This window comes from Botryllus schlosseri, chromosome 13 (genome assembly GCF_051294905.1).
Source record: "Botryllus schlosseri isolate E-star chromosome 13, Bs_hap1, whole genome shotgun sequence".
Lineage (NCBI taxonomy): Eukaryota > Metazoa > Chordata > Ascidiacea > Stolidobranchia > Styelidae > Botryllus > Botryllus schlosseri.
Window position 1 is genome coordinate 16,863,482 of NC_137248.1, and position 72,089 is coordinate 16,935,570.

The following is a 72,089-nucleotide window of genomic DNA, read 5'->3' on the forward strand; positions in this document are numbered from 1 at the left end:
GAAATGATAGTCGGGCTACTAAATAGAATGTGTTGAGAGACAACACAGGAAACTCCTGGAAAAGGATCGGGAAGAAAATTCCTTCCGCGATGAGATCGATGGCACTGGCGAAGTGATCTCTTTTCACGATGCATGGAAGCCGGTTCGGCCCTCCAAAGATTTTGAAGCTCTGAAAACCTTTTGTGGATGACTGGCAACATTCTTTCCCTCAACGGCTACTGTTGAAGCCGATATCTCCCAGATTCGCTGGGCGAGAATGAATTTAGGAAAAACTTAGCTGACCTGAGTTTGGAAGCACTGTTACAGTGCAAACGATTTACGTCTATTCAACAGCTGTAACAATCAGCTGTTGAGCGTGTTTGTTAGGCTTTTCTTTCTTTTTTTTGCTTATTGGCACCGATTCCGATGGATACTGCATATTTTGTGGTTTCGTTTGATTTTGTTAACCTTATTGTTTGAAGGCACTGATTATAGGTGGATGCTGCACATTTTGTGGTGTCTTTTGACAAACTAGCCCAAATAAAGCGTTTTTGTGACTAATTCGAGGCTGAAACTATCTATTTAGAGGACGATGCCAAAACTGCTAAAAATAAAAATCGAAAAATGCCAAAAATAAGTTATTTTTGGCAGTTTTGGCATATGCCAAAAATAACACGGCCTGGATATAGTGTAAGCACGAATAGAACAGGATTATGTGCGATTTTCAAATGACACAAATATGTATTTCTGTTGGCAAAGACTTGGTGAAGAATTAGTGATGACGGTGGACTCGAGAACAGACAAATGAAATGAATTGCCAACGTTTGCCTATATTGAGAATCTTCCCCATCAACACTTGGCAGAATGTATTGGGGTTTCAAGCAAGTGCTCAAGGATTGAAGACTTTTGAGCCATGACATGACTGTATTCGAAAGCCGATGGATTATTTAACTATATCTTCGAGATATGATTTGATGTACGGTGGAATACGTTGTTTAATACGGCCTTTTAACCGAGCAGAGAGCAGAGAGTAGAAAGTAGGCATCTTTTTGGGTTGCAGAAAACATTGGTGTCGTAGTAGAAACAACATTGGTTTTCACCACTGGGTGTTGGTGGAGCGCCGCTTTCTTCAGATATGATACGAATTGTAATGGAAAAATTCAAAATTGCGATTTGTTCAGGTAAGTAAATCCAATCTAAACCGAAAGGCACCTTCATCTAATCGTGAACTAACAACCAGTAAACTTCGTCGTCAAATGTCGAATGCTTAGTATCGGTAGGGCTGGGCAAAATCGAGTACCTGGATGATTCGATTCTGAATCACGTAACATGCTTCGAGTCGAGTCGAGTAATCGAGTATCACTCAGTATTACGTCATAACAGAATGTAATACTTGAAGCTCAAATATATACCATTTATGCCACCACAAAGAATATATTGCCTGTTATCCATCCCATAAAAGATACTTTGGTATTTTTTCGACCATACCGATTTCATTGCACTTTGTGACAATGTTGTGGGATAATCACGACTTCGTAAATGTGCTACGTCTAGTAACCTTCGTAGCTTTGTACTATATGTTTCGTATGCTACGATACCGTCAATCAAGGTTTCAAGGCTGCAACAGTCTCGAAACTATGATTCTCGTTGATAAATTAACTTTCAGTGGCGAGAAGCGTATAATTTCAGTACTCGAAAAAATCGTATTTTACTACTCGACTCGAATCATTAAAATTAATACTCGATTCAGATTCGAGTACTCGAATCATTGTGCCCAGCCCTAAGTATCGGGCGCTTATTCGATAGTAGGCGGACAGCGAACAATGCTCACCATGATCACCAATGAATGTTTCTCATGAACACGTCAAAATATTTTTTTTACCTTTTGAGAGACGGATATTTGGGCTGGGAAAGAGTTAGGGCAGGCCTGGGCAAAGTGAGGCCCGCGAAGCTATTCCGTGCGGCCCGCGAAAGGCTGCGCTTGAAATTCAAAATATACAACTTACTTTTTAATGTTGCTGCGTGGATCAAAACCTTAGGATGTCTATACTGAACCGCAACTCCGTTTACTAGCAAGCCTGTTCATTAACATGGCGTGATTACGCAACCCATATAACCCATACGCAACCCATAATAAAGTCATATAATGCAGCAAATTGTGCCGTTACAATTATAGTCACAAAAAGTCACCAAACCTCTCTCTATCGCCATTGTCACATTACGCATTACACGGTCTGTGTTTCAAATTGTTACGCGATGCGTTTCCATGTCCCTAATTCGAAAACAATTCAATCAGTGCCCGTGATTTCTATGAGTCATCATCACCCATAAAGGATGTAAAAAAAAACATGCGGAAATTTTAAATTCAAAGAAAGTTCGGAGGAATAAATGTTTGTTTACTGGAGTCAGGGGTAAACCAGTCCTTTTAGTAGTTAGTGCCGAGCAGGTCGCCGTGTTTAAGGAGTATAATAAAAGTCGCCGGTTCTATGATAAAAACACGACTTGGCCTCGGCCGAGCTCAAGAGAGGTCAAAATGTATCATGATTAACATTGCTTCGAAATATGACGGTGAATAAATATTTTATTGGAAATTAACAGTCACTCCCTCATTCCCCAATATCAACATATCCACTGAACACCATTTAGTGTAATTCACTGCTTTCAATTTGGAAATAAAATCAATACATTGGAGAATACAGCTAAAATTCATGATTTGGCCCGTCAACATATTGTCGGCTTCTCATTTGGCCAGCGTAGAAAAATAATTACCCACCCCTGGGTTAGGGTTAAAGTTGGGGTTAGGGTATCCAAAGATTAGGGTTGGAGGAGGGAAGAATATTAGGGAGTGATGAAGGTTCGGGTATCCAAAGATTAAACTTGAGGTGAGGGACATGATATCCAACCCTAATAGCCCCCTTCCCTAATCTTGAGATACCCTCGGGTAAATATATGTATCGGTTTCGGTCAACATGAGGCGGTACTTTTGGACAAGGCTTCCTCGCCGTCGAGCTTTCTAGCAGCAGATTTCGCAGAGTCGCATGTTCGATGACACGTCTTGGTGTGTCGTGACGCGGCAACGACCGACGCCGAAATACTGATCTCAATAAATTAGGCGTTGGTTTCGGGGAGAGGGATAGCAGTATTAATACTAAGACACCTGGCCACGATACATCGCGCGAATAAAATTTCTCATAGTTTTATAAATATCTGAAAATACTCTATAATTTATGTTAATTCACGAAATAATTTTGCACCCCCTTCGTGTTCAGGCCCGCTTCAATTGGGGGGTTTCGGGTGCGGCAGTGACAACCCTGTGTTTATTTCTCCATACCGTCTTTGAATATCAGCTTTCGACTTTCTTTTTATTTTTATGACATCCCCATTCATCCTTTATGAATGATGATGTCTCATAGTATAAACGAGCACTAATTGATTTATTTTACAAAATAGGTATTTCGAGACGTAGCCTATCACGAAAAAATTTGCAGCGCACTCCGTGTAATGCGTAATGTGACAATAGCAACAAGGAGGTTTGAACTAAAATATATCGGAAGATTGTCTTCATGTGACTTTATTTGTTACGGCATACTTTACTACATTGGCTTTATTTTGAAAGATTACGCATGCGAGCCTGCAAGGGACGTATTAAGCTGCGTATTCGTGGCATATTATTGAACAGGCTTAAAAGTAAACCAATTTCTGTTCCGGTTCAGTTGATACAGCGTATGGTTTTACTCCACGAAGCAATATTTAAAAGTAGGTTTTATGTTTTGAAATCCAGGCAACGGGCCCGAGGGCCGGTCAGAATAGCGTCGCGGACTGCACATCGCCCGTGGGCCGCACTTTGCCCAGTTCTGCCCTAACCCCAACTTTGACCCTAACCCTCTTCCAACCCAAATATCTCTCCAAAGGTTAAAAAAAAATATTTTGACGTTTGGAAAGTTTGACGTCTTCATGAGAAGCATTCATTGGTGATCATGGTGAACATTGCTCGATGTCTGCCTACTATCGAAGAAGCACCTAGTATCGACATATAAAATAACAATGTGCATATCCTTTGTCCATTATGTTACATTGAAACGTTAGCATAGCATTACGATTCGATTATACTGTATTGGCATTGTATGATATCATGCTCTGTGAAAATTCCGACTACATACTGGCATAGATGTCCGTCAATCACCCGATCGCGGAATCACGCAAACAGTTACTGTCTGCAAATCGTTTTCCCAAACTAACAGACAAATATTCTGGCAGTGTACGCCATGACAGAAGCGGGTGTTATGAGCCTTGGAATGATACCAGGAAGCGATTACTCTTCGACCGGAAAAATATATAAGGGTATGGAGCTGAAGGTACATATTATTAAGCAGCTTGTGATAAGTGTCCAGCTCTACCGTCGATATAATTGTGCAGTGTCAAATTTGTCTTGTTGGTAGATTGTGGATTCAGAATCTGAAAGAGAATGTCTACCGGCGGAGGATGGAGAAATCCGAATTCGTGGCGCAGCGGTAGGTGCACATTATATTTTGCAACGATCTTCTCGCCAAACGGATGTAGGATATATGAAAAAAAGTGTTGGTTCGCACGACTCCAACCCAAACTACCGTTATACCGTTCCATATGCCATCGACAGTTTAATATAGTTCCCATGTTGCTAGCTTTCACGATTTAGGACAGTGGTTCTCAACCGTTTTGGACATGCGCCCCCTTTGGCGACGTCAAATAAATTGCGCCCTCCTGCACTGCGCCTCCCTGCACTTATCGTCATGTCAAAACGAGCACATCATCTGATACAGAGGTGGGCAACCATTTTGCTAATCACGGCGGCATTTCGATTACTTATGTAGACTAAGGCCGCATTCCAGGGCATAGTTGCAATGAACTATCTGGACGCAAAATACCTATCTTAAACCGTCCATAATCATTCCCGATGAACTCCGGACTATTCTACTTTTCACAACGGCCTATTGTACGCACCGAAATCGCGAGTGGCAGTGTTATGAATAGTTGCTGGGATTGCATATTGTCGCGCAAGGCGAAAAAATTTTTCAGAGCCACGAATGAATTCCGTAATTACTAGAAGCAGTATCACATATTACTACCAAATATTTTTCATTTCTCAGCCCATGTGATCAGATTCACCAGTAAAGTTGAGGGAAGCAGTGCATTCGAAAATTTAGGGCAAGTTATAAATGCTAATCCATCTTCGCGTGAGCCAATTGTTATTAGTAGGGCGATTTTTTTTTGACCTAAAAAACGAAAGATTTTGACCTAAAAAATCTAAATTTTGACATTTTTTGACCTTAAAAAACTAAATTTTGACCAAATTTTGACCTAACGTATGCAAATTAGGTGTTTTCCCAAAAAATGTTAGAATTTTACTACTTATCCTCATTTCTGGTTTGAATTGTCTGTCCTTACGAAGTAGTTTTCCCAGATAAACTTGTTTGACTCAAAAACTGACAAATTTTTACAGGACGAAATATTATTTTAACAAAATTTGGCCCTATGATGAATTCCAGTACATGATGTACTCTGGTGAAAATAATTAAAATTTGTTGTAGTACAACGAAAGATACTTTCCTGCATTCTCGGCAGGGATATCTAATAGATATCTAGTTCTAGATATCCCTGATTCTCGGGTAAGAAGTGTCTGTTTAACTAAGTAGCTTGCCAAGGATGAAGATGTGGCGTCGAGTGGCGAGATAGCGTAGTGGGATAATCCACAGCTACGACACCAATGGGTTTTAGGTTCTAGTCCGACCGAGGTCGACTCCAGAATTCCTACCCAAGTGTTGAAGGTTTATCTAGGTTCCTCCTCGCCATCTCATCCGCGTAAGCGGTGTCTTACAAAAAGCATAGAAGTGGGCCGTGCTACAAGTCGGCAGAAACTCGGCGGATACGGAATCGAAAATAAGGAATATCGGCCTGGTGTAAATGGCCATTGTAGTCGACAAACACCATGAATATACAAACAACAACAGCAAGAAGAATGGAGAAAGAACGTTCAACTGTAGCAGCTATTGGCTGGCAACACTGAAGTCGTGCATGCGTACACTGCTGGTGACACACCGTGTTGCTTCATTCTGACAATGGTGTGCATCTCAATTTTTGTAAGAACCATGCAATGCCTACGCAGTCTTGCTTCACTTAGAATATTGCAGTACGTTGAGCATAACACCGTGTCCACCTATTTGTTTCATTTGACTGTTTATGATTCACAATGAGCAGACAATGCGCCGTCTGCCACGGTAGGCCTATAAAGTAGGCTACAAACTGTAAAATGTCAAACGATAAGTTCACCGATTGTGCAAAATCTACAATACAAATAAAATGCAGGTTGCGAAAAATTTTGTCAATTTTGACATTTTTTGACCTAACGCTAAAATTTTGACCTTGTTTTGACTTTTTTTGACATGTCAAAAAAAAATCGCCCTAGTTATTAGTCACTTTGTTGAATGCTCTTATTTCTTAACGAATCCCATTCTTGCTCAGATTAAGAAGGGCGTTACCGTATTAAAATCGAAAAATCAAGTCGTGTTGAATTGCGCGAAGAAAATTTCAAGATTAATTAATATTTGCACGTCTACGGCCGCTAACACATACTAATTGAATTAGGCGTAGACGGCCACACAAATTCCCTTTTACTGCCACATGCGGTACGATCTTATCTAAAAGTATACATAAGGTATATCTTACGCCAAGTTTGAATCCGCCTTCCAGTTGTTGCTTCTTTTACATTTCTGACAAATTTCCCCAAACTTTTTTAAAAATAGCAAAAAAAAACATTGAACAGGACATCGATTTATTTCAATGTAGGCTGCACTGAGAGTAATCCTAATGCTGGTAGCGATTACAGAGAGCACGGCGTCGTTCTGTCCTGCCATGCTAACTTTGATCAGTTTTGGAATTGAGTTAAATTGTGTTGATTTAGGGTAGCCTAATTGGGGCCGAAACCGGGCAACCTATTGCATCTTGGGCAGTGCAGTAGGCCAGCTATTGCCAACAGCTACACAGCGCACCGAGCTTTAAGCTACTGCCAAGGCTATGAAGTAATGAATGACTTACTCGTGGGTATTACTCTAAATCAGTAGTTCTTAACCTTTTTTCCTCCAGCGCCCCCTTTCAAAAATTTTCGTGCTCCAGTCCCCCCAACCTCATATTGTAAGTAATGTAGTAAAGACAATGAGTAAGAGGGAGGGCCGTAACAGCACTTCGTCAACCCCCCTAAAAACGATTGCCTTGCGCACCCATAGCGTGATAAACGAAACTTCTGAGGGCTTCGCCCCCAAGAACCCCGTAGCGTGATTTCGATGGTCAGCAAAGTTTGTGTGGCCTGGTTGCCCTAGGTACCAAAATTTTCTATAATGCACGAATGAATACGTGGTAATTACATATATAAGTCGCTATAAACTTTTTATCCTTTCAGCCCGCGTAATCAGATTTACCAGTAGCGCTGAGTGAGCTGTTGTATGGGAAAATAAGGGGCACGTAATTACTAATTACACATATTCGGGCGTGCCCGTAGATACAATTAATTCGTTACCAGGGCCGTGACAGCACTTCGTCAGCCCCCAAAAAACGTTGGTCGTGGCCCCCTATCGGGTGATAAACCAAACTTCCGGGGGGCTTCGCCCCCAGACCCCTCCTCGCCTATCCGCTGTTTGCTGATATTAGTCATCTACATTGCATGTTCATTCACTGAGCCAGCGAATGCGAAGCGCGAAAAATTTCAATAATAATTGATTGAATTGGTCAATATGATCGGGAATTGCTTGTTTATTGATATCAATTTTTATCCTCTCTCTGCTCACGTAAACAGATTTACCGGTAGAGCTGAGTGATGTGTTATTGAAAAGGTAGGACCCCTCAATAATATCTATACATCTTCGGGCGTATACCCGTTGGCAGGAAAGAAACGGCACTTCGTCAGGCCCCCCGAAAAAACTTGGGTCTTGGGCTCCCATAGGGTGATAAACCGACCGCCCCTCATCACGTTATTCGCTTTCACCACGAAATCAGCTGTACTGTTTAGCGAGCCAGTGCGAAGCGTGAAAACCTGTGATAATAATTCATGATAAAATCGGTCAGTAAGATCGGGAATTGCATATATATTGCTATCAATTTCTTGTGCTCTCTGCTCACGTTACCAGATTTACCGGTAGAGCTGAGTGAGGTACAATGTTCCCTCTAAGCTGCGCACGTGCGCAGTGCCGACACGGTCTCTGCGCACAGAAAATCTACGTTGCGCACAACAAATACGAAGTTACAACCTTTTTTTAGTCGTTACGCACTGTTGACCAAGGGTCTGAGCAGTGAGTTGTTGAGTGTGCGCAGACTCATCAAAACGTGGAGCGAACATTGTGAGGTGTCTTGGAAACTGTAGGGCCCGTAACTAGTAATTAAACATATTCGGGCGGGCGAACCCGTTGGCACGACTTCGTTGGATGGTGTTATTTCGTGACTTCCTTTCTGCTATATCAAAAAATATAGAATCGCCCAAGAGGGATATCGCCCAACAGGAATATCTAGTTTTAGATATCCCTGTCGCCCAATCGTACCAAACTAAAAGACACACACGATTTCAAATTGGTATTTCTTCACTGGCATATAATTTTTCCCTGCCAGATGGAATTCGTCTTCTGGTGTTCAAGACAGGAACATTCGGTGCCAGTCATTTAGGCGCCCATGGACAATTAAACCTATACGTCTTTTGTCCGCCATATATAACGAATTTTTCGGTGTTAATTTGCTCTGAATACTCATTAAGGATATGTCCTACCACCACATCATCTACTGCGAAGCCATTTTTCTCCAGCGCCCCTATAACGCCCCCCTGAGCCCAGCGCCCCCCATATCGCCCCCTGAGCGTTTCCGCCCCCTTGAAAATCGCAAGCGCCCCTTGGGGGGCGCTGGAGGCAAGGTTAAGAACCACTGCTCTAAATCCCCATAGAATATCAAAAATTTGCTCAAATGAAGTTGAAATCAGCCTATACTGCGTTGAGCGCGACTACTGGAGTTTGAGTTTGGCAAGCTTTCTTGAATACGAAATAAGGTTATTCTTCAACAATTGTATTTTCAGAATGGTTGTGAAACACATGTTTAGTCACAATTCATACAGACTTTGTCAATTTCTCGCCCCCCCCCTGAGAGCATCCCGCGCACCCCAAGGGGGGCGCGCCCCCCAGGTTGAGAACCACTGATTTAACACATCCAACGATGGTTAATGTCATATAAAATATGGACAGGATTAAGTACCAATATTCTGAGTATAATTTCATATGCATAAAGATGTGACAAAGTAGTCGTCATTGGTACTCCGGTATAGAAGTAGAAGTATACTATGCTGTACATGTTTTACTGAATTACAGATATAAGTAGCCATTTCTGAGATATCCCTGACCTATAGTACAGATGGAAGTAGAAATTGAAGATTTGAAAATTACTAAAGCAAGTAGTTTCAAGAATTGGATTCAGTGGAAACGATGCATACTTTTTGTCACCTATTCAAATTCGCAGAGAGCATATTTACGACTAACGCACAGTCACTAATGCGACTTAGATTGGTGCAATTTTCTCAAATAAATTCAGCTATCGTGATACACGAGCTATTTCACGCTCACATAACGACTATTTCACTCGTACACGTGATGAAAACCAGTCTGAAACTACTTTCTCCCTAACACAATTCTTAGTTAAAATGTAGGTAGTTCGGGTTTGGGTTTTCTACTGACCAGGTGACCATCTCTGTTAGGACATGGGGCCACTACTTTCACACCGGTTTTTGGCTTGTACGAAATTATCCTTAAAGGGATGATCTGACATTCTCGTCTGTCTGCTATTTTCTTTAGAGTTTAGATGGTAAAAAACGGCATTCAAACCGGACATTACATATTCCCATTTATGACTATATTTATTTCGTCTGTAAGTAGATCTGTATTGGATTGATATAGATATAGTCCGGTCACTCTAGTCTAGTGCATGGGTTCTTATTAGGGAGGCCTGAAACCTGTAGGAAGAACGTGCAATGATGCAGATCAGGTGTCAGAGTTCACAACCGTCAAATTATAAATACTTTCAAATTTACATTGGGTTTATATTGTGACATCATTTGTTTTTTGTTTTGTTTGGCGCGGTAGAACTATTCCGTCATCGGTTTATTAGGTTTTGTTTGGTATCCGCAAGAGAAGAAACTCACGTGGTTTGTAGCAGTATATTTACTATGCGATGCGCAGGTTACTAAAGGATACCTCAATAACCACGACGCTTCAATAGCTATTCGTGGTAGATCGCATTAAGGACATTATCCGCTACAATTCATTACAGGTCAGTCCACTCCAGTCAGTCCAGGTTTATTGAATGTTCTTTTTGTTTATTGTTGGCGGAAAGACTGACTTGTAGTGCGGAGCGGAACGACATACTCTCTGGTCCTATACTCCAATCGTGTTTGCTAAAGCTCTGGTACAACTCTGGCCGGATTCTAGAAATGACCGTGATCCGGTCCGAAAAACTGCGATAGTAATTATTTACTCACAGATATTGGTGACAACCTTTTTTAGCACCATATTCCATTAGAAATGACCTTTCCATAAGCGCACGTTACAAAAATCGCAATCAATAATTGAATCACGCTCAATGAAAATACTCTCGTTTAAATAGGTTAGCCCGACTGAGCTTGAATCAGTCATCATAAGACATCCAAAAGTGTTGGCCGTTGCAGTAGTTGCGTTACAAAACGAAACCTCAGGAGAGGTCCCGAAGGCATTTGTGGTGCCCAAAGACAAAAGCTTGACAAGTGACGAAGTCCATTTAATCGTCAACGGTATGGACTAGTTCAAGTTAATTTGTCTGCTCATTTGTAGATGATTGCCTCGATTTACAGATAACCTGATTGACTACAAGCGTCTACGAGGCGGCGTCGAATTTGTTCGTGAGATAACAATTTCTACAACAGGCAAAATCCAACGAAATAAACTCCGATAGTTGTTCATCTTTTTTTCGCGAACATTGCACTGGTCAACACATGTTTTTAGGCAGACAAAGTAAGAGTGGTTCTGGGGGTTCTGAAGGGCACTGATACCGAATATAACCTTAGTTTTTTTTTCAAATTGGCTCATGTGGAGATAACCAATGGGGCTATTTTGATTAAAATCTCCCATTTTCGCGGTAATGACTAGATATCAAATCGGCTCAGTCATACTATAAAGTTTAGAAAGTCGATCTACTTGTTATTTTTACAGGCAGAAGACTCTTTTAAATCAGAATACAGCAACAGCACTATATTTCGGGGTAATAGATTTATCACAGTTACAGATTTTCACGGATATCATGTACAGAAATAAACTCCAGTCATGTACATAAGTATTTACCTAGATACTCAAATAACGTGGCATTAATTCAATCAGTTTTATGTCAACCGCCCATTGTAAATTTGATATAATCAGTTGGAATATAATATTATTGATATATTTAAATATTTTAAATCACAATTGTATTTTTGTAAGATTTTCGCCTCCAAGTTATTTAGTTTCTTGAAAGGTCGTGGCAATGGTCTGACAAATTATGTTAAATTGTTCATCTCATGTGCCCTGATGTCTTTCTTTGGTTGTTCTGATGTCTTGGTAGAGCCTCCCTCCTTGATAATCAACAAGATGATCAGGAAACATATCAAGATTTATGAACAGGAAGTGAACTTTTATGCTCATGTTTGTGCTCAAGTGTTCGATATGCAGATACGAATTTTCGGACCAACTGTTTGTGGTTGGGTGCTTTATGATCATCTAAAAAGTTTTATTTACTACATCTTAGGATAAATTACATGCAGTAAACTCCTTCCTAATATGAAATTGGAATCTTTCATCGGTATTCGAATATACCAGATTCCAGATTTAAGCTTCACGTTTGATAGGGTTACTAGGTATACCCACTTTGTTGACTCAGCGGATAATTATCCATTTACCAGTCAAAAGAAAGGAGACGCGCATGAGTATTGTAGTTAAGCCTTCTAAGGACAAATTTTATAGTTTTATACTCCTCTTTAATATTGGTAGAATGACCAATTGATACAGGAGAATATGTATTTCCGTAGTGCAAAAGTACAATTTTCAGGCTTGACAAACTGCTTTTTTGACAAACAAATATTTCGCATCATGTCATGTTAATATTTATTGAATGACTGATGATGACATTAGGGTTCTTCATAGTCAATTAGTTATCCATGTGCAGTATAAAATTAGAAAAAACTACGATTTTCTTTCTACCAAGTGAAATATTTAAGGGTAAATACAGAAATTATGTGTTTTTTAGGGGTGTAAATATCTTCTGACAAAGAGCCAATCTGACAAAACTAATGTGATATTCGTAATCAGCAACCTCAAAAAACCAAGAAACGGCTCTCAGATGTTCTGCCTAAAAATAAATTTGATTTTTTTGACCAGTGTTATCTATGATTTAATTTAATATGATTGTATCATTTACTCGCAACCCATGACATTTATTTTGTCGTCGAAAATATTATTAATATATATGTATCAGATATCATATATTTACGAAATTATCGGAGCAGAATTTAGCTTACGCCATCCAAGTGCTGGCCCAAATAAGCGAGATCGGCTTGTAATTTCAATTTTGGTACTTGCAATGACCGACCTTTGGTTGTAAGATACTTTATTCGTCGCAAAACGTTACAGTATTTATTTGAAGCTTGACGCGGTCATGATCGAGAAGAATCTGCTGTAAACGCTGTATGTAGGATCCCACATTAATTTAGTATGTTACTTGTTGTTATAATGGATTCGGAGCATGCTTTAGCAGATATACAATATTTAGGAAAATACTCAAGTTCCACGACATTGAATTTCGCACTTTTCTTATTGTGCATTCGTCTGTGGATCAAAACTATTAATGACTTGGTTGTAGCTGATTTTATTATCCGCTGAAACCACTTTGTGTTTCTGTATATTCTATAAAGTCATTTACACTCTCCGAGCGACGCCAGCATAGCAGCAGTACCCGCGTAATTGGAATGTTCTGTGATTCTTCCGTGAAAGTAATATATAGCCAACCACCTTTGCAGTACCAATTGAAAATTTATCAGATGAGAACAGAATAGAATAATACACTATATTTGTATTGTATTTTCACGAGTGATTTGTTATTGTACAATAACGAATAAAATTTCGGATTCTAAACGAATTGTTGGTTCGTGATGTGTTCAGAGAGAGAGAGAGAGAGAGAGAGAGAGAGAGCGTCCTAGGTCAATTCTTTGAACAATCAATGCAACCGAACGAGATCGAAATAACGAAATTAAATCCAATGCTAAGTTCACATTCTGCATGATAGTGACTTCCATCATTCATCAATCATTGGCTAATGCCCTAACGTTAGCTGTCTGTCGTATGAACGATAGTGCCTGATTTACAGCAGTACCTGGGTTGCAGCAACTCCCTATAACAGCACTAAACAATTTTATACCCAAGTTCAAGAGCTTGTAGAAGGCTTGTAGAGGCGATATATGAGATACAGAATGCAGCCTGCCTCCTGAAACGAAGCACACTCGTTGGTCAATGTACTAAGGAACAGCAGCATCGTTTTAAAGGCTAATAATTGACATCACGACTCACGACTAGCTAAGAGTGAAGAGAGAGAGAGAGAGAGAGATATGATATTTTTTTCGCCTGCACCATCGAGATGCTTTGACGACGGAGTTGCGATACGGCCCCATGAGGTTATCTAGTCTGCGCCCCCGGTTTTTTTCTCCTCCATGCTATCCGTGATTGCTGAGCGCCTAGCAGGAGAGCTGCGGATACCAATTTTCGAGTCTTTGGTATGACCCGGCCGGGGATCGAACCCACGACCTACCGCTCGAGAAGCCGGACGCATAACCATTAGACTATCTCGCTCGGTGAAAACGAAATTCTATTCATATCACGTTATGTGGCGTCCACTAGCCTGATTTCCTGTATGTAAAATGCAGCCAATGAGGTTAGAGCAAAGTGAATGCTATCGACAACAGGCAGGCGATGGAACTGATCGCGTTTTGGATTTTGACTGGACTTGTTGTGTCGTGTGGATGTATAGGTAATAGATATACTTATTTTTCGAATATTTCAATACGAATATATAATTTTGAAATGTCTTTCTATTGCTATAAGAAGGGAGTCTCCATTTTATAAAAGGAAACCAATAAAATATATTTACTTAACTTATAACATATGGAATATGTATTTGTCACTATGAAGATAGTGAGACCATAAAGATACTAATGAAAATAACAAAGCTATTCAACTTTCCTATTCAAAATGTGAACAAATGGGATCGCTGGATTTGGATTAGATGGAGTTTTTTTCGAAGGCAAATCTGGATTCTTTTTTTAATTCAAAATTGGAATGGTGAACTCCAAAATTTTGGGTAGAGGCGGGGAGCTTCAAATAACTTTCGTTACGTGTGTTAATAAAAGTAATGCTCAGTCGTTTCCAAAATTATCGTGACATGGTTATGATTACTCACTAGTATACCATATCCTGATGTGCATTCGATGTATGTATGTATGATTCGATATGCATAGGCCTACCTAATTTATGAAGGTCAATCATACTACGAATTAAACGCATGCTTTGGTAGGGTATGCCTGATTATTTTACGTGCCAATAAATACACCGATTCGAATATTGTATTTAGGCAATGTATGCGTGAAGCGTTTCGTTGGCGGAAAGTGGATATCAGCTGGAAATTGCCTTGTGAGTATTGTCTGTACCGTTCGTCTTGCGTTCAAACTCTACAGTTATAAATACTAGTTACTAATTGAGTAGTAATTGACGTAATTTCGTTTACCACACTTCAACACCATCAACGGTTATTTGAACATCAATGCTTTTCACACAGAATAAAGATCCAGTTGTAGTTACGAACCGCCTTCGAGATAAACGTGAGTGCAACAGTGATAGAGTTTTTCAAATGTTTTCTCAGTCGATTTACATCTACGTGTATACGTCTCGGTACAGTGTATTTTGGTGCGATCAAATTGTAACGCTCTATTCGTGACATGTATCATATTCCCCGATCAAATTGTAACGCTCTATTCGTGACATGTATCATATTCCCCGATCAAATTTAGAACTTCCTCTCGAACTGTGACTCATACGCTTTCAAATTTGGTTGGACACGAATTACGCTGGCTGTCAAATACAAGTATACAATAGGCTCCTTCTTATATCGGCGACAACGAAGTAGGCTCTTCGCTTTGCGTAAAAATGATGTATTCAGTATCCACAGACGAACTACGGCTGTACTCTTACATTCCAGTTTTTCAGTCGTTTTTGGTTTGACAGTGCCGCTGTTCACGTCATGCAACGGGGTTCGGTTGTCCAGAATAAAACCAGAGTTTCGATTCCGTAACGGTGGCGAACTAACGTTGAATATTTCTCGCGTGGGTCTCAAAAATGTGATCTGCGATGTTTCAACTGATGGCGGAAACTGGACTGTGAGTTATAGACCCTAAAATACAGAATTGTCGTATGTCTTATTTTATCAATGTTCGTGAGGTGATGTAAACGATGTCATTTATAGTAAAATCAAATTATAATCTGTCCTTATGGCATAGGTCATCAAATACTCAGCATTGCTATTCGAGTACAAGTAGAAGCATTTCCATAAACTGCTATAGTGAAGTTCTAGTATACGTACTAGTTAACTAGTAGCCTAGTAATATAAATTATCCCAGACATGTTCAGACTATATCAAGTACAAGGTAGTAAGTGAATGGTTTATGGAAATTAGGTAAGCAGTTAAAAAAGTAAATGTTGTCCGCGGCGTCGCATACTTTTCGTAGTAAATCGGAGATGGACAACCTTTGAAATTACAAGATTCATCTGTGCGAGAGCGTAAAATCATCGATGATACCAGAAATAAACAGAGCAATTGTCGAAAATATATTTTGCTACCATCATGCAGAGGATATTTCGGCAGCTTTACTTCATTCATAATAGCAATACAAACCAATTCCAACTATACTGTCTATTTCACGAAAGTCAAAGTATATGTAATTTTGCGTCAACAACTGTTAATTATAGGTGTAAGTGTAAGCATAGGTCTGAAAACATAGCATCTCGAGTATGCAGTTCAAGTACCAAAGCATACTGGAGTACTCCTAAAATGTAGAAGCACTGCGCTATACTGACAACCTCTGAGTATGATGAATAACACTGGTCTACAAATTTCAACTTTTTTTTCAGGTTTGGGTTTTGACAACTGATTTTGGCTAATTTTGGGGCACTGATTCCGAAAATGGCCTCAGATTTTCTCCATCACGTTACGTTTTTAAGATATGAAATATCCCTAATTTGAAGAAAAAATCAATTTTTGACCCCCCTCTGTTTTCAAAACAAGGAAATCTGATACAATAAACAATGTTTTATCTGCAATAATCCAGCTTTAATTAGCAAACAAGCATTCTATATTATATTCAAACAAATTGGCGTTGTATTTAATAAAATTTTATGCCTTGGAATAAAAAATAAGCAGGCAAAAGAGCAACTTACAAAGCTGATACAATCGTGACATTTTATCGCAATGAACAATGAATGAAGATTATCAGAACATCAAAACCGTTATCGAAAAGTTGTAGTAGCATGACCATGGCTGACTCATCTGTCTAGATTTGAAAATGGTGAACTTTTTGCTGGGGAAACAAAGTGGCTACACCGAATACCCATGTTTCCTATGCTACCGGGACAGCAGGGTCAAGGATCACCACTGGAACAAAAAGATGAGTGGCCTCCAAGGCTCACCTTGACGCCTGGAGAAAAAAATATCATACGTGATCAGTTTGTTGATATAAAAGAATATCCTCTTGCCTCCTCTTCACATCAAACTTGGTCTCATGAAACAATATGTAAAAGCTTTGGATTGTGAAGGGGGGTGTTTTAAAGGATATATGTTATGCTTTTTCTGGTCTCAGTGAAGAGACAAAAGAACTGGGATTTTCAATGGACCTCAAATTCGGCAATTGTTGAAGGATTAAAATCTTGTATATAATCAATGTTGCCATTCGAGGCTAGATCTTGGGATGCTTTCGGTGCTGTTTTTTGGGAAACAAAACAGCAAAAAATTATAAAGATCTCTCAAGGGAGCTACTGCTTAGTTATGAAGATTTGGGATGCAGGATGAGCATCAAAGTTAACGATTTGAAGAGCCATGCGGATGAGTTTAGACAAAACCTTAGGAAAGTTAGTTGAGAACAGGGTGAACGTTTCAGCCAAGATATTAAAATTATAGAGGCACGTTATCAAGGTCGGTGGGATTTATGGACTCATTTATTTCCCACACCAGTAAAAAATCTGGTACGAGCAAGGACCAGGACACAGTCGCCACCTGTACCTGGATTTTCGTATGATAGCCGACTATTGATGGAGTTGGAAAAGAGAAATTCCAGATGCTGTTTGTAAAAGTCCCTCGAAAGAGAATTTTTAAGCTTATAAGTGAAGACTTCATATTTTATGAAAGCTCTTTTTTACTGTTTCTGAACTCGCCCTGCCCAAGTCCCTGTCTTTCGAATTTCTGCACTTCATTGGAATGTCTATGTGCCTATTTTGTGAAGTCTAGCCTGTAATTCAGATAAGACCTTGTTACTGCCCTATCCACATGTTCGTCAGCATAATGTAGCATTTAATTTTATTATGGTTGCTCTTTTGCACGCCTATTTTTAATTCCGGGGCATAAAACTTTAATAAAGATAACTCAAATTTGTATGAATCTAATACAGAATGTTTGTTTGCTAATTAAAGCTACATTATTGCAGGTAAAACAGTGATTAATGCACCAGAATTCCTTGTTTTGACAACAGAGGGGGGTCAAAAATTGAATTTTTCAAAAAATTAGGGATATTTCATATCTCAAAAACGTGATGTGATGGAGAAAATCTGAGGCCATTTTCGGATTCAGTGCCCCAAAATTAGCCAAAATCAGTTGTCAAAACCCAAACCTGAAATTTTGTGTAGACCAGTGTAATTGAATTCTATGCAGAGTAATACTGCTAAGTGACCCAATCCAACCTTGCCGAATTAATTATGTGCAGAAATATATCGATTGGCTGTAGGCTATTGCATGCGAGTTCAATATATAATATACGGTAAATCAAATTGGGATCATACATCGAAAGAGCGGGAATGAGAAAGAGATGTAATGGAGCTGCCAATAGCGGACATTATTGTGCAAAATTTATACCGTATTTAACACAAACCAATAACCATTGAGACGTTTTAAATGCATGTAGCCAGCACATACATTGACATTACCCTAATTAACTTCATTTTCATAGATTTTTCAACGGCGATCTGGCAGCCGTGTCAGCTTCTATCGGGTGTGGGCGGATTACGTAAGAGGATTCGGAGACCTACGAGGGGACGTCTGGCTTGGCAAGTTGCTATAAAAAGTTTTTTACCAATACTTTCATGTCAATAGAACAGTGTAGCAAATAATACACAACGCTTCTTCAGGTTACATTCGGGTACTGGTGAAGCGCAGTATTTTTCAAACCTTCGTGATCCACACTAACACATTATTATTATCCCTTTAGTGTGCCGTTAACTCTTGAAAAGAGGCACCCCAGAAGTTTTCGAATTTAATAAATATTCTGCTACAATGGATGTTGTATTGAAAGCTATATATTCAAGTTCTGTACCACGAACCAGCTATTTACAATAATAATCACAATAACTCTCAATAGAAATTCGTAAAGAAACCCTATGGTAAACTTCATCTATATTGGCGCGTAACCAGACTGCAATATGCAGGGCTAAATGTACTTCATCACATGACGAGAAATGGACGTTGGGAGTTACGGATTGATATGATAGCCAGAAACGGCACGCGCTTCTACGCGAAATACAGGTGAAGCTTATTTTATGAGGTGCAGTTGTTGTTGTTGTATACAAAAAATAAGATGCTTATCAGCTGTTGGTATTTTGCACCACCGAGACTGATTTCGTGCGAATAAATGTACCGTAGCCATAATAGCGTACAAAAATACGCTTGCAAGAAACAATATTTCGGCACGATTTGAAATGATTGACGACCGCATGATAACACAAAGTCAGTGGTGAATGGGGTAATAATAAATTAAATTAAATAAATAACGTTCAAATAGGCGGCATCACCAGGTCAGGTCGTGGTCCGGTATCGCCACTATTCCCACTCTCAAATAACCACCTTATAAATACGAACGTTGTCAGTGGGAATTTTATTAGTAACGATGATAGAAATTAAGCGAATGGGGTAAACGATCAATCGCGAAAAACGCATTCGATGCAAATAGTTACAAATGCTACCAGGTAGATATAAGATACTTCGGAATTCCATTTCAGTACTGAATTAAATGTGCAGTGAATTCTAAGGTAGCCTACTCGAAATCATTTTAAAATAGAAGGGAAGAATGCGTTTGAAAGATAATAAAGCGAAAACTTGATGGCACTCCACATCAGACATGGGGTGATTACTTCGTGAATGTAATCGATTGCGATTACGATTACTTCTGAATGACACGATTACGATTACAATTGCGATTATAGCAAAATCAGGAAGTAGTCGATTACGATTACGATTACATTGGAAAAGTAATCACGATTACTCACGATTACATTTATTTAGCATCTTACAAGTTATATTGGAAGACAATATATGGATTGCGCTGAAAAGGCCTTACGAGACGCGACATATGCTTGTTACATCATAAAGTACCCATTGCCCATTTTATATTGGACGATTTATCGCACCCAACGATTTGCATTCTTGCCAGGTCCACAACTGCCGCACCGCATATTTCCACATAGGGTGAGAAGCGAGCTCGAAGGGGAATCAAAAGTATTTCGTAAACCAACACAAATTATAGACTATTTTCGAGAGATTTCATGAACTTGGAAATTGTCTACGAGCATCGCGATTTAAATGTTTCTAGATAGCTTGATTTTGAAATACATAACCTACGTTTCCTCCTAATGAAAAAAGCATGCTTCATTTATAGTAACAGGCATTTAGGTGCCAGTCAATACCGCGCCACGACACACCAAAAGACATATGCAGTTTCGGCAACATGCGAATCCACGAAGTGTGCTACTAATGAAAGACATTAGCCGAAACTTCGGGTATGCGTCCATTGTCAATAGCCGCGCGGGTGGGCGTGACTAATATAGTCCGGTCCTTCCAATCCAAGCCCCCCATGCAAATGCCACCCGGGCACCCACAGAGCATTAAACATGGCAATTTGTGTGGGCGTCTCACGCAAGTATTTCTTTTAGTCTGCTACGTTTTGGCCACAACAATATCTTTTGATTACATATCAGACCGAAGGTCACGAATTAACAACATGCCCTAAAGTAATTATTACAAGATACCAGATGCTATAATTATGTGTTACGTGCTCCCAGCTCTTCGGGTAAATCTGACCATCGGGGGCTGAGAGAGGGTTAAAAATGAATAGTAATATAATGCAATTACCAATCTTATTGACGAAACTAAATCTTCAACTTGAAAATTAACTACCCTATAGGGGCACAAGACCAACGTTTAGAGTGGGGGACGATTTGCTGTTTTTGTCCGGATTCTAGCTACAAGCCACCCTAACATTATATATAAGCTGATGGCTTTGGCGGCAGGTCCAAATGTTGAGTACAGAATTGTGAAATAACGGCACCCGTTTCAAGCAGATTCATATCAGAATAAGAAAAAGTGAACATAAAATTCTGCCTTCAACTTAATACAGATAATGTAATGCAAGCGGCCATTCCAAGAAACGGCTTGGTTATGATATATATCAGCAGCTGTTGATTTTTATTGCTTCGTCCTGGAAACCGTAATGTTTTATTTGACGAGTAGGCTACAAAATTTCGAACCTTTGTTCGGTGTACGTTCGTAATACTTAGGCCTACTGCTCGCCAAGCAGCAACGGTCAAACTGCGTTCAACTAAGCATAACCAAACATTAATACAAAAGTTACTATTTTAAACTAGGAAGAGTAGTGATTAATTATCCTGCTGTGAGGTAGTGGCGTCTGGAATGTATTGATAACCTGATATACAGCACGATGAATGTTCTTACAGTCACACTAATGTACATCGAATATCTATTCACTATGTGTGGATAGCCGGATACTTCTTACACGAAAGCTAATAGACCACTTTTGACGTAATAATGAGCAGTGGCATTTGAAAATCTGACGTTTGTGCTATCACCAACTGGTATAATACCTCTTCCTGTTTACGAATGTTCAGTTTATGTCATAGTCCTATACAAATAAAAAGTAATCGTTCTTTCACAAAGAAATCGATTAAATATGGGAAGCAGTCGATTACGATAACGATTACTTCTGAATTTTCACGAATGTGATCGATTGCGATTACGATGACTTGAAAATGCTGTAATCGTCGTAATCGATTACGATTACTAATCGCGATTACCCCATGTCTGCTCCACATCAAGATATTCATTCGGCAATCGACTGTAGAGGGATCCTGCATTATGACTATATTTTGAATCAATGAACATTAAAATATTGCCGTGATAGCGAAGTGATTATGACAATTGATTTTGAGCTAGCTATTCGAAAAATGTTGTAAAAGTAAAATAAGGGTCAGTGTAACTGTAGTCCTAAAAATACTTGGTGTACGTCAGTTGTTCCCAATCTTTTTTGGCTGATCGCCCCGTTTTCAATCACGACACAAATTTGTTCGATCTTTTGTTTTAGTCAACTTTCACGTCATATGTAGAATAAGCCGTCTTCACGTGCAATTTCGGCCGTGGTAATTAAATATATCCCGCTGAACGTTTCTAACATTTTCGCCCTTATCGCCTCCTGGGTATTTTCGCCCCCTTGTTTCCAATATCGCCAACGTAGGGGCGATATCGCTGACATTATAGGAACTCCTGGTCTAGGTGGTGGGTAGCAAAGGCGACTTCCGTAATTCCTATATCTAAGTATCGGAAGCTTTTAGACTCCTTATCACCATCCGATCCGCGTTAACGGTGTCTTAAAAAGCCTAAAGCAGTGGTGGGCCATTATTTTTCACCGCGGGCCAAATGAGAAGCAGAAAATATGTTGGCAGGACGAGTCAGAAATTTTAGTTGCATTCTCCAGAGTTTTGATTTTATTTATAAATTGAAAGCAGTGAATTACACTAAATACTGCTCAGTAGGTTTGTTGATATTGGGAAATGAGAAAGTGACGGTTAATTACAAAAAAATTATTTGCCGCGATATTTCGAAACAGTGTTAAACATGATAAAGTTTGAACTCTCTTTAAACCCCTATCCGCGTTTTTCTATCAATACATTAAAATGTATTTGGGATGACCGAAACAGCACTTCGTCTTGAGCCCCCCCCCCACTCACGAATTTATAAACACCTAGACCAGACCCATCGGGATGCACGTTTGTAACACTACTTCCGAGTAATGTTCCTTGTATACACTAATTGGTAACGTTATATGCCCGAATCACGCGAAGAGCGGAATTTTCTCATGATTCAATCGGTAAATAATATTGGTAATTGCATATATATTGCTGTATTTCCTAAACCCCTCTCTGCATTGTACTCAGTTTTACCGCTAGAACTGAGTGAGGTGTTGTCTTGGGAAATGTTCGCGAAGGGCCCGTTGTTGTCTGCTACATGAAAAATTATTGAAATCGCCAAAGCGTACTAAAGTAATAGATGCAAACGATTCCAAATTGGTATTTCTTCACTGCCAAATATTGGACATCGTGGTTTTCGGTCAACATTAGGGCCGTGCTTTTCTGCCAAGGTATTCTCGCTGTCGGACTTTTTTCCCATTTTCTTTCGATCAGCAGGTGCAATTGCGGTGCCTACTCGGAGTTCAGTGTTGGGCTAAACTATATATGTCTTGGTGCATCGTGGCGCGGTAATGACTGACGCCGAAATGCCCAATTCTATAAACCATTAATCCCTATATCGCGCGAGAAACATTTGAAATAAGTTGCATAAATTTTCATTCACGATATAATTTTGGGCCCCCTTCGAGCACGCCCTTGGAAACGCATCAAGTAACAATTTGAAACACAGAACATGAAATGCGTAATGTGACAATGGCAACAAAGAAGGTTTGCTGACTTCTTGTGACTCCAATTGTAACGGCATTATTTGCTACATTTACTTTATTTTTAATCTGGATTACTCATGTGAGGTAGGCATACGTATAGGCTGCGTAATCGCGGCATGTTATTGAACAGGCTTGATAGTAAACGAATTTGCGGTCCGGTTATACATCCTATGCTTTCAGTCCCCGCAGGAACATTAAAAATAGGTTTTATATTTTGAATTTCAAGCAGCTTTTCGCGGGCTGCACAAAATAGCTTCCCGGGCCGCATCTGGCCCACGGGCCGCACTTAGCCCAGGCCTGACCTAAAGCAAAAGCGGGTCGGGCTACAAGTTGGCAGATCTGGAATCATCAAAATAATAACGGTCTGGTACCATTGATGTAGACACCAAATGAATACCAACATAACAACAGCAATAATTGGGTCTACAGCAATTTCAAAGTTGGATCAAGCGCAAGCAAATACAGGCTGACTGTGACAGGATACTCCGGCAACGTGACCGATTCGATGTGGCGGACGAGAAACACGAACGGACATAGCAATGGCATGGCCTTCACCACCAGGGACCGAGACAACGATCTCGATGGCAGTCGAAATTGCGCAGCCCTAATGGACGGGGGATGGTGGTATAACTTCTGCGGATATACTAATTTGAATACAATCCCGGAAAAAATGCAATGGTTGGATGCAGGATTTCTTGGCACCATTCCGATCAGATATAGCGAGATGAAATTTCGCCAGAAGATATAAGTCTGTAGTTTTCGCAAACAATATGGATACTATGCTTCATAGCACATCTAGTCTATTCTTTTAGTGAATCTAGCACATTGGTTTGTAACCTCTACTAACCCGCGGAACACTCACGCTAATCTGCAAGTCTTCGAGGAACCCCAAATTTTCTTTGAGGCATAACGACAAAAGCCTACCACAAAATAGGAATCGAATACATTACTATAGATTACTGGTGCATAGAATGACCTGTGCATCAGCAAAGTGTAAAAAAAAAACATTAACATATCATTTTCGCGCAACACGAAAACCTCCCAATGAATATTTTTTGCAAATCAGAGTGCTTGTCTCTTTGAGATACCAGTTCACAAATACAAGGCCTTACCTCGGAAAGTGTTATTGTTTTTGCTCGAAACATAGCAGCGTGATACCATTTGCTTAATTACAGATGAACTTCTAATGATTGGAGACCGAATTGGCATTTCAGAATGACGGGGTTTCCCTTTTCGAACCGCAACCTCTCCTGTTTACGCGGTATACACAATGTACGACCAACACCGCCCCTATTCGACTACTGATCGGGCCTAATTACCTGAAACCAATGATCGGCAAGACGGATGAATTATCACAAATCATATCTATGAGTAGTGAGTACCTCCGTGGAACCCATGGCAGTGGCTCACGGAACCCCCTGTGTTCCATGAACCACCGGTTAAAAACCACTGATCTAGCATCTCCATACTTGGTATGATACTCTTATCTCCGTAATTATGTCATATTGCATGCGATCACTCATTCATGTGGATGTGGGTAAGCGGACAGCTAGCCTTGTCCATATCGGCGTCAATCCATATCCAATCCAATCCACTTCGATATTTAGGCACACTCAAGTACTAAATGCCGCTTTCACAATCATTCCAGTGTCGGCAAAAGATTCAAATATACCAGTTACTATTGAAGTACATAGCCCAGGGTTGGAGTGGGATTTGATTACTGTACCACTCCAGTCATATGGAAAATTGGTACGCTTAAACATAAACAACACCCCTGGGATATTTTTCCATTAGGAATGCTATATTTGACTCGTTTCACCAACTTCGCCCAATCGTTTCCGTCACTGAAATATATGTGTGTGTTTCCGCTACAATTGGCCGGATTTGCTCCCTCTGTGGTGGAAATCTGGTAAATACAGCCATATCCAACCCATGCATATAGAATCTATAGAATGAGAGATTACAACAGAGCATTTTCGAGATTTTCCCAATTTTGGATAACCCTAATATACAGTGCATGCAGTGTAACAGTGATCTGGAATGTGAAATTATTCGTTGACTTTCACACGAGTCGCAGGTAACTGCTACAAGTCGCTTATATGGTGTTGTCCGTAAGAAATTGCGTCATTGTCTTGACCATAAACCCGCTCGTACGCGTTGTCTGCTGAGCTTGCTCATGTTGCTAGAACTTATTTTCTGCAAATGCGTATATCACGGCAACTCCTTTACAGAAACACGATGCTGTGTAATTACATCCGAATATTGTTGATATATACAATATTGTATGCCCTACAACGATTAAATAAAGTTCTAAGCGTATTGTGTGTGAAGAAAACTACTCTGTCGCCATTTTCTTCAGCAAGTTTCTGCGTATTTTACCAAGTAACGATTTCGGTATCCGGTCCACAAACTGCACGCCTCCTCTCAAATGCTTGTAATCGACGAGATGTTCTGCATAATACACAATGGCTTTAGCAAGCATTATTATCGCTGGGCTGGGCATAATGATTCCAGCACTCGAGTTCGAAATTGAGTATTAGTTTTGTTGATTCGAGTCCTTTAGTAAGAGCCAGTGTTTCCAAGTATCAAAATTCAACCTCCCAGCGATATTTTTAACGAGAGCTACCGGAGTGTCGGTGCGACACTTTCTTACCCCTGCGGGAGAGCCTTGAAAGTTGAAACCACGATGCGAGATGGCTAATCATTGAAAGCATGTGGCATAATTGTATTAGACTCTAATACAATACTTTCGATTCCATTACTCTAATAATTAGAGTAATGGAATCGAAATTTTATGATAGACCAGTAGTATCGTTGTTTACCCACTGATTATTATAGTCAACACAGAAAATAATTTACATGTATTATTGAGTGCAATTTAGCATTATGTATTTCGTGGTCGCAAAAAAACATCCATATTAGCTCCCATATTTCTTCACGGTATTAAGTCGGCAGAAGCAGTAATCGAATACTTCTATTCGGTTCTAAGCCTAAAAACATATTCGGAATCGAACCACTTATGTACACGATTTCGCCAAGCCATCAGTCTCTGGCATACGTTTCCTATACCTTCAACAATTTTATGAACTTCGTCGCTGGTCAAGTCCGCGTCCTTCCGCACGACCAACGCTTTCGGGAGCTCGCCTGATGCCTCGTCTGGGATGCCCACCACACCGACGTCTAGTACTTTCGGATGCTTCAGTATGACGGACTCTAACTCAGCCGGTGAGACCTGAGATATTGATAATAATTCCAGCGTCCGGTTGGTAGAACTGACTCTCAATCTGGACCAGAGATGGAAGCAAGTCGGCCAAGATACCCATCCAAAGACACTGCCGTGGCGCACACGACCTGAACAGGCGATGGGCGTCACAGAATTTTTCATGTATTAATAATTATAATGGACCAGGATTATCCAACAGAGTTTTCCAATTGCAGAACTGATGGCCTTTGCCTCTTTTGAATCAGTTTATTAGTGAAGTTGAGAATCGGAAAAAACATGGAAATCGATCGATACAGCGCAGTATTGTAGCCATCCAAAAAGTGGATCGCGTGCTGCCAACCGACGTATAGGCACTGAGCTGCCATGCTTTGGAAATTACAGGGTACTGTAATTTCAAATGACAAGCATTTGGTTGGCTATATGGTCAATATTGAAGTAATCTTTGCTTCGGCTTTATGGGAGTTCACGTGTACGCGTTGCCTTGTCACCCTTCTTACCCGAAAGGCTTTTATAGTTCTCTTGAGCTTCTTATTTACACAGCTCGTTTTGAAGCCAAACTACTACTTTTCATATTTTCGATATGGTTAAGTAGGAATTAGTTTTGAGGTTAAATTCAATCACGATATTCATTGGAATCATCATAAAAACACGTTAGATAGGCCATGATGAACGGTAACAGATTGTAATTGCGAAAATTGCGCCCATTTATAGAACATGCACTCGTGCTACGCTTCATGAAGGGTCATCTTGCAGTTCTGAAAACCGACATCGCCGACAGATTAAGAAATGCATGTGGAGTCGCACCTCGATCTTCTTCTTCAAACTACTTGAGTACTTTTGATACGTAAAATTATAATTTGATATCAAGTACGTCTAGAATCTAGATTCTAGATCAATGGTGTCAAACAACTTGCGTCGCGGGCGGAATTCAAACCTTCAGATCGCTCGCTGCTATGACGAGCCGAATGATTCCAAAATGTTACGTCAAAATCCATGCCCTTATTTTTCACTTGAATACTTCATTACGAAGCCTATACTCAGGATATTAAACTAGATTTTATTACGGATCGTTGGGGGTCTATTCTAGAACACCTTTATTTTCATACGATATAATTGACAAACGTGCGATGATTGGCCGGTTAAATACAGTTGTATACCGCTAAAATTGGCTCTCTAGCGACGATATAAGTTGACAAATTTCTACGCTCCTTTTGTCTTATAGTCGTATTCAAGAGTTAGCCCTGAGCATGCGCTGTGAGGAATGCAAGATATTTCACTGTGAAGACGGACGTTGGAATTTGGTTCATCAGTAATACATGCCAATTCAGGTTTATGTGGAGGCCGGAGATTTTGAGGGGGTAATGGTTCGCTGACGTTATTATTATTTACATTTTTGAATTCTGTGCAACATTAGCATTCGATAAATACCAGATATAAAATATTCGGAGATTTTTATGATGAATTACTTTATCATGGGTGAGGCATGTCCCATCTCTGCCTCACCTGTGCTTGGCCCTCCTTTCGCGCTATATTTTAAAATATTAAATCTGCAAATTACATGTATTCAGTCATTCATGACCATCGATTGAAAGTATCCATTATTATTGGTGTTGTAATCATTGAAGGTTTCACAATTTTCTTGTGCACATTCTGACAACAGGTAAGGCACTACCTGACTTGCATCTCCTGCTGACCGTACGTCACTAAAAGAGTTCTAGATTTAACATCACAGCAAAATATTTGTTATGTATTACTAGCCTGGAAGCTTCGGTATCTTATCACGTCCTTTAAGCGATCTACTATGTACAGTTGTTCATCATGCCCCAAATATCCGATATCGCCTGTTTTGAACCACCCGTCTTTGTCGATTGCGTTGGTGGAGGCCCTGGGATTCTTGAGATATCCTTTCATTACCTGGAAATTGCATAGCATATTACTAACCTAACTAGCAATAAAAGGAGTTGCGAGGCAATTATGCATACTATTTTAATTTACAAAAACAAACATACTGCTGTGCGGACTTGGTGTGGTGAGAGGCTATATATTATCAGTGGGGCAAGTTTTTGTTGCATTAAAAACCTGAGAAAGTTGCATTTACTTTTTTAATTTTAACAAAAGTTGCAGAAATTGCATTTATACAATTTTTTGAAATCATGAGGGTATGAGATACTCGAAAGGTTCCAGCAGTTTAAAATTTGCATGGTGTCTACTTGTTCCGTTCCTTCCTTCGCTATTCAATCGATCATGGTTACATTTTTATTTACATAGGGTTTGAAACCTACATGAAAGCAGCAAGAAAATATCGAAAATAATAAGCGAACTCCTCCCAAATCAAATATCACACCCAAACCACCCCCCTTGGCCTGCAAACATGATCCAAGGCTTCCTGGAAATGGTGACCCAGTGAAAATATAATTTTCGATCGCATCGATTGGGCGTCCGAGAAATAGGAAAAGACCTCAAATTTGAACGACAGTGAATTAATCAAGCGATATTACTATAGTGTCAAATATTTTCAGACATTGTCAGGGGAGAAATGACGATCGTTTGCCAACGGTTTGCGTGGCATGCTGAAACTTCGTTCCACAGAGCATGAAGTTGCTTGGCAATTTAACAATTTGGCATACAGTTCTGGACTGATGTTTGGTCGGGTCATTTCCACAATTGCTTTCAGGTCCCTGTTCCCAATACAATTTTATTCCTGATGGATCACTGCCAAAGTCAAATGTGTAACCTCTTTCATAGGCTTGAGCAATGCTATATTCTGTCCTCTCTGCTCTTTTTATTTCATCAACAAGTTGAATATAACATTGACAAATTTCCCTTAGGCTTCTAGGAAGGCTTCAAGCCGTGACTGCTTTCTTCGCTTTCATCACAAACAGCCCCGTACCTTCAAAAGCATTAACAATCTCAAGAACTTGCGGGAGGTTTTTGGCATAGTTTTCTGTTGCCTTCAACCAACTTCCCCATCTGGTGACCACAGGTTGTGGGGGACTATTGATTGCTGAAAACTTAGCTCTTCGATATTTATGTGTCCCCACTGAAGCTTTTACTGCTGCAATTAGGTTATCAACATCCTCATAATTATTCCGGATACGTTGTGCTGCATTGTGTAACGCATGAGCTACACAGGTGATGTGAAACAGCCTCGCAAATGTTCCTTTAACAACATGACCTGCTGCTGTCATGTACCTTGCAGCATCTGTGATCAACAGGATAAAATTATCTCTGTCTGTTCGTAGTGTACGTATTGCATCGTCTACTGTATGTACAATGGTTTGCTGATTTGGTGATGCGCCAAGAATCTTACAATGCAAAAGATAACTGGTTTGTGGATATTCTATATCTCCGACTAGAGTGTTTAAATATTTGAATCCTGAAATATCAGATGCATCAATGACCATGAAAATGAGCTTATCTGATAGAATATTGCAGATTCGATCAACATCATGTTTACCCATGGTATCAATTCGCTTTCGGCATGCTGACTCAGACGGAGCTTGTCGTCCAACAAATTTAAATAGATCCTGTAGATCAGGATTGTTAAGTTTGTAGAGGGGAATATCTGGAATCTGTTGAGTAGAGTGACACAAATTTCAGATGCGTCAAAACTTTTGATATCTCTAGCCTGCAACACATCTTCTGATCGCAAAAAAAAATCAATAACGCCGCTTAAGTCTGTTCGCAACCAGTATGCTGTATGTATTTTAATCAACTTCGTCCGCGTCCTCAGTCTTGATCCAGTATGCCATCACAATCGCAGTAGACTAAATGGTTCCGGCCGGCGAGTCAGATATCATATTTCTACAGAGCAGGAGAGGACAATTACAACATTTCGCGCGTGTAGAAATCAACGTCTTTGGTATCGGTCTTGTCGTGTCGCGTCGCGTCTTCTAATTACTCACATTTCATCAATGTGTTGATAATTTGCTCACGTAAGCAGTAGCACGTCAACAAAATACTTTGCTTATTTCCGAATCGCACAATTTACCAGTTAGTTCAGGGAGTTTCATGACTAACGGAATAGTGGGTATGTCGCATATACCCGAAAAATTGCTAGATAAACACGGCATACCCAGTATACCTGCGTCCGGCGCCTATGGTGGGCCGCATTGTCACTTGAAATCCATTAATTTAGTCTTTATTATAGTTTTATAGCATATTTTGCGCAATACTTGATAAAATTTGCAGAAAAATGTTGCATGAAAAATATAGACAAAAGTTGCAACATAAAACTCCTCCGAACAGATTAAAACACTATACTACATACATTATGAGTATTTACGAAGCTTCCAGAAGCTGTAAAAAGAAGTTGCAAAAGTAGCAAAAACTTGCCCTAAGTACTACAAACTTTGTATTAGTGCTACCTACACAAAATCAGCCGTTATAAGTTGAGATACAGCTGTCTCGCTACAGAAAAATTATAATGTTGACTTCACTAATGCCCTGAGACATGCAAAGACCAACCGAAACAACCTAAAATCTCGATCAGCCCCAAATCCTCTGACAAGACATATGGTAAGATATTGATAAATACAATATTGTTTCAACTGACTCCAACCACGATGTGGAAATACATTTAGGGGTTGATAACAACAGAGATGCTGTGGACACTCAAGAAAGTTTCTATTTATTATATAAAAATAAATAACGAAAAATTTGAAAATTTTCTGTTCACCCCATGAAAGTGTTAGGTTATCTATAGAAACGATGTTCACCAAATTTGGTTCAATTCCAACCAGTAGCAGCGGAGTTATCGCCGTCGAAAAATTTGGATTTGAATAAAATAGCATTTACGGCGAGCACCACTATAATAAATAATTAAAGAATTGGTCACCGTAAATACTATTTTATCCATATTCCAAATTTTTTAACAGCAATAACTCCGCTTCGACTGGTTGGAATTGAGCCAAACTTGGTGAACATCGTTCCTATAGACATTTTGACAACCTAACACTTTCATGGGGTGGACAGAAAATTTTCAAATCTTTTGTTATTTATTTTTATGTAATAAATAGAAACTTTCTTTTCCTGTAGCAATGCGGCTACTGGTTGGAATTGAACCAAATTTGGTGTGTAGGCTTGAATTAGGTAACCTAACAATTTTGTCAAGTAGCCAGTGCGATTTGAGAAAAAAAGTCATTTTTGAAGAGCCCTAAGGTGCAATCGCGTCACAGAGAAACGCTGCGCTGTTGATACTTTTTCTATAGGCGCTTCGGTGAGCACACCTTACCAGCCTTTCCTTGACTTGTAAGGGTAGATCTGGGTCCACAGAATGTATTTTGGTTCTACCAATTTTCGCGCATTATCCTTCAACTTATAGAGATATTTAGGCTACGTCTAAATAGTCTACATTGCATAATGGATATGTCAGCTTATTATGATATCGATTGCCTTAGCCCGCTTGTTGCGTAGGGCTCCAGAGACGCGTCCACATAATGTATTTGGGCCCTACCAATTTTCGCGCATTATCCTTCAACTTATAGAGATATTTAGGCTACGTCCAAGTAGTCTACATTGGATATGCCGGATTATTATGATATCGATTGCCTTAGCCCGCTTGTTGCGTAGGGCTCCAGAGACGCGTCCACAGAATGTATTTGGGCCCTACCAATTTTCGCGCATTATCCTTCAACTTATAGAGATATTTAGGCTACGTCCAAGTAGTCTACATTGGATATGCCGGATTATTATGATATCGATTACCTTAGCCCGCTTGTTGCATACCTTTGTTTTTCACTGGAATATGTCTGATATCACTATAAGCGATGACGTTGGAATTTGGTTTATGATTTTTCAATCACCAATCGGATTTCTCGGAATGCCAGGGACCTTTTGCGTCAAAAGTAAAACAGTGGTATCACAGATATTTGAATTATATTCATTCTATAGCCTGTATTTATATTCCCACTGTAACTTACGTAGAATGGATTTGCATTATTTTTTTCGCATCTTTGAATAAATGAATGTCCATTTGGCCGAACAGAGTTTGCACTTTTTCGCTCGCTTCTACCGAAGCGCCTATAGAAAGTATCAACAGCACGACGTGTCTCTGGAGCCCTACACAACAGAAACATAGTAGGCTACTAAACGGCATAGTGATTAGGTGCATTTAGATCTATCTGCATTGAAATATATTCCGTAATGCCGACCAACACAGAGGTTTATAATAGTCCCATAGCGACTGAAAATATGCCAATACTTCTTGGGCAACCGTGAAAAACCTGTCATTTTGTGAGCTTCACTAGAAGGTCAAATATGACGTTCTCGCTGCCATGGTAGCCAAGTTCACTGGATGGCAGTGTGCCATATCCTGACTCTTCGGATCTTGGGATTGCTTATTTCTTCGCCGAAGATATTTGATGTCTAATGGCCAGCGGATGCAACACTTTTCAGGACATCGAAATACAATAACACCACGTATGGGCTTCTTCAATTATTTAAGGCAAGCTCTCTCCCCTCATCCTCAAATAAAAAAACATTGAATATAGCAACCATGGTTTTTCCGAGACAAACGTACAGTTACATGATATGTAAGGGTATATCTTTTTCGATACTTAACAAAAGAATTATATATTGGATGACGCATATAAATACTAGGTGGCAAATCGAATGAAGCGCCGATTACTTTTCAAGCTTATTGAATACCTCCACAATAATATTCATGTGGCACTTGAGCCTACCCGGAACATTAAGACTATACAACCAATATCGCAGACCTCCCAAATTTTCTCTATGCGTGTCGCAAGGTGCCCACCACTGCGATAACCGATGACGAAGACCTTCAGCCCGATCTGAATATTTGTTCAGTCTATTCACGTTTGGTCCTAGGAGGGAGCATTTTTCGCTAACGCAGTAAGTCAACATTTCTTGGTGTACAATGACAGTGACATTCCATTGAGTACTGTCGACCTGCCTCAAAATAAGCTGCTTGAAAAGAGTGGTATTTCAAACATCTTTAAATGTTATAGACTACTTAGATTCGAAGCTTTGTTTAATATATTTTAAAGACATTTTATACATTGCATACCTAAGTCTGCCCTACTTCGGGTCTTTCCACATACTTTTTCATGGATGCTTAATTTTAACTGATACTGGATCTGGGACCGATCACAAAGTATTTGTTTGGTTAGAAGTTACACACATTCACCAATTACTTTATACCAAGATAAGTTTTTCGTTCGTATGTCTACTATTTTCTCTCAAAGATCTTTGAGCCATGATTTTATCTGTTCTAGACCGCCACGCGTTTCGTTTTGTGATTTCAAGTTTTTGTGAGGAAAATGCCACAGAAACACCACTGCACTACTGGTAGTATGTCATTGTAACTGTTCGTTGGATATGATATATGACAAAAAGGCAAGTCAATTACTCACGCCAAAGCCGTCATGTAGCCATCGCTCAGGGCTACAGTAACGTATGATTGCAGGCTCTCGCAACCTGACGATTCGCGTAATTTTGCTTACCCGCTATGGGGTATTGATGGCCCGAGGGCGGTCCAATCTTTGACGACGCCTCGGTATATATGGAGTCGCAGTTAAGCGTGATCGGACTAGCCTAAGTCAACTGATTGGTTGTATGTATAAATATATTTGATCATTTGGAATATAATATTTACGGTGAGTCTATGCGTGACCAGGATACAGCAGTACAGCAACTCGTGGTATTTACCTTGTACCACTTTATTTACCGACCAGTCGCCCTGAACGCTTGATTGGTGGGAGAACAATGGAAGCTAGTGTCGCAACGCCCACCGCGAAATCACTTCCTTAATCAAACCCTAATAGGGCAGCCATACGTATCCAGATCTCGAATGATTCGGAAACTAAATCGTACTTCAGGGTTTGCTAGAGGATAAGGGGATATCCCACATAAAGGCCTGTTGTTATTGCTAAAATGGAAAAGCAGTGACATCGAAATTACTTTGGTATTTTAAATATCATATGAGTGATATAACACTAAGTCGCTACTTATAACAATGTGGTATGCGGTTACTCCTAAAGTCACATGTGGGGCATTTATGGCCACCGCGAAAAACCATTTGGCATCAGTCATCATCTACATACCGAAGTCTTTTACAAGCAACATTCGACATCGTTGGCACAGGATCGAATATTTTCGAACAGTTCTATCCAGAAAATTGCTATCTGAAAAACATACCTGAGCGCTTCTAATCAGAATTTCTCCTTCCTTCTCTGGTCCGCATTCGTGGCGAGATTCGAGATCCACGATCTTTAATACAAAAATTAGATTATATAAATGTGGTTACTCAACCAAGATCAGTATTTCTCAACTTTCGCACGATCGCGTCTGAGGAGCGATGTTGATTTTGAAGGGGTGGAAATGTACTGGTGAAGCTACTAGGGGCACATGCACTTTAAAGAGGTGTTTATGAAAGATGCTGTTAGAATATTGCATGATCGCTTCTCATTGCAACTTTACTTCAATAGTAATTCTGCTGGCTATTGAACATGTGTAAAATGTGTCATCTTGCTACCGCGGGCCGTTTTCTGTGATGTGTAAAGTGACAGGAATAGTTTTTATCAAACTGTCCAAATCTCAAGATTATTTTGTTGTGCGATGTACGGTCAAAATGTATTTCCACGAATGCAGCGGTCTTTTATAACACTATACTAAATAAAAAGAAAAAAATAAGGCAGAACATCTTGGAGCAGTGGTTCTCAACCGTCTTGTCTTTGTGGACCCCTTTCGGACCGTTACGGACCCCTTTCGGACCGTTACGGACCCCTTTCGGACCGTTACGGACCGCCGTGGACCCCCACGAAGTTTTTGTTCAAATTAAGCTCAATTATCGTGCAATCGTCATCGGTCTTGTGCAAATGGTATCTGTAGGCTTAGCGATGAACTGCAACAAAATAACTTGTCTTGAAAAAAAGACCATTCTATTCATGCAGAAATTGGGTTGACTTCAATTATTTCAAAGCGAATTATCCAACTGCATTTCTTGAAATACGCGGTCGTGTTTGAAAATACGTGCCTTCGATTTAATATGCCGAAAATCCATTTCCACAAATGTAGGTAGTGGCGAATGTAATAATACCTCGTAGCGCATCCGACGACACATTTAAGTATGATCGCCACAAATATGGCACCAAAATTGACAAACAATTTTTTTATTCAGCACATAACGTCAAGCCTGGTTATTTCTATCTAGCAGCTTATCTTAATGTTATTATGGAAAAACTAGTTATGTATGTCACAGGTGATAATCGATTTTTGTAAATATTTCGAAGTCACTGTGATTGACCCTATACCCACCCAATTTTTTTCTCCACAATCCACAACAAATCATCTTTAAACAGCGAAATAATTGTATCAGTAGGCTATTGACAATTCAACAAATAAAATGACATTGCACAGTAGGATATTTCAGCTCCGACGGCCATTCTCTTGATGTGAGCTCTGGAGCTTTACTAGTAATGAAGCGAAACTGCCTCGTGATTTTCCGAATTTAAGAGAATACAAATTAGGTTATTAACTATTTTGAGGCTTCGCGGGCCCCCTGAAAATGCTTCGAGGACTCCCAGTTGAGAACCACTGTCTTAAAGTTTTCTGGAGGTTTCAACGTTGCTGATTACGAATATCATATTTGTTTATTCAGATTGACTCTAGTTTGAAAAATATTTATATACCCTTAATAATGTCAAATGACTGTATTTGCTCCCTATATATTTCACTTGGTAAGCAGTAAATCGTCGTTGTTCTTACTTTTATACTGTGCATAAATAGAGAATTGACTATGAAGAACCATTATGTCGTCGTCATTTATTCCGTCAATATTAACATTACGTGATGAAAGATCTTCGTTTTGTCAGAAAAGGAGTTTGTCAAGCCTAAAAACTGTACTTTTGCACAACAGAAATATAAATTTTCCCCAGTACAAAAGGGGAGTGTAAAGCTCTCAAATTTGTCCTTGAAAATCTCAACTACAATACTCATATGAGGCTCATCTCCTTTGACTGGTAAATGGACAATGTTCTGCAGAGCCAGCAAAGTGGGAATACCTACTATCCCTATCAAACGAGAAGATTAAAACTGGTATCTTTAGTGAGCCTCAGATTTGAATACGAATGGAAGATTCCTGTTTCATAGGGAGAAAGGATCTCACTGCATGGAATTCCTTGTAGGATGTAGTAAATAAAAGATTTTGAAAGATCATGCTTTAATGTAGGTTGTTTTGTTCCGAGATCATGCTTTGAGAAGACCGTGACGTATTGACTCTATTTTCCGAACACATTCCGAACTATTGTAAAGTGTAGGCTAATATCGCATACAACCTTGAGCTCCACGCCGCGCTGCAGATTCCCACATGAAGCAATATTATTTCCGGGTATCATTCCAACACATATAATACTGGCTTCGGTCATGGAATAAACTGAAAGACAGGTGTCAAAACAAGTTTAAACAAACAGTCAAGTCATGTTGCGGTCTTTATTTGGCCATGGCGAAGTATCCTATACATGAAAAATAAGATTTAAAATTACAACATTTATTTGGTTCTTTTGTATGTATTTATGTGCTCGGCGCAGAAAGTTATGAAATTATACTATAATTACATTCTCGTGGTTAAATCACTAAGAGTCGTCTCTGCACGAAGTAGTCTTTACTTGAGCTACATGCATTATCTTAAATGCTTTCCAGAACTCATCATCCGTCTTCATGGTCGGATCTTTGTGCAAGCTCAAGCATAATATATTGTCACAATATGCCATGTTGATAATTTTACTTAGGGTGAAAAATGTTTGTTAAATAAACTCACGTGGACGAAGCGCAACTTGATACTTTTCCATGATTCGCCTTATAAGATCAGGCGCAAGCACAGCCCCGCCACAGCAGATCTCACGTAGGTGTGACAAGTCATATTTCTCAACTCCTTCAGCGTTAACCAGATCGATGACCATTGGTGGAACGCAAACGGCAACAGTTACCTCAAAATAAACACCGCACCATTCTGAGAATATTATTGCATTAAAGCAATCGCATGTTCTCCGAAATGGAGAAAAATCATTCAGAATAACCTCGTAACCTGCAGTGACTACGAAATCTAATAATCTAATCAGCTATGTAAATCGACGTGAATGGCGAATGGTTTTGCATTTGAGTTAAAATCTTATTGTATCGATGTGTACAAAATGTATCAGATACATTTATACCGTAAATGAAATCAACCACATCAGAATGAAGTAACTCGTGAGCCTTCGAACTTATTTTCGATGTGCTCTCGGTTTGTCATTCCTGTTCATTTCATATTTAAAGGTTATAGCTATAATGAGACTGTGCCGACGGCTGAATGATTTTTGCTTCACATCTCGAAACGGAGATGAGTGTTTACGCCTATTTGTATCTATGAGTAAAATTTTTATACATCTCGGGATAGCGTAACCAATTGTACGTACGGAAACACTACGTCATCAGTTATTTTCGAACATCGGACATACCCCTTTCGCCACGATGATAACAACAACGGTAGAGTGCCAAGTTCACATATAAATCTTCCTGCGCGCTCGTACTTGTACCTGGTATTTTTCCACGGTTTTCAGCATTTTGACCACATCGAAGTCGCTTTCGAAAACACATTTTGTACCGGCAGCTGCTAACCCGACAACCAAGGCAACCCCCGCCGTGTGGTACATTGGACGTTCTACGTATGCTGCAGAAGTAGGATCTCTCACTGGTCTGCAACTCACAAACATAATGTTATTACTTCAGTGTCAGACAAAGTAAAGTGGGGTGGTCAAATCACACTGTAGTCACACTGAGCAGACGGTCAATATAAGATACTAACACTATAGGCCTGGTTGGACACCGCAATTATTATGTGTGTCTTTCAGAACTGGCCACTTGATGACTATCGCAGAAAAGGCGTTCAGTCCGGTGTGGTTTGAGGGACAATGATTAAGATCAACTGCCTTCCTATTAGAACACTTGAACAATAACATGCAGATTGCGACATTTGCTGCGATATGGCAAACGTATTCGTATGTTATCTTTTCATTCTCTTTTTTGTAGAAGACAGCAAGAAAATTAAAAGTTAGGGCATAGGTTTCATTGCCATGTCGCATACTCACGTTTCCTCATCAACTTCGTTGACTTTTGCTGTGATTCGAGATCTCTCCATAGTCCAGGGATGTCTAGATAGATATACGATGCATCCGTATTTGACATGTTGAATTAGGCTATGTTTATAGATTGAGTCTTTAATTATCCTACTTTTACTTGCGTTAATTGTGTCGTTTCATACTTTATATGGATCATTGTAGGCTACTCTTCAAGGATAATGACCCCACAATCATCTCTTTTGTAGCGGCTGTATTATCTAATTCAGCGTTCGCGTTAGCGCGATATGAATGCTGAAAATCATTAACAGTCCAACTCTGGCAAATTCTATAAATATATAACGGGTGTCAGTGACATAGTAACTACGACTCAACACCTCTTTTTTGGGAAGTAGATTAGGATTTCGCAGACCGCACGCTGTGGATCTTATCAAATCTTTTAGTGGTATTTTATCTCTAATTTACATTAAAGGTAACACACCGGTACACTTATGTGACTTATGTTAGCCATGCTCAAACGTAACAATGGGTGTCATGCTCAATATATACTCTGATATTTATTTTCTTCGGCCTATGTTGTTAACACGACGTGTGTCGTGTAGTAATATGTCAGGCTTAAATTAGTTGCATCTGGACCTTTATATAGTTAGTAAATGATAGATTGACGCTTTCTTTGTTACTGCATTATGTTATATTGTAGCGATATTTGGTGTACCACTTAAACTTGGTGTTTTTTTATGTAAGGCTACGGCCTTCAATATTGAACGCTTACCGTGAACGGATGCATAGTGCCGAGTGATTGATGCGTACCACACCAACCCCAAAGCACCACAACTTGTAAGATTGTCCTCTAGCTACGGTGTGGCGAGAATAAGAATCGCGGATTTCGTAGATGGCTATTTATTACAAAGATACGAAAATTTCAAATGGATTGTTCATGTTCACTCACTGGAATTACAGATAATACTTGAAATATTCCTTTGCTCAGGTGACCATACCGGGAGTATATTTGCCCCAAAATCTTATAAAAATATGTGCATAACGTTTAGCACTTCGTAACGGTCTCGAAATAGGAAATACCCATTGGTACAGTGGTTCTCAATCGGGTGTCCGCGAAACCTTCAAATTTGCTAAATGGTTGATAACCTGATTTGTATTTTTTTCATTAGAGAAATCACGAGACAGTTTCGCTTCATTACTGCTATAACCTCAGAACTCGCATAAACAGAATGGCTGTCTGAGAGTAAATGTTCTACTGTGCAAACTTATTTCAATTGCCAAATTGCCGATAGCCTACTGATACAGACAGATGGCTGCTTAGAGATGTTTTGTCAGGTTTTTGAAAAAATTGTACACAAAAATGAATTTTCTCTTCTTATACCACATATATTTGTGGGAAAGGATTTCAAAATCATATCAATCAAATCGAAGGCGCGATACGATATCGTAACTATACGATAAGGGGTGGTCCACGGGGGTTCGTGGCGGTCCAAGCGAGCCCACGAGACAAAAAAGTTCAGAACCAGTGCATTGGTCCATGACAAATATAGCTTAAGGTTGAATTTAGGGATGGTGTGAACCTCTGAAAGGTTCTGGTTAGTGTGAACCCGAGCGTTTTTGAAGGTTTCTATGTGAAAGCGAACGTGAGCAACAGTATTGATAAGAGTGAAATAGCGTTTTTTTTTATAATAGGCTCGGATATTACTTGAAAATTAAGGTATACAGTAGCCAACACCCCTATGAGGGATATTTGGTTTTTATGATACAATAAACATATCAAATCAAGATATAACTCGTACGCCTGCTATACTTCTTACAGTACACTACTATGCACTCTTTATATCAGGTCCGTTGATGTCAATCATTGATAAAATGGTTGTTATTGCGGCCAAACCTCGCAGCAGAGAGTCACTAAATATTCACAAACGGAATGCTGAAACTTCTCTGACAAAGTAAAAAAAATGTTTGAAGAAGGCAGAGTACATGCTCGACCTCGCCCATTGTGGTAATTTTTTCTCTCACTACCAGCACCATGCAGGGAGTCCTCCGAAGTTTCAATTGAAAGGGTTTCAATCAAAGATAATATATTGGCGTAAAAATTTTAATAAATGAAAAAGGTTATCTCGCAGTACATAACCATAGCAAGGTTTGTTAGTAAACGCGAACCTCCGAATTTCTGAGGTTCACACACAGAACGCGAACATGAAACTCACGTTCACACCATCCCTAGTTTCATTTCGTCAGGAACTTATTATTATTAATATTATTTTTATGGATATGTGAGAACCCGCGTCTGAAAAGTCGTAGTAAAAGATATAAATATGATCGGTGTCCCTACATACACCCAACCGTCATCTACGTCAGCAAGCCGTTTCGAACAATCCCGGGAAATCAGGGTTATATCGGGCAATTTTAAAACCGTGCGCTCAGTATGGTTGGAATGCCTGGCAGATTATACTCACTTTAATATATTCGACGCAACGTAGTTTCTGTGCGTCATGGCCACCGCCTTCGGAAGACCGGTCGTTCCACCCGATTGCACTATTACCGCGATATCCTCCGCAGGATGAATCTCGACCTCTTTTAAAGTTGCTGCGATTCCATATTTTTAGTTAGGGATCAATCAATTGATGCTGTGTCACTTGGTACCTTCGTCAGTTCTTGACAAAACTTCATGCAGGGCCGGAAATTCATCGCTTTTTCCAATTACCACTAGTTTCTGTTATATTTCATTTAAATGATAAAGCATATATATGAATACGATCGCGACATAGGCTATAGGGACTGTAAAAGCGAAAACGGAACCAATATAGAAAAGAAACGATACCGTAAATAGACTAGCTGTATTATATCAAATGTACTGCCAATATTTTATCCGTCAAAAATATTGCATCGAGTCAGAAGATGATATCATATGTCCACACAATTAATTTGAACGCCGAGATTTAATATTCATAACCTTGAGACACGGCAGCTCTGCTTTGACCGCCTTCATCGTATCGAGAGCTTCTTCTGAAACAAACATCATCTTCGGCTCGCTTATCCGGAATTGATGAAGGATTTCCCCTTGTAATTCATGAGAAAAAATATTTCGGGATGTAAATAAATGGCAAATGCTTACCATAAATCATGGAAACGACTTACCAGGTTTGTAATAAGGATTGCAAGGTGTTACGATAGCCCCGCTTCCTAGAATTCCTGGTATGAGAAAAGTGTATTCGAGACAATTCGGAGCGCCGATGGAAATCACATCGCCCTTTTGTATGCCCTGTGATTGCAGGTAGGCGGCACATTTTCGCGACTGCCGATAAATATCCCGGTAGGTTATCGACTCTCCATTTTTAGAGGCATCAACCTTAATATAATATATGACCGGTTTAAGGTAGCCTACTGGCGATAATAATGTTTTCGTCATAATCATTATTACACAATACGCAATAATTAAATTGGTCAATATATATGCCAATATCGCCGATACCGAGCCGTCTTTTTGACAGTTTTATCTAGTTCGAAAGTAACCATACATATTTCATAATACGATATCACTGCATAATTCGGTGTGTATCAGTATTGCATGCATATAATAATGAACCTTGCGGGGCTTAATAATATGAGGAGAGGGTTCTCCTGGGTATGGGGTGGACACAGCGTCTCACTGCTCAATTGCTCAGTGACCCGCTCTATTATTTGACTGAGGGTTTCCGCCGGATGACCTTACGAACAAAATCCTATAACCCTAGCCCGAACTTGCGACTGGCACTGGTCTTTCTCAGCACTGACTGGGTTCTTGACAGGTTACGGGACTCGCATCCTTGACCTTTACTTTGCGTGAGAAACGACTAGAGGTATAATCGCTGAACTATGGAGTATAGTACTTCAATCATATCCGGATAAATCTAGTTCATTTATGCTAAGTTCAGAACAGGAGCGTTTTCAGCAAGTAGAAAGCAGTGTGTGGGCCCTGTCTGATTTGCAGAAATATTTATCACGATTCCGATATGATCTTGGTTGTTGTTTGTAGATTATCTCGTTTATTTATTTTCCAGACATTTGGGATCTTTAACTATCAAGAGAGTTTATGTCTTCAGAGGAACAAGCTGGGTATCAGCAACCTGGCATTAATTTCGTTCTTTTGTTCTGGCCTATTTCAATAGATTGGTCGGGTAGCTGGTGGTCAGGATGTAATCAACCTTCGGAACGGCGCGAATCAGGCGTCATGACGAAGTTGAAAAGTGGCCTCATGTGTCGCGCTAACTGAATATACGTTGGAAGATTGCTCCTATACCTGTGGTTTCATTGGTTATCTTTCGTTAGAAGTAAACAGGCATCTTGTAATCTCTAATTTACCCAACTCCGATTTACTACTAGAAGTATGCAATCCTTGATCAAATTTACTTTTGGAAACAAACTAACTGAGTACTTTTCACACATTTAATTTTCTAATTTCAGTGGTAATAGTTTTAAGATTCTCGGAAATCGAATTTCGCAGCGTAATTTTTACTTCTAATTGAGTAGCGACTCTAATAATTTTGAACACCTGTGAAAAACCATTTTTGATACCTTGGACAGGTCGTTACATATAGATCTTCTAATAGATTATGAATTCTTCAAGTCCACCAACCTTTTTTACATTACATAATATTCTAAATATTGTAGGTTGCACTCACGAATGCGACATCGTCTCCGTATTGCTGGAACCGCTGCCACAAAAGTTCATGTAGAGATATATTCGGCACTAACAGTTCCCCGCCGTTCACAGGCATAATTTCCGTGACGTTCTGATCAGTAGTATAAGTACCAAGGCCTGCAAGTCTAAATATACCGAGGCAATTCCTCTGTTGTCATCGGGATGAATAAAAACTTATATTAATAATAAGGATTGTATCAATGCCAACATGCAATTCATAAAATATAGGGTTGCGATATTTTGGAATCGGGTAAAGAGGACACTTTTTCAAAATTTTCAGACCTAGAATTGTGGAGCAAAATTCGGAAAAATTGGTAAATCTTTCCCGACTTTATGGTTGGTTGACTAAAAAAAAGGTCGGCACTTACGTTCGAACCACAACTTTCCTGTTTAGCGTAATTTATGCCCATTTTCGGTCCAATCTAAGCTATAATAGTTGTAAAGGAGGGCGAATTGTCAGAAAGGAAGACATTTATCCGTCCCCGTAGGACATTTTCAAAAACCTGAAAAAGGAGGACGTATGGTAACCCTACATAAAGGTCTTCATTGCAGAAAACAGGAAACAGACGCTATCGAGCTTGGATGTAACGCACTGTACTTTTGAGGAGGTTGTAGCATGTAACAGGATAATTCATGTGCGTTTGTGTGTCCACTTCTAGTTTTCTCTCCGTTATGATTCCTTTCGTCACTGTACCACTGATCACTGACGCAGGCTAATAATGACAATTGCCCCACTTACATTATTATACAGTCTTCCTATATATAACTGTACGAATGTTAGTTAGCGCCTAATTTCATGCATATACATACAATATCTCTGTAATTTCCCTTTTCTCGCCTTGATATTATTTCGTATCACTGAAATGCTTTTCTTTTTTTAAATGTCTATCCAATACGTACTCCATCATTGACTGATTTTCATTTATTACGCAATTCTTGATCGTCCTTCAAAAGACCAACAGGTGATAAGCGCCAAATTTTTCTTTTTAATAAACAACAACAACAACAGTATGCACAATATACATAATGCATCATTTCAATTGCACAGACTTCCTGAAGAGACGCCTACTGCTAATGCTTCAACGTACGCGTATTTTGATTAATACTCTCGTGAGATTCACATGTGTTTATACACGTATTATATATGCCTACAGGTCCTTCACACCGACTCCGCTTCAATATAGTTCAACACTACTTTGCCTCGGCACGTTGAAAATATATATGATGCGATCGATAGGAGATGTGAAGATAAGTCATAACAACATCGATAAATGTATTCGGATGACATCGTCACGACTTCAATAAAGAGGCCATCTTACGCCAAGTCGATTCGGTAAATGTTAATCTGCACGGTACGCCGTCATGCAGCAAATAAATTCGGAGAACATTTTCAGTTATTTTGAGGCGGGATTTTGAATTGGACGCTGACACGGTATTTCTAATAATTTTCTATCGTCATGCAAAACATTTCTACAAATTTCAGCCATTACCAGATTCAGATTTAGATATACAAATAAGACAAGATTAATTATTATAGATGTGGAATTGGACTTTTGAATTTTAACTCCGGGACATAACTAGGAGTTGAAAATATTTAATCGTCTCGACACGGCACGAAAACGACTCAATCTATTCTCCGGGCCACTTCCTCAGTACGTTTCGCAGGATTTTTCCAAGAAAAGATTTCGGGATCTTTCCAACAAACTCCACGCCGCCTCTCAGATGTTTATAATCCACCAGGTGCTCTGAACATTGCACATTTATTCACGGGACATTGAAAACATATCGCACACCGAATACCTTGTACAAATGAGTGGATTTCAGCAGCGGTTAAGCTGGCGTCCTTAGTCACAACGAATGCTTTCGGAAGCTCCCCGGCTGTTGCATCAGGTATTCCGATTACGCCGACGTCTAGAACTTTGGGATGGCTTAATATCACCGATTCCAACTCCGCCGGCGATACCTGTCATACACTAAGGAATCAAGCTCTCGAAATGACATGAGCAATGGACTGGAAAGCCGTAATATTGGTGTATGACATGAAAGGCTGTTAACCTCGATTAATCGTATCGCAGTATACGACAAATCGTTAGACCAGGGTGGGCAATTATTTTTCTCCGCGGGCCAAATGAGATGCAGAAATATGTTGGCGGGCCGAGTCAAGAAATTTTAGAATATCCAACGTATTGATTTTATATCTAAATTGGGAGCAGTGTATTACACGAATTGGTGCTCAGTGGATGTTAATATTGAGGAATGACAAAGTGACGGTTGATGACCGCAAAAAATATCTATTTGCCGTCATATTTTGAAACAATGTTAAACATGATACATTTTGAACACTCCTTAAACCTTTATCCGCGTTTCTCTATCAATACCAGCCCTCATCGAGATACACGATGCACGAGATGTCTTGTATACACTAATTAGCAACGTCTGTGCCATAATCGCGCGAAGCGCGGAATTTTTTCATGAATCATGATTCAATCGGTCAATAATATTGTTAATTGCAAATAATTGCTAAATTTTTTAACCTCTCTCAGTCCATGTAGTGGCCTACTCAGTTTTACCGCTAGAGCTGAGTGAGGTACTGTCTTGGAAATATTCGGGCGGGTCCGTTGGTACAATTACTTCGTTACATGTTGTTATTTCGTGATCTACCGTCTGCTATGTGAAAAGATATTGAAATCGCCGAAGCGTACCAAACTAAAAAGACGACCCCGATTCCCGATTGGTATTTCTTCACTGGCAAATATTGCCTATGGACAATTGGACTTTGTGGTTTTCGGTCAACATAAGGGCATTCCTTTTCGGCCAAGGTTTCATCGCTGTCGAGCTTTATTCCCTTTATTTAGTTAATTTGATCAGCAGTTGCAATTGCAGTGCCTTCTCGGAATCCCGTGTTGGCCTAAGGTTCATTTATCTTGGTGTGTCGGGGCGCGGTAATGGCTATCGCCGAAATGCCCATTCTAAAAACCATTGAATGAAGTTGCATCAATTAAAAAAAAAAACGATATGATTTATGTTCAATCATGAAATAATTTTGGGCGCCCGTCGAGCTCGCCACGCAATTAGGGGGTTTGAGGTGCGGGAGTTACAGTCTTAAGGATAATATATAGCTTATTGTCTTGGTAGCTGGTTTCTGAGAAGTGTGCAGCTTGCCGAAAAGGCCTTGTTGATTAGCCAAGGTTGCAGTTATTAACCATCTTTGAATTTCAACTTTCTACTTTCTTTTGTTTACATCTTTTATGGGTAGTGATATATTCATAGAAATCATGGGCATTTATTCACTTGTTTCATGAATTATGGATTTGGAAACACATCACGTAACAATTTGAAACACAGACCATGTAATGCGTAATGTGACAATGGCACCAAAGAAGGTTTGGTGACTTTTTGTGACTTTAATTCCAACGGCATAACTTGCTACATTGACTTGAGTTTTAATCTGGATTAGGCATGTGAGGTACGTATAGGCTGCGTAATCACGGTATGTTAATGAACAGGCTTGATAGTAAACGAATTTCCGGTCCAGTTTATACATCGTATGGTTTTAGTCCACGCAGCAACATTAAAAAGTAGGTTTGATATTTTTAATTTCAAGCAGCCTTTCGCGGGCCGCACAGAATCGCTCGGCGGGCCGCATTTGGCCCGCGGGCCGCACTTTGCCCAGGCCTGCATTAGACCAAGCTATGCTCGTTCGTGGAAACGACATATCTGTGAAGTTTGGCTCGAGGTCGCATTAAGGTCGGAGTAGTCTGATTACATATTAGACATTCTTTTTATATATTTGGACGGTGGCAGATCGGAGAGGATTCATATTTTGTTCTGAGGGGATTTGTTTACTCTATCCGAATTAACATGGATGTATATAGCTTGTATCATATACAGAGCAGTGCTTTTCTACCAGTGGGACGTTGCGCACCTGTGCGGAAGAAAACAATTGCAGTGTGGATGAGTGGGGATGAATATTGTCCATATTGTTCACATTTTGTCACGTGGAATATTTAAATAAACTTACTACGATAATGAGTGCAGTCGCTGCCTAACTCTTATCGTTGCGACGCATTTGTATGAGCTTATCGGAGTTCGACTCAGTGCTAATTGTAGCTTGTAGAATGACTATTTTCTAAAATATACGCATTGTTGGAGCAAGAAGTTGTGCGTAAAGTAACTGCTCTGAAATAACCATAAATATATAGCAACAACGAAGTCTCTGATTTACTGGTAGCTTATATGCTTGCAATTTGAATACAAAGTCGTTAAATCTCTTCCTTTTCGTAATGCGTAATATTATAATTGAATTGGTCGTGCGGTTGAAGTTTTAGCAACAACAAGTGAGGATTGTTCTGAAAAACGTTGAAAATCACATATATCGAGGTATGCTTACTTGGAAGGTTTTATACTTGATAATATCTTTCAAGCGGTCGACTATGTAAAGCTGTTGGTTTGTTCCCAGATGACCGATATCTCCTGTTTTAAACCATCCGTCTTTATCGAAGGCAGCAGCTGTGGCACTTTGATTTTTGAGATATCCTTTTGTTACCTACATTGGCACAGAAAAGAGATATCAGGTGACATTATCAAAATTTCTTGTGGTAGATAGGTCGACATGATCGAGGCGGGGACAAATCATGCTCATATGGTAAGGACTATCCATGGCTGAGCACGTAAACTGTGGATTCCGCGTAATAGTCGGTAGGAATTCACCCATATACATATAGTGTGGTAGAGGCGATTGACTATTTCAATATCTCGGACCGTGTATATCGTTTGTCGTTTTTCTGTGTGCCCAACTCTGAAAATGACTTTGACGGTAAATTTTGTCTCGTGCTGCAGTGTGCAGCTCCGGAAAAGCGTGACGCGGGCATATCGGGCGTCGTCACCCTGTGAACTCCCGCAGTGAACTCATCGAAATAATGCACATATATCTCAGCAGCAATATCCACCTCCTTATTTTCCAACCTGTACATATACCTGAGCGCTTTTGATCAATATTTCACCGTCTTTTTCCGGCGGACATTCATCTCCGGTTTCAGGATCTACAATCTGGAAGGTAAAAATCGATATACTTGCATGCATTCAGATTGGTCCGCTACCTCACTATACCTTGAGCTCGACCCCAGGGCGAATCATTCCGCTGGACGTGTACTCAACTCCAGGTATCACGCCCATGGTTACAGCCCCACCTTCTGTCATCCCGTATACTGCAAAATAAAAGGACTTTCAACTACAATTGATAACAATAACTCTGTATTTAAATATTTTCTTTCGCAGCACTTCTGAAACTTGACTTCATTCACTTAAACGTGGAGGAATTTTGATTTGTATTAAAAAACGATACTTTAAAAGAATCTTAGATAGAGCGACACGTTTATTGTGTGCTATATCGCTTTGTTCATCTGGCGGTGGGAATATCTGGCATCCGTGATGAAGACATTCGTTGACTTATTGGATACATTGTTTCATAGTTGATGTATGTAATTACTTCCTGAACTAGTTGAGTATACACGTAGTCCGCATACCACGCAAGGTCTGATAAGTGAATCGCTTATTAGATTTCTGATCATGGTAAGACTGTGTATGTACAATGTACATTGAAATTGATTGAACAGGAATGTAGCTCGTGACGCCCCATTTTAAGACATCAACGCGACGATTTCCAACAATCTGTAATTACCCGAAAAAAGTATTGATGATTATATAGTATAAAGTCAATATGAGGGACGGAGGTGTTGGGGTGGGGTAAAGGTAGTTAAATACTGTCGACGAAGATTACGGAGATATGCCGGCCAGCTGGTATACAGTAGGGATGGTGTTAACGTGAGGTTCAGGTTCGCATTCTGCGCGTGAACCTCGGAAATTCAGAGGTTCGCGTTCACAAACGAACCTTGGTAGGTTCTGCACTGTGAACCTTTTTCATCTATTACAATATTGATTCGTTATAACATCTTAGGTTAAAATTCTTTGCATTTCGACTCCGGGGAACTTTATGCATGGCGCTGACAGCATAAAATACCACCACTATCTAAACATGCATGCACCTTGACAATCTCAAAAATTATAGTTGCTTTGCTACAAAAGTTTGCCCGAATATTTAGTGACTCTCTACTGTGAGCTTGACCCGCAATCACACAACACCAAGAGCTAAATACACTTTGTAGGTACTAGCTAGTCAGCGAATGATGCTTATTCAACCAATCAATGAAGTTTATATCGTTCTCTGATGTAAAAAATCTAGCAGGTCAATCTTGATTCCATATGTTTATTGTATCATAAAAACCAAATCCGTGCTATTGGGATGTTGGCTATACTGCTGTACAACTTGTTAATATGGTTATATCGGTACCAAGTAGCCTATAGAAACCCGTTTAATAACTCTGCTCAATATCAAGGTAGCAATACGCAGATTCCGTATAGGTCCGATCTGACCTAGACCGTTAAGGCGTAAGCTTATATTCCCTTTGCAAGTCCTAGTCGAAAGTTTTAGCAAAGCGACGGAAGATATTGATTTTATGAGATTATTATTTCATTTGATAACCCCAGTTGATAAATTTGGGGACGTTTAAAACTTCAATATGTAATACAGCATTGTGGAATTGATGTTGCCCGAGTCGTCGCTAGGTATCGTGTACATCATTAATATAGGCTATCACTGTATGTTGGAAATAGCAATATGATGTCACGTGACGTCATGAGGTTCACGTTCGCGTTCACACAGAACCTTCCATAAAGGTTCGGGCTCACACGAACCTGAACCTTTCAGAGGTTCACACCATCCCTAGTATACAGTGTTATCCCATATTTCGTGTGAGTTTGAGTTGAGCCGTGCCGCTTAGAATGACTCAATAATGCAAACACTATTCAAATGTAGGCCTATATGCATTAATTCATCATTTACAATCTTATACAGTCGTATGTAATGCTGTTTATATATATTTACTATTTTAATAACATATGCAATTATGGAGTCGTTCTGGAGAACAATTGTTCACTCTGAAGTCAAATGATTTTTCATCACTTTACTGACTTTCATCAGGAGCTGCATTTATCTCATACCTGACACGAACGCGACTTTATATTTTTCCATGATTCTTTTTATGATGTCTGGCGCCGTAATCGCTCCAGCGCATGCGATCGCTTTGAAGCAACTCAAGTCATAGTTTCCAAGCCCGTCAGCGTTTACGAGGTCAATCAAATTCGGAGGGACACAAACAGCAGCGGTCACCTGCAACAGAATTCGATACAGCCCTGCTCAGTCGCACGTTTGCGGATTCCTGTGGTAGTAGTCAGCTACAGAAGAGCCACTCCAGAGGCCAAGTCATACGTGAAGAGCTCAAGGTGATATCCGGAAATACCTCAACCTTGGTAAAACTGTCGTGAGGACCAATGACTGCATCTACATCTTGCTCAAGTATTAGACTATTGCAGACTTTATAGTCTATTTCAATCTCCATCCTTAATTTGGCTATACTCGAATCTATGATAAAGTATATAATATATATATTGATTTGATAATACATTTATTCCAGCTACCAGCATCTTCTAGTCCATTGGGTGAGTCGTCTGAAACTCCAGGTTTTATCTACATTTCAGACAGGCTTCAATTTCGTTACAAATTGTATTCATGAATGGGCATGATTATATGGTGTTTTCTTATACTTCATTCAGGTTGCTGTTATTACGTTCTAAATTTATTCAACAAACTGAATACCCAATGCCCACTCACGTTATGTCGCTGTATTGCACCCAACATCTTGTGCACTTCGAAATCACTTTCGAAAACACACCTACTTCCGGCCGCCATGTATCCAATGACTGCTCCAAACCCCGCTGTGTGGTACATCGGACGATCGACATACGAGGAAATGGCCGGGTTTCGTGGTCTTGAACTGTAAGCAGCGTATATGCAATGATGTTAGCAACTAGTGACTATAGTGCATATAACATGTTGCAAAAACAAATGGCCGAGACGGGCTAAGGCACCAATAATTATGATAAAGGATATAAAATCTTGCATTTTCGGTTCAATTATAATGATATTTCTATATTTCGCAGAGTGGGTGTATTCCGTTTGGAAATAAGTCTGGATTTTCTCCTCCCCCTATTGGTAACACTGTCAACAATAACCAGCAGGATCAATGTTCAGGATGCCAGGGGTGTGTACGTGCAACCCAGGGATACCTAGACTAGTCTGGATATCCCAGATAGTGTTCGTGGTATTCATGGCGTTTGTCGACTACTACGGTCATTTACACCAGGCCGATATTCCTTATTTTTGATTCCGTTAACTCCTGGCTTGTAGTGCGGCCCACTTCTAGGCATTTTGTAAGACACTGCTTATACGAGAATGAGCTGGCGAGGAGGAACCTAAATAAATCTCTAATACTTGGGTAAGAATTCTGGAGTCGACCTCGGTCTGACTCAAACCACAAACCTGGTACAACCTTCACCCAGCAGAGAACAAATTACCGACACTGGACAGAGTATCAATTGCAAATGGTGTGCCATCCGCGGAATGGGCTTATAATTTAAGTTTTAACTATAGTCGGCTACGTTTTGGTGCTAAGGTCCGTTAGAGAAAGGTAAATAATGCACTAAAATACGCATCTGCTTACTTTGCTAATGACTATTTTCGACGAAATAAAGTGAAAAATCAAAACTATTTTCGGTTCTACGTCAGACTTATACAAACCACTAAATTTTCAAATCATGCCATTAAAACTCTTTACTTTTCAATACTCGTAACTAGAGCTAGAACAATTAAAAAAACATTAGTTAGTTGACAGTCAACACACTAGTTTGGTATTTATACAAGTCTGTTCTGATACGTGCGTTTACCTTCGGGAATTGAATATAGTTATATGCAGTCCCATTTCAAATTTTATTGTAAGTTTTTTTTATAGATGTCAGCAATTTTGAATGGCATAGAGAGCCTTGAAATTAATAAATAGCAAAAATGCACACCCATGGGATAAGCGATGATAAGAAATTCGTTGGGTGGTATTTGTTTAATCGATGAGGAATTGACGTGGATCTAAGGCAACAGTGTCGCGCAATACGTTAGCTAGGACTAATTCTGGATACTTGCGATGCTAATAATCCTCAAGTCAGCATTTGTGTCGACACGTACCATAGAGGAACCAATACTTTCCCACAATATCATTACTATACCGGATTGCGCTCAGTAGATTTCTACTGCAGAGTAAATGAATGTATAGCTTCTCAAATTCAAGTGTAAATTGGTTACAACTCACTCCAAACATTGCATAGTAACGTAATTTCTGTGAGTCATCATCACAGCCTTCGGGAGGCCTGTGGTACCACTCGAGTGAGGTACGATGGCTATGTCTTCGGCTGGATTGATTTCCACTTCTCGCAATGCTTCTACAAACTTCGAATTGGAATTTCTTACGACGCTGCCAAAGATTAAGACCACCAACCTGCTTCAGTATTCGACAGAATCTCATCAACTGTTGTAAATTGATCACTTTCGCCGATTACCATTATCTTCTGAAAAATAAACAATTATTTGTTGATTATGCGAAAATATATCCAAAGTAAAACGCTCGCAGTTCGATTTTGTTGGTCTATTGAAATACCACGAAATGTTGATTTCTCGATAACATGCATATCACCGCGTACAATGTATAATTATATTGCGTGTACGTTTATCGTGTAATTAGCATTACGCCAACGGCAGCGTTTTGGACACTATTGCGTGGAAATCTTGGGGTAAGAATCAACTCAAACTATCGGATATTGAAAATGAAATATGTGCAAGACAGTTGGTACATACCTACACGCAAATAAACTCGACTCTATAGCTGCAAATCGAGGGTCTGTTAGAGCGTCTATACGTCGTAACTCGGTAGCTTTTAAAATGGACGATATATAATAATAATATAATTGTTTGTGATGTGAGGACGTGCTTTAGTCAATAGTATACCGGGGCCTACGATTACTTAAGTTATCGTAGACCCTGAGTATACTTTATCATCTATCTGCAATGTATATATACAGTAATATAGATGTATAACTTGTACACGCAGTCAGACCAGTGTTGAGATCAAGTCACTATACCTTCGAGTCACAAGTCATTTCGAGTCATTGTACATTTTGACTCGAGTCAAGTCAAGTCAATCGATTTCCGAAGGTGACTCGAGTCAATTCAAGTCACCCAATTTTCAGAGGTGACTCGAGTCAAGCCGAGTCAAGTCAAGTCAAGTCACAATTCAAGTCAAGTTGCCTTTTCGAAGTATGAGGTATGATTACGTGATTGTATTTGCTGGTTGTTTAAAATACAGATTGAGTGGTCATTGATTTGGAACCGATGAACGAATACAGAGTTTACACACAAGAAGGCGTTTGTATCGCTCACATATACGAATAACTGTTAAATTACGTAAGTAAATGCATAGCCTTAGTTTGTACTTACCAGCCAAAATATGGAATATTGAACGATTTGATAAGATGCAATACATTACCCAACTACATATTCATGCGATACAATTCGAGCCTGCGCAATGTTTGACGAGTATATAAACTATATTCGAATTCAATTTAAATAATACAAGAGGTCTGGTTGAGATAAAAACAAAGAACAGAGAGAGATATTTGCTATTTGCTTTACTACTCTGTAAGGTCTGATCATTGCGTTTGTAGTCAATTTATTTGTGAGAGAACAATGTAGGCCCAGTAAAACGTGCGATCATTGAATGATTGTTCACTCTCACGGGTTACACCAGCGTTTCGCGAACAATTCGAACAGTGATTTTTATCGACGCCGATTACTTGATGACTTGAAATTGACTCGTGAATTTTGCTCTGAGTCACGAGTCAATCCACATTTCTGATACGCAGAGTCAAGTCAAGTCAAGTCATTTTTGCGAACTGACTCGAGTCAAGTCAAGTCAAACGAAAAGGTGACTCGAGTCAAGTCAGGACTCGAGTCATCCCAACACTGAGTCAGACACACACCTAAAATGTTGCAAAGCATTACATGTCAGTTCCATAATAACCTGCAGACATTTCAGTTCCACCTGAACTGCTAGCATTGTATCCAATGCTCCCACTGAGACGAAAACCATTTTCGGTTCGCTTATTCGAAATTGCTGCAGAATCTCTTCTGTAATTCAGCATATCTTAAAAAGAATCCATCAGCATTTTCTTCAACTTTTCTAACCTATTTTGTAGTTAGGATTGCATGGAGTGGCAGAAGCTCCACTTCCTAGAATCCCCGGGATCAGGTAACTGTATTCAAGACAGTTTGGTGCGCAGATTGCTACGAAATCGCCTTTTCCAATTCCCTGGCCTTGCAGATAAGTTGCGCATTTTCTAGAGCGCTTGTAGATTTCGCTGTACGTTATGGTCTTATCGTTTCTGGAGCAATCGATCTGTATTTTTGAAAATGAATTAGAATTGAAATGGACAGCGTACATAACGGCTGCACGCGATCCTGTTGACCGTATAGTGACAGCGTTCGTTTAAAATGATGACGTTTAGCACCACCCGGATTGCCATCAACATGGTTCCAAAGATAATAGGGTTACCATACGTCCTCCTTTAATAAGATTTATCTTTGTTTTTCAGGTTTTCCAACATGTTCTCCGAGGACGCCTAAATGTCTTTCTTTTGGGGGAATTCTTCCTCCTTCACAGCTTTTAGAGCTAAGAAATGGGCATGAATGATGCTAAATAGGAAATTAGTGGTTCAAACGAAAGTGACGACCTTTTTTTAGTGAACCAACGTGAAGTGTGAAACAAAAACTGTATTTCTGGATTTGAGCCGTAATGTTGACCTTTTTTAGTCAACCGACCACAAAGTCGCGAAAATTTACCATTTATTCAAGATTTTCCTCAGGTATTCTAAGTTTGAAAATTTTGTGTCCTCCTTTCCCGATTCCAAAATATGGTAACCCTAAAATATAAGTACAGAAAAAGTACCAAATACGTGCAGGAATAAGCAGGAAGCGTCTGGGTCGTAATACTATGAGTCGTATTAGCTTTACCGCCAAAGGTGTTGGAGCCTGATGACTAACAAATAAGGAAAATTTCAACTATTAAACTCAAACCTAATTACTCTTATTGCCAGCTGCAGAGGTGCAGTATTGGAGTTCTATTTTCTGTGGAGTAATAGCGACCTACGATGAAAACTCACAGTAAAGACAAAACAAGAACACGACTTAAAACAGGAAGATATTTGTACATCAATTCGACGAAAGAACATATCTTATAAATAACAATGGTATTACTGTATGAAAAACTGGTGATAGGCGACAGATACATCAATATTGTTTGGCAATGTATAGCTCTGTGTTTTCAGATGAAATCATTCAAGCGTTGCGTTACTTACAAATGCCGTGTCATCGCCGTACTTCAACAATCGATCCCATAGAAACTCGTGCAGTGAGATATTGGGAACTTGTATATCACGTCCCGAAATAGGCATGGTTGGTCTTTAGCACTTTGATAATGACTCCACTCTATAAATAGTAAATACCTAGGTTTGTCAATACAGACGTTATCCTCCACTGGCATGCTTGTAATTACGTAGTATATAGTGGTGGTAATGTATGCTCATTGCTCACTGTATGCTCCAACTTATCCATAAGTCACCTGCCTGAAGCTACCATTATATACACCGATATATATTTGCTGCAAAGTTGTGTTATTACCATCTGTGTCAGATTCACTTACATCCAGTGGCAAAGCACTGGGTTAAAGTTGAAGATTGAAGCACTGATACTGGCGTTCTATTCATCCTACATAAAGTATATTTAGATCAGCACAGTGTGACTTGAACCTAAGTATATTGACACAGCTAACATCGGTATAAAAGTTCTTACTATGTGCTAACATAACGCTGTATTGGTTTGGGTGACATTCGTTTCTAGGTATAGCGGATAATAATGGCGGTATTCTGACCATCGTTCATATTTACGCTTTCAATACGATGTCAGTGGTATATATAGGTTACTATGTATGAAATGCAGCGTTAACATGGACGATTCACTTCGTCCATGTTAACGCTGCCATAACGACCGTGAAAACGAAATAGAATTGCCTAGGCTAGTCTTAAGCAATTATGTACGATCGAAAATGTTCGAAGATACGATACCGCGACTGCAAGCCGGCGTAATTGGATACCTCGGCCGAGCTATCTCAATAGGCCTTTTGCAGGACTTCGATCACGTGACCAGGTCGCATAGCAACCACAAATTGGTTAGCAAGCTACTTTCTCGCGCACCTGCTTCAGTGCTAAATATCGCATATTGTACTGTTGATATCTGGTTGTAAACGTTTCGGAAATTTGTTGTACAAGTCAACAGAGATTCACCTATGCTAGATGCCAATCCTGTACCAAGCATATAGAATGATATCGTCAGAATTACGCAGAAATCCGTCGTTAACGTAGCCGTATTTCGGATACAGTATATTATCGTTTTCGGGCTGTAAACGTTTTATATAAAACGCAAGTGTCATGGAAATGCGCAAGGATTCAAATATGTTTGATGTCTTCGATTCATGAACTATGTAAACTCCTTGTGTCAAAATGATCGACATTGTAGCCGTTATTTGGTAGTCAACTATGGTTTTATGACACAAAATTCGACATTGCAGGACATTGACTGCGTGATATTTATTGCAGCATTAAGTTAGGTGTTGATAGTAAGTATACTATACTATAGTTGTATTGTAGTGGTAGTTGGTAATCATTGCAGCATTTTGATGATTGATATCGATTGCAATATATATAGGATACTGCTATTTTTAAGCCTAGAGACAATGACTGCCAGTGCCAGTACGTTGATGTGTTAGGAATTCATGCCATGTGCTACATACTATATATATATTAAACATCCTATGCTATTGTATGGCTTCTCAGTTAAACAATGCAAAATATTTAGACCTCTACACCTATATTACAAGTTATTGATCATTCTGTCATGCTGCCAAGTGCCACTACCCAAAGAAAAATGATCATCAGCTCCAATTGAGGGTGCAACAAACTGTCCCGAGGCCTGGATTACTTGATTGATTGCCTGGATTGGATCGATTGGATTACTTCACTCTTTGGCACAGTTCAAATATCTTGAGTTTCAAGACATGGCTATACCACATGTATACGAATTAATGATCTGATGGATTATCCCAAGAGAGCCGAACATAGGCAACTAAGAAATTGATGATGCCCTCGTCAAGAATTCAGCCTGGAGCCAATTGTTATCACCACATAAAATTCGGTCATGCAGTAGAAGGCAGCGTGGTTTCATGCCAACAGAAAATGTCAGCAGAAGATCTGGCCACTGACTAACTGTCGTGAACTTCTTTCCCGATGTTGATGTCTGCTTCGAAAATGATATTTCATTTGTGTACAGCAAGACAAGCGCTCTTCCGTAGATGCTATGAATCTGTCTAGACAATTGGCTATGGAGGTAGATGAAAATACACAGGCATAAGAGTCAGTTATTGAACTTGATAAGGTTAACATGCATTTTTCTTCGACTATTTCTTATGCTCTGGGTATCGAATGCACAAAAATTAATAAATTGCACTTCTTTCCAAGTTTATTTGTAAATTCAATGAATCAAAGAATATCATAAGTTCAGAATATTACGGAGCCAATGCAAAAGAAACAATGTTCGTCGTCTTTAGAGGATGTTTCTGAGTTGGTTGAACCAATACACAGAGGGGGTCAGCAACGAAGTACTATTTTACCTGAGTACTAGCGTCATTTTGAGTTTAGGCTACTTCCAATTCAACTTGACACTTTTTAGGTAGTACTTTTTTGTCAGATTGGGGATTTTGTCAACTAGAAAGTAGCTTTGGCGCATGATTGCATCCCCTTCAAGCGTGAGGTTGTCATAACAACTGGGCAAAATAGCCCCAGTACCACGGTAACTAAATTAATTTTTGAAAATTGCACATATTTGTGGTGTCATCACCCTTTTGCGTTGATCAAGAAGATGCAACATGAAATGTTTACAGTTGTCACGTGGCATTAATTTCTAAAACTAAGGGACCCTCAACCAAATCTACTTCATGTAACGAATTTCTTGACTTATTTTCAGAAATTCATTTCTACTTCCACTTGAAGTACTTTGGACATGTCCAGGAAGTAATTAGTGCTACTTGTACTGGAGTATAAATTGAGGCATTACTTGTACTCGGTTCCCAATGACCACGTTGACCACCTCTGGGTATAGGATGACCGATCTTGTCACTGCGTTTGAGCTGCTCTAAGAGTTATTTGATAGTTACTTCCCTTAGTTCGCTAAATGGCTGTAGAGGCCTTTGTCCAGTATGGAGGTTTATTCAGCACACAAAATACACCGCAACCCGACAGACGATACAGATCCCAGAACCAAGTATCCGACCACAAATACCGTCGACCGCTCAACACGGCCGACGCAACCCAAAAAGAGAGCGAACCAGCTCATGCTTATTCCGAATAGACAGAGCATGACCGAAAGCGGACCCGAATAGGGGGCGCACGAGGGCTGCTACATCACCCTCCTCTAATTCTGAGAGGTACTATAGAAAGTACTCTCACTAACCCACAAAATAGCAACATAATATCAGCATAAACAATCAAGGCACAGTAATCACAATAAAACATATGCAATTTCCAGTCGTCAGTCCATACTCCATACTATCATTCACACGGCGGTTCCCAAATTCCCCACAGTAGATGTACGACTTCAGCCAATTCGGAAGATCTAAGACAGGTGAAACGTATCCATTCGAATTCAGTTCCAACAAGCTTCCCGCGATTGCTGCAATAAATCCTGTGTCATTCGGAATCTTCTCCCGGTTATTAGGCTTGCTTCTGTAGCCGCATTCTGATTGTTCTTCATCACATCGCTTACATGGCAGCTGCACTATGAAATCTGAATCCTCAGTCGAGACTTCCACTTCGTATTCAAGCACAGGATCGTCACCCAAACTGACATCAGTTGCTACACTGCAAGTCTCTGGCAAGGCGACGGAGGATGTAGTATCTGAGCACGAGACAAGTACCGGTAAACCACTGCTGGACACTTTCCCGATTCCAACACCTTCACCGATAGAAGCACCAGAACCTTCAACGCCCATAACAATTTCAGAATCAGCATCGTCACCTTGTAGTATAGCCTCGAGCACCGAAATCATTCTATCCTCAGATGCCTTAAACTTGCGTTCAACGATCTCTTCCATAGCTTTCACGCAGTTTTCAGACGTACCGTCGATTCGAGAAATCCATGTACTTTCCATGTCCTCAAATCGTCGTTGCAGACAATCAATTTCTGCCTGCAGCATAACCAACTGTTGTGCTTCAATTTCTCTCTCCAATCTTCTGACTTCACTAACTAGCCAGACCCGCGAGTTGATAGACTGCGACGAATTCTCCATACTGCTCCAGGCGTGCTCGCCAATGTAGAGGCCTTTGTCCAGTATGGAGGTTTATTCAGCACACAAAATACACCGCAACCCGACAGACGATACAGATCCCAGAACCAAGTATCCGACCACAAATACCGTCGACCGCTCAACACGGCCGACGCAACCCAAAAAGAGAGCGAACCAGCTCATGCTTATTCCGAATAGACAGAGCATGACCGAAAGCGGACCCGAATAGGGGGCGCACGAGGGCTGCTACATCACCCTCCTCTAATTCTGAGAGGTACTATAGAAAGTACTCTCACTAACCCACAAAATAGCAACATAATATCAGCATAAACAATCAAGGCACAGTAATCACAATAAAACATATGCAATTTCCAGTCGTCAGTCCATACTCCATACTATCATTCACACGGCGGTTCCCAAATTCCCCACAGTAGATGTACGACTTCAGCCAATTCGGAAGATCTAAGACAGGTGAAACGTATCCATTCGAATTCAGTTCCAACAAGCTTCCCGCGATTGCTGCAATAAATCCTGTGTCATTCGGAATCTTCTCCCGGTTATTAGGCTTGCTTCTGTAGCCGCATTCTGATTGTTCTTCATCACATCGCTTACATGGCAGCTGCACTATGAAATCTGAATCCTCAGTCGAGACTTCCACTTCGTATTCAAGCACAGGATCGTCACCCAAACTGACATCAGTTGCTACACTGCAAGTCTCTGGCAAGGCGACGGAGGATGTAGTATCTGAGCACGAGACAAGTACCGGTAAACCACTGCTGGACACTTTCCCGATTCCAACACCTTCACCGATAGAAGCACCAGAACCTTCAACGCCCATAACAATTTCAGAATCAGCATCGTCACCTTGTAGTATAGCCTCGAGCACCGAAATCATTCTATCCTCAGATGCCTTAAACTTGCGTTCAACGATCTCTTCCATAGCTTTCACGCAGTTTTCAGACGTACCGTCGATTCGAGAAATCCATGTACTTTCCATGTCCTCAAATCGTCGTTGCAGACAATCAATTTCTGCCTGCAGCATAACCAACTGTTGTGCTTCAATTTCTCTCTCCAATCTTCTGACTTCACTAACTAGCCAGACCCGCGAGTTGATAGACTGCGACGAATTCTCCATACTGCTCCAGGCGTGCTCGCCAATGTAGAGGCCTTTGTCCAGTATGGAGGTTTATTCAGCACACAAAATACACCGCAACCCGACAGACGATACAGATCCCAGAACCAAGTATCCGACCACAAATACCGTCGACCGCTCAACACGGCCGACGCAACCCAAAAAGAGAGCGAACCAGCTCATGCTTATTCCGAATAGACAGAGCATGACCGAAAGCGGACCCGAATAGGGGGCGCACGAGGGCTGCTACATCACCCTCCTCTAATTCTGAGAGGTACTATAGAAAGTACTCTCACTAACCCACAAAATAGCAACATAATATCAGCATAAACAATCAAGGCACAGTAATCACAATAAAACATATGCAATTTCCAGTCGTCAGTCCATACTCCATACTATCATTCACACGGCGGTTCCCAAATTCCCCACAGTAGATGTACGACTTCAGCCAATTCGGAAGATCTAAGACAGGTGAAACGTATCCATTCGAATTCAGTTCCAACAAGCTTCCCGCGATTGCTGCAATAAATCCTGTGTCATTCGGAATCTTCTCCCGGTTATTAGGCTTGCTTCTGTAGCCGCATTCTGATTGTTCTTCATCACATCGCTTACATGGCAGCTGCACTATGAAATCTGAATCCTCAGTCGAGACTTCCACTTCGTATTCAAGCACAGGATCGTCACCCAAACTGACATCAGTTGCTACACTGCAAGTCTCTGGCAAGGCGACGGAGGATGTAGTATCTGAGCACGAGACAAGTACCGGTAAACCACTGCTGGACACTTTCCCGATTCCAACACCTTCACCGATAGAAGCACCAGAACCTTCAACGCCCATAACAATTTCAGAATCAGCATCGTCACCTTGTAGTATAGCCTCGAGCACCGAAATCATTCTATCCTCAGATGCCTTAAACTTGCGTTCAACGATCTCTTCCATAGCTTTCACGCAGTTTTCAGACGTACCGTCGATTCGAGAAATCCATGTACTTTCCATGTCCTCAAATCGTCGTTGCAGACAATCAATTTCTGCCTGCAGCATAACCAACTGTTGTGCTTCAATTTCTCTCTCCAATCTTCTGACTTCACTAACTAGCCAGACCCGCGAGTTGATAGACTGCGACGAATTCTCCATACTGCTCCAGGCGTGCTCGCCAATGTAGAGGCCTTTGTCCAGTATGGAGGTTTATTCAGCACACAAAATACACCGCAACCCGACAGACGATACAGATCCCAGAACCAAGTATCCGACCACAAATACCGTCGACCGCTCAACACGGCCGACGCAACCCAAAAAGAGAGCGAACCAGCTCATGCTTATTCCGAATAGACAGAGCATGACCGAAAGCGGACCCGAATAGGGGGCGCACGAGGGCTGCTTCATAGCGCACATATGTGACATCAACTATTTATCAAAATCGCGTGTGATTTGCCAAATCCACTTCAATCGCAGTTGTGAAGTAGTGCTAATAAGATCGGCATTGTATAAGGCAACAGTAAAGTGCAGTGCTTTGCTTAGTCTTGATGGCAGGTTTTCCCAAAAGATACTTCCGATGTGTTCAGCGGTTTTATAGCAGCACCCAAACCAGCAGACAGTATATCCTGATCCTTGCGGGTCCCGACTGCTTCAGTCATATCTTCCATCCAAAATCAGGCTCCACAACAGACAAATAGTTCTGCTTGAACTAACAAATACTCTTACCAGAATATAAACCAATCGCTTTACTTCAAATGCATAAATTCAAGTACATATGATCAGAGTTGAGTACCGTAATACGACTACGTTACCGATGGATTTCTGCGTAATTCTGACGATATCATTCTAAATGCTTTGTACATGATTGACATCTAGCATAGGTGAATCTCTGATGACTTCTACAACAAATTTCCGAAACGTTTACAACCAGAAATCAACAGTACAATATGCGATATTTAGCACTGAAGCAGGTGCGCGAGAAAGTAGCTTGCTAACCAATTTGTGGTTGCTATCAGACATGGGGTGATTACTTCATGAATGTAATCGATTGCGATTACGATTACTTCAGAGTAACGCGATTACGATTACGATTACGATTACAGCAAAATCAGGAAGTAGTCGATTACGATTACGATTACATTATGAAAAGTAATCACGATTACTCACGATTACATTTATTTTCCTTATTCTTAGAACTAATCTTAGAAGATATATTGGAGGACAATATAAGGCCTAATGATTTAACAACTTTCTTTAGAAATGAAGCGTAGCCTAAGTTGCTTGTAACGTCACCATGAAGCCGTTTCCCAACAATATAGAATTTATCGCACCCAACGATTTGTACTCTTACCAGCTAGGTCCGTAACTGCCGCACCCAAAAATCACCAAGAGGGTGGGGAGCGAGCTCTAAGTGGAATCAAAAATACTTCGTAAATCAACATAAATTATAGAGTATTTTCGATAGATTTAATTAACTTGAAATTTTTTTCGAGCTTCGCGATTTAAATGTTTCTAAATAGCTTAATTTTGAGATTCATACCTCTCCCCCTCAAGAAAAAAAAACATGCATAATTTATGGTAATAGGCATTTGGGTGCCGGTCATTACCGCGCCACGACACACAAAAAGACATATGCAGTTTCGGCCAATATGCGACTCCACGGAGTGTATTTCTAAAGAAAGACCTTTTCCGAAACTTAGGGTATTTGTCCATTGTCCTGCTGCGAGGTAGTGGCGTCTGAAGTGCATTGATAATCCGATACACCGCGGTGAGTGTTATTACAATCACACTACGATGTACATCGAATACCTATTTACTACGTGTGGATTAGGGTTATGACTAAAAAAAAAATTGCCTGTAGCAGGAATTGATGAACATTTTGATATAAATAAATAAAATTATAATCATTTTGTTCAAATCGAAAAAAATGTCCCGCACAAACTAACATCAATTTTCGACACTGGTCCGAATATGGAAAAAATTTAAAATTCAAAGATATTCTTTGCTACAAATTTGATCTTCAAATATATGTCCTTTTACATTTATTGTAAAGTTCATTCATCAATTTGACTTCCCTTTCTGTTATTATGTTAGTGCCAGGGACATCAACGACGGACATATCCGACTTCCAATGGGGTTTTGGGGCACTTTATCGCTGCAGGACATTCGACCGCAAAGATAGCAGCAAATAATCTTTGGTATATTCTAGAGCCCGACCGATATTGGATTTTTGGGTCGATACCGATGAAACCAATATCTCACACCTTAGCCGATAACCCCAATACATTCAGCCGATATTCAAAAGAAGTTGGATGTATACATAAGCAAATTTTCAAATCTTCAGAGGGCATTTATTTGAACATCTTTACAGTCATTGTTATAGCCTACTTGAACATGAAATGAAATAGAAAGGCTGCATCTGGACACCTGTAAAGTGCAAGCTATACGAAATATATCAATATTCTCAGTCTAGCGATCAAAGATTATAGTTTTCTGGCTTCCTTCCGCCATGTTGTGACGTCACACGCAAATTGCCGTTAAGTTTTCAGCTCCAATGGCCGATACCGATAATTCTTTCAAAGTGTGATATCATCTCGATATTGTCGACGAACCGATAATCGGTCGGGCTCTAGTATATTCCATCTTTAGACATCTGGTTAGAATACCAGCAGTCTTAATTCCTGACACGCATTTGCGATAAATAAGCATCTCCAGAGTTATTCTCTATCTAGGGAAGTGGAAGTACGCATCGCAACCCTTGAGCACCCTCTCGCATTGCATGGAGATGGAAGTTTATGCCATTTGATCAGTGGTAATCAATACTATTTTCTTTGAAAGAACGGCATGTTCTGCACATGCCTTAGATAAACTTAAAATCATCCCTACATCCTCGGTTTTCTAATATTTTCATCTGGAATTCGTGCTTGGTGGATTGCACCTAGTTTTCGTAGTGTTTTACCACATCATCTCCAAATTTGAAGCTGAGAGTTGGATTTCTTGAAGACGTTGGATCGAAGAACTCTAATATATGCTTTAAGAATCGATAATATGATGTTGGCAATGGATATGAAAACCCATGCTCATCATTGCATTTCGCAGTTTCGAAACAACGCCATTCTGCCGTCCAGTATCAACATATGCTACGGTGTCACATATGATATATGAGATTTTCAAATTTTCCTGTACATCATACTCTTCTAAGCGGTTTTCTAGACCGCTGAAAATACCTAGAGTTGTTCTACTTTCGCCTTTTCGCACACCCAGTTTGATTTGTGCCAGACAAATTGAAATTATACGATGTATACAGTCTACATCTAAAATCGGAATTAATATTTATTTATTAATTATTTAATATTGACTGTAAACAAGAACACGATAGAAATAATTCAATCTGGGCAATCAAAATGTACCAAAATACTATTTTAAATCTTCGCAATTGGAATTGGGTCAGTTAAATTCAAATCAGTCGATAAATAAATTATATAGTCTGTATCTACAAAAGAAAGCCTATCCTCCATACAGTGAAAAACTGGAAAATTTTTGTGCGGGAGGTTTTTGTTCAAACAGTCTAAACTTTTGTGAGTTTTGAAATGAGGACACAAAAGCTCATCATTTGTGACTACGGGACACACAAAATTTTGAATTTTTTTCCTAGTCATGACCCTAGTGTGGATACTTCTTACGCAATGACCAGCAAAGCTAATACTTCTGATGTAATAATGAGGAGAGTGGCGTCTGAAAATCAGACGTTTGTGCTATCACTAACCTCGTATAATATCTGTTCCTTGTTCACGAATGTTCAGTTTATATCATAGTACCTGTACAAATAAAAAGTAATCGTTTTTTCACAAAGAAATCGATTAGATATGGGAAGTAGTCGATTACGATTACGATTACTTCGGATTTTTTTCGAATGTAATCGATTGCGATTACGATTACTTCAAAATGCTGTAATCGTCGTAATCGATTACGATTACTAATCGCGATTACCCCATGTCTGGTTGCTATGCGACCTAGTCACGTGATCGAAGTCCTGCAAAAGGCCTATTATCATACCGTCGAGGTTGCTGTGCTGGAAATGGGCTTGCAAGATTTCTGTTACGTGATTGACGGTCGACTGGTTACAAAACCTATCTCCTTTTCGCCTGAGCGCAAGGTTTTAATACACTATCAAATTGCGTCGCAGTTATTATTTTGCTATGAAAACATATTTAATCTAACCCTGTAACGATGCCCATGCATTATGCAACCCATAGTCACTACATGGAATTAATTTTCGTTTTACAGCAGGATATACTCAGAGTATTATTGCCTTGTCTGATTCCTATTCTCGTTTCTACGAATGTACCCCGCACGGCCGCAACGCTGCTGCCTCACTAGTCCATCTACTCGCAATTGCTGCGAATATCATTGTAGAGGCAACGGCTAGTTGCGGTACTAAATTGCTACAATGGCTATCCCGGGGATACGGCCATATCTTACATTCATAGTTGAGATTAATAACTACTGCAACAAGCAATAATTATACAGCTACAATCGACGGAAATTAGCCGGTGTCCGCATGCACAGTGCACATACACATGCACACTGTATGCTGGACAAGCGTCGTACCTCGTCAACAGTGTTTGGGGTAGGGTTGGCTTTAAACCAAAAATCAGTTTGAAAAAACATGTTTAAAACAGCCCATGTTTAAAACTCGTTTTTTATTGATTTTTTATTGATGGCGTCACATATATGCAATTATTACGTCATAGTGAATTGATATTCACAATTGTAAACATAGGGTAAATATAGTTCCTTTGACGAAATAGGTTTCAAACCCCTGTCATATACCAACCAAAAATATTTTTAACCGGACAACATCGCCATGCAGCATTTTTACGGTCAGCGGCCATCAGCATCAGGACATTCATTCCGTACCAATGATCTATATCAGTGCTTTTCAACCTTTTTGCGCTTCATTCGCACTTTTTTTGTAAAATAAATTTCATTCGCACAAACTAACCGAAAATTGTTATGCAAAAGGAAGATGAAAATACAAGATTTGTTCAGATGTACAGCAAATTGGCTACTATGTATCTTAAGCTCTCAAGTGATGCGGGTTCGAGTCCGACCGAGATCGACTTCAGAATTCCTATACTTAATTGTTGGAGGTTTGTCTAGGCTCCTGCTCGTCACCTCATCCGCGTAAGCGGTGTCTTACAAAAAGCCTAGAAGTGGGCCGTGCTATAAGTCCGGCCTAGTGTAAATGACCATAGCAGTCGACAAACACCATGAATACCGCAAACAAACAAACAAACAAGTGTAGTGTCTCATTAAAAAGGTTCTATTTTCGTTCGTATTCATTTCAACTATTTCACTAAAACCCTTCTCTGTCTAACAAGTTGTTGGGTTTTGTACAAGAACGTCTACTAGTGCTTGGATGGCCACAACTTAAAATTTGTTTTGCACTCCTATCCAAAATACAACGTGTTTTTCACGAGTGAAAAATGCTTGCTGGAAGGAATCGATTTTGAGAGCTGACGAAAAAGTCTAGGAGGCTCCATAGAGTATGTCGAAAGACTGAAAACCCCACCTGTTGGTATTGAGGCTTTTGCCTTATGTCTTGGAAATAAGGTCCAAACGATCAAGAAGAGTAGGCACATTGGAGCTCGCTACCTTATGAGACTTTTTCGATTTACCATTTTATGTCTCGCGAGTATGTGGGAATAGCAAATAAACTGACGATTCTGTGTGTTCTGCTCTTTAGCTCAATCTAACTTGAGAATTCATAACAGTTTAATAACGTTAACGCAGCTTTTTAGACTACTACCAAAATCTGAGTTTTTGTGGCATCTCGCGACCCGAGCCACACCCATGAAAAGGAATTTATTTTGAATATTACAGTAGTATGCTACGATTTTACGGACATGTAAGACATACAGAGCGCGCACACTACAATTCTATCCAACACAGCTCTACAAAATATGTCTGACGAACGAGATTTCAAATTAGGATGCATTAAAGTTTGGACCGCAAAAGGGTATAATTTTGGGTCGACGCGGAGGCAAAGCTATCTGTTAATATGTATGTATTATCTCCTAAATTTATTGGAAAAATCCTGCGATAGTTTTTACAAATCTAAGGCCACGGAGTTGAGTAGGCTACTCTAGCCAATAAGCGAGACACGCAAAAATATGGTTTTATCATGAGAATTCATGATAAGATTTGTCCGACTGGTTTTTCTGGAAAACATGGTCGAAGAGCGTTGGGATGAACTAGTGTAGGGACTAGGGATGTGCAACGAGCGAGTTCAGGTCTCTGAGACTCATTCATTTCGAGGCCAACCCCTTTTGCGTCGGGTCAAATGAAGCCGCAAAGTTTTGGCCAACAAACCGCTGATGAAATGCGGTGCCAAAACATAAGAGTCGACAAAACCTTGGGCAACAAAATTAGCGATGCTGTATGGCCAAACCATTCGATATGGATATGCTCCGTTTTCGGCACTGAATAGTCCTGTTCTTGCAATCTGAGTAAGACAGTAGTACAACTGCGACACGCGTCGGTATTTAATAACCGTTGAAGGGGTAGAGATTTGCGTTACAGTAACTTGCAAATGTGAGTCTGCAATGATGGTATTTACTACTATCATCGTGTCTCGCATTAATCGAACAGTTATTACGAAAGTATGATGATTTTTAGCGAAAGAAAGCAGAAAGTCAATTTGACGTCATTTTTCGAGCCTGTCGCAGGCTCAGACCGGCTGATATACTGTATTTCTGCCACTACACAAGCTTCCGAACCAGGCTTTTGGTTACGTAATAATTATAATGCGAAAATAATAATTCATTGCGGCTTGTGAGAGCTACGATTAGTGGTGCGTCGTAAATTAAACAAGTTTTCGCAATTGCGTCGCAACAACAAAAGTTACACTGCCCTTGAATTTCCTAATAGGTTGATTTGAATTATTCCAGGTCAGAAAAATCAACAATAATTATTCATGATTTTCATTCGCACTCATCCGAGATTTTCATTCGCACCGTTCGCACCACTTTCGTCATTCGCACTCATCCGGAATTTTCATTCGCACCGTTCGCACCACCTCCGTCATTCGCACTGCAATTTTTTTCATTCGCACTAGTGCGAACCGTCACACAGGTTGAATAGCACTGATCTATATAGTATTAGGAATGGTGTGAACCTCTGCAAGGTTCAGGTTCGTGTGAACGCGAACATTTTTGAAAGGTTCAGTGTGAACGCGAACGTGAACTTCATGACGTCACGTGATGTCACATCGCTAATTCCAACTCTACATTTCAGTGAAGTGATAGCCTATATCAGCGGTTCTCAACCGGGGGTCCGCGAAGCATTTTCAGGGGGTTCGCGAAGCCACAAAATAGTTGATAAGCTAATTTCTATTTTTCTTTTTCATTCGTAAAATCACGAGGCAGTTTCGCATCATTACTAGTAAAACTCCAGATCTTACATCAACCGAATGGCAGTCTGAGATGAAATATCCTACTGTGCAGACTCATTTCAATTGCTAAATAGCCAAAAGTCAACGTATACAAACACTTTCCTGTTTGGAGATGCTTTGCTGGGGATTGCGGAAAAAAGTTAAATGATTAAGGTCAAGCACGGTGACTTCGAAATGTTTACAAATACCCATTTTCTTCAATGATATATATAACCATTTTTTTCCATAATAACCACAAGGTCAGCTGCTAGATAGAAATGACCATAGGCTTGACGTTACATCAGGGGCTCGCAACTTCTCCGATCGGCAGGCCGGATATGGTAAAATTCAGTTCTTGGCGAGCCGGATTCCTGAATTGATACCTAAATCGCGTAATTATCTACCTATACACCGAATAAATCGTATCCAATGTAACCTTTAAGTTTAAAGTAGAGACCAAAAACAGTATTTATTGTATTACTCGTAATGTAATTCAATAGCTGCTGAAGTCAATGAAGCACCTGGGGTAATAAGAGTTGTCACCAAGTTCTTTAAACTCCGGCTGTATGGCAGACGTAGAAACCCTTGGGAAAGAATGCACGTGAATGTCAATTAGATTTATAATGTTTATGGGCGAAAATGTTTGCTTTCAAATGTATGTAGACCCACGGGACACATTATTATGGTTGACCGGAGACCGTCGCGGGCCATATGTTGCCCGCCACTGCGTTATATGTTCATTAAAAAATTGTTCATCAATTTGCTGCCATATTTGTTGCGATCATACCCAAATGTGTCGGCGGACGCGTTAAGCTTTATTATTACATTCGCCAATACCTATATTTGTGGAAATGGATTTGTTTCGGCACTCGTATCCTATCGAAGTCGCGGATTTTCAAGACATGACTCCGTAAATCGAGAAATACAATTGCAGAATTCGCTTTGAAGTAAAAGAAGTCAACTGAATTTCTACATGGATAATATGATAATCTTTTCAAAAATAAACATTTTGTTGCTGTTTATCACTAAACCTATGGTTATCATTTGCATAAGACAGATGACGTTTGCACGATAATTGAGCTAAATTTGGACTAAAACTTTATGGGGTCCGCGGGGGGCCATGACGGTCTGATAGGGGTCCGCTAAGACAAAAACGTTGAGAAACACTGGCCTATATTAATGCACGCGAAATCTAGCGACGACTCGGGCTACGTAATGCCACGATGCTGAAGTATATATTGCCGTTTTGAGTGTCGCCAAGTGTGTCGACGATAAAATCAATATCTTTTCCATCAAATCAATATTTTCGTCGCTTTGCCAGTGATTTCGCGAGGACCTGAAAAGGGAATGTAAGCTTACGCCTCAAGGGTCTAGGCCAGACCGGACAATGTACTCGGCGTCTGAGTAATGAGTATTGCGATGTTGATATTCAGCAGAGTGCAAAACGGGTTTCTATATACTTGCTACCGATATTACCCCATTAACAAGTTACACAGCAGTAGCCAACACCTCAATCGCACGGATTTTGTTTTTATGATACAATAAACATATGAAGTCAAGATATCCCCTTTCAGCTGCGAGATGGTTCACGTCAGACAATGATATCAATTCCATTGATTGGTTGAATAAGCATCATTCGATGACTATGTAGTGTATTTCGCTCTTGATGTTGTGTCATTGCGGGTCAAGCTCACAGCAGAGAGTCACTAAATAGCCTATTCGCTAACGGAAAGCTGGATATTTCGAGAAAACTTTTGTACCAAAGAAAGTAAAATTGTTGAGATTTGTCAAGGTGCATGCTCGGTTAGTGCTGATTTTTATGCTCCCAGAGTCATGCAGTTGAAATACAAAGAATTTCAGCCAAAGATGTTATAATGACTTCGAAAATTGTAATATATGAAAAAATGTTGACAGTGCAGAACCTATCAAGGTTCGTTTGTGAACGTGAACCTATAAATTCCTGAGGTTCACACACATAACGCGAACGGGAACCTCACGTTGACACCATCCCTACGTAGTATAGCTGTTTAACCGTCTATTTCAAGGGTCCCAACCATCCCATATCGCAGTGATTGGGAACTTATTGCGTCCGAAGAGCAATATTGACCGTTTATATTTTCCGTTTTACCTCCCAAAGAGCCATACATTTCAATCAACTACTATGTTACAATTGAAAAATCACGATGTCATGGGAGCGCAAATTTGACATCAGTACATGTATCTAGTCGTTTGCACAGTATTTTATCAGTAAAAGCTCGTACTAATCATTCTGGTGCCTTATTTGAATAATGAGTATGCAAAACTTGATCTACATTAAATAGATTTTTTGCAGGTAATATATTTTCAATTGTAATGCACTGAGAGGCATATAATATTTTTCGAAGCTGAAGACGAATAAGATTTAGATTTTCAACAGACGTACACAACAGTAAAAGCATAAATCTACTTTCAACACGCCCTTTACAGTTATTGCGTCTTTTGGTGTTGCATGGTATTCCTGATGACATTTTAGTATGGTTGATAATTGTTAAGGTTATGCCTCATACAAAATTTGTGCCTTTCTTCAGTTATACAAGATCGTAAGTTCGTCTTGATACTATTCCTAAATGCGAGGGTCCATGATGGCATACGTAGGTGGAGCCAAACATGGTCACTATACATTAGTATACATACCCATTTGTGATGCGTCAGTGACTTGGGGTAAGGGTAAGCAAGTGAGGCAGTGCCTCATCTGTCTACTAGATTTAAAACATTTTTACTACCAAAATAACACAATTTGCCTATATATTGTTAAAAAATGAAGTTTGAAACAGAAGCCAAGGCATTGTAATAGCGCAATTCATCGTAAATATATCATATAATGTATATAATAACTGATATCTACAAAGCTACGTTATCAATCAATAACGTGGATAGCTATGGCGTCGTTTGTAGTTTGAATTTGTAATTGTGAGTGTCACTTCCTCGGCAGTTTATTTCCCGCCGGAGAGCAAAAAGACAATGTATATTTGAAAACTGCATTGTGATACAGGCGCCGCCATGTCTCCTAGTCTCTTTGATCAATGAATGCATCGTGCAATTC

At 39.9% G+C, this 72,089-nt stretch overlaps 3 protein-coding genes and 1 long non-coding RNA gene across 6 annotated transcripts; 2 read left to right on the forward strand and 2 right to left on the reverse strand.

Moving 5' to 3' along the window:
• The first annotated feature begins 13,948 nt into the window (after window positions 1–13,948).
• On the forward strand, window positions 13,949–25,405 carry LOC145453845 (ficolin-1-like). Of its 2 annotated transcripts, XM_080331823.1 has the most exons (7): window positions 13,949–14,061; window positions 14,662–14,720; window positions 14,866–14,908; window positions 15,312–15,463; window positions 18,299–18,395; window positions 18,774–18,870; window positions 23,516–25,405. In XM_080331823.1, the coding sequence occupies exons 1-7, from the start codon at window positions 14,004–14,006 to the stop codon at window positions 23,832–23,834; spliced, it is 825 nt and encodes a 274-aa protein (XP_080187949.1). In that variant the 5' UTR covers window positions 13,949–14,003; the 3' UTR covers window positions 23,835–25,405. The 2 variants fall into 2 exon arrangements, with proteins under 2 accessions (XP_080187949.1, XP_080187950.1); XM_080331824.1 differs by lacking the exon at window positions 14,866–14,908 and having other exon boundaries at window positions 13,955–14,061.
• On the reverse strand, window positions 25,331–43,237 carry LOC145453844 (uncharacterized). Of its 2 annotated transcripts, XM_080331821.1 has the most exons (13): window positions 43,054–43,237; window positions 41,531–41,741; window positions 41,346–41,452; window positions 41,036–41,105; window positions 40,849–40,978; window positions 38,399–38,461; window positions 37,847–38,006; window positions 37,090–37,258; window positions 36,608–36,705; window positions 34,470–34,541; window positions 28,068–28,223; window positions 26,156–26,318; window positions 25,331–25,537 (listed from the first exon to the last, which is right to left on the reverse strand). In XM_080331821.1, exons 1-13 carry the CDS (start codon window positions 43,147–43,149, stop codon window positions 25,422–25,424), a joined length of 1,611 nt encoding a protein of 536 aa, XP_080187947.1. In that variant the 5' UTR covers window positions 43,150–43,237; the 3' UTR covers window positions 25,331–25,421. The 2 variants fall into 2 exon arrangements, with proteins under 2 accessions (XP_080187947.1, XP_080187948.1); XM_080331822.1 differs by lacking the exon at window positions 28,068–28,223.
• A 929-nt stretch (window positions 43,238–44,166) lies between these two features.
• Window positions 44,167–55,926, reverse strand: LOC145453802 (uncharacterized). The gene is made up of 12 exons (XM_080331785.1): window positions 55,428–55,926; window positions 54,259–54,469; window positions 54,095–54,201; window positions 52,517–52,586; window positions 52,331–52,460; window positions 50,803–50,965; window positions 50,133–50,301; window positions 48,183–48,280; window positions 48,051–48,122; window positions 47,464–47,619; window positions 44,874–45,036; window positions 44,167–44,818 (listed from the first exon to the last, which is right to left on the reverse strand). The coding sequence occupies exons 1-12, from the start codon at window positions 55,521–55,523 to the stop codon at window positions 44,703–44,705; spliced, it is 1,551 nt and encodes a 516-aa protein (XP_080187911.1). The 5' UTR covers window positions 55,524–55,926; the 3' UTR covers window positions 44,167–44,702.
• On the forward strand, window positions 47,041–47,546 carry LOC145453803 (uncharacterized). Its single transcript, XR_013919921.1, has 2 exons — window positions 47,041–47,160; window positions 47,191–47,546. It is a non-coding gene; the product is annotated as an uncharacterized LOC145453803 (long non-coding RNA).
• Window positions 55,927–72,089: the final 16,163 nt, after the last annotated feature.

Bases quoted from the DNA above. Each gene is read 5' to 3' on its own strand.
- LOC145453844 (XM_080331821.1), bottom strand. From the start codon at position 43,149: ATGCCTGTGAACGGCGGGGAACTGTTAGTGCCGAATATATCTCTACAT. The intron at 34,542-36,607 runs GTTGTATGCGAT...TTTGTATTAAAG, and splicing joins AGCGCGGCGTGGAGCTCAAG to ATCGTGGATCTCGAATCTCG. The intron at 25,538-26,155 runs GTATAGGAAACG...TGTATTATGCAG, and splicing joins AGTTCATAAAATTGTTGAAG to AACATCTCGTCGATTACAAG.
- LOC145453802 (XM_080331785.1), bottom strand. From the start codon at position 55,523: ATGCCTATTTCGGGACGTGATATACAAGTTCCCAATATCTCACTGCAC. The intron at 52,461-52,516 runs GTTGGTGGTCTT...CGAAGTTTGTAG, and splicing joins TCTGTCGAATACTGAAGCAG to AAGCATTGCGAGAAGTGGAA. The intron at 44,819-44,873 runs GTATTCGGTGTG...TGCAATGTTCAG, and splicing joins AATCCACTCATTTGTACAAG to AGCACCTGGTGGATTATAAA.
- LOC145453845 (XM_080331823.1), top strand. From the start codon at position 14,004: ATGGAACTGATCGCGTTTTGGATTTTGACTGGACTTGTTGTGTCGTGT. The intron at 14,062-14,661 runs GTAATAGATATA...TATTGTATTTAG, and splicing joins TGTGTCGTGTGGATGTATAG to GCAATGTATGCGTGAAGCGT. The intron at 15,464-18,298 runs GTGAGTTATAGA...TCATTTTCATAG, and splicing joins CTGATGGCGGAAACTGGACT to ATTTTTCAACGGCGATCTGG.